This window comes from Dipodomys spectabilis, unplaced genomic scaffold (genome assembly GCF_019054845.1).
Source record: "Dipodomys spectabilis isolate Male_0828 unplaced genomic scaffold, ASM1905484v1 ptg000163l, whole genome shotgun sequence".
Classification (NCBI taxonomy): domain Eukaryota; kingdom Metazoa; phylum Chordata; class Mammalia; order Rodentia; family Heteromyidae; genus Dipodomys; species Dipodomys spectabilis.
Genome location: NW_024870840.1, coordinates 5073330 through 5145418, shown reverse-complemented (window position 1 = coordinate 5145418; position 72089 = coordinate 5073330). Strand labels below are relative to the sequence as shown.

General features: G+C 36.6%; 2 protein-coding genes across 4 annotated transcripts in view; both read left to right on the top strand.

The window, feature by feature from the left end:
• The first annotated feature begins 14198 nt into the window (after positions 1-14198).
• Dcn (decorin) lies at positions 14199-42159 on the top strand. 3 transcript variants are annotated; one of them, XM_042693199.1, is made up of 8 exons: positions 14199-14518; positions 18226-18502; positions 27273-27385; positions 33424-33637; positions 34533-34646; positions 36525-36618; positions 39826-39964; positions 41753-42159. In XM_042693199.1, the coding sequence occupies exons 2-8, from the start codon at positions 18259-18261 to the stop codon at positions 41945-41947; spliced, it is 1113 nt and encodes a 370-aa protein (XP_042549133.1). In that variant the 5' UTR covers positions 14199-14518; positions 18226-18258; the 3' UTR covers positions 41948-42159. The 3 variants fall into 3 exon arrangements, with proteins under 3 accessions (XP_042549133.1, XP_042549135.1, XP_042549134.1); XM_042693201.1 differs by lacking the exon at positions 14199-14518 and adding an exon at positions 17277-17443 and having other exon boundaries at positions 18213-18502; XM_042693200.1 differs by lacking the exon at positions 14199-14518 and adding an exon at positions 17277-17456.
• A 27648-nt stretch (positions 42160-69807) lies between these two features.
• Positions 69808-72089, top strand: part of Lum (lumican) — an 8077-nt gene continuing 5795 nt past the window's right edge. The window contains exon 1 of the mRNA XM_042693129.1: positions 69808-70002. The gene's annotated coding sequence lies outside the window, so the exon portion shown is untranslated. The remainder of the gene's footprint in view (positions 70003-72089) is intronic.

Genomic DNA, 72089 nt, shown 5'->3' with positions numbered 1-72089 from the left:
ATATGAAACCTCTGCGTACAACTGACTGATGCTAATAAAGAAAGAAACTAAGAAAACTATGACAGAAGATGCAAATGACAGCATTACAGATATATTGTGAACTCTTGTTATAATTTTATTTTTCTTAGAGTATGAGCAGATAGAGTATGAAAGGCTTGCGTCTCTTTTTAAAGAAATCTTTTCCAGAGATCTGCATTAAAAATTGTTTGATTCCACTACATGCCTTAAATGGGAATATTTATGGAGACAGAGAGTAGAAGGGATATAAGCAGCAGAAGGAAGGAAATATAGAATTGTATAATCCATGTGGGATTTCTGTTTTACAAAAAATTTCTGGGAATGAAGAGCAGTGATGGATGCATGACATTATAAAGTACTTAATCCTCCCTAATATAAATCCTCAGGGTGTAAAATGGTAATATTTATATTATGTGTATTTCTACCAACATAAAAGTACAAAAGAAAAAAAAATAGAGAAAGAAAACCTTTGAAATTACCAGACACATAATGGCATCATTACATACTGCTTAGTGTCCTGTAAGTACCACCCGTATTAATCGTCAGATGGCAAGATTTGCAACTCCAGGGAATTAAAAAACAGAAAGAGCCTTTTTGGTATTTCCTATAATCTCTTAGCAGCTGTCACTATGTGGTTTTACTCTCTTTAGATAGGCGTATAATGTTCTTATCTTTCAGAGGGTAAACAAATCACCTATTTAGGAATACAGGCATGAGCCACTGGCGCCCAGATTAAAGAATGTTTTGATTGCAGAAACTTCTATGGTTCCTGGCCTATGGGAAGAATTAAACACTGTTTCTAGATAGGTTTTGTATTATCTATGACCATGAGTCGTGCCAGAGCTGTTCTTGAAACTGGCCTCCAGGAATGAAGATGTTTAATAAGAAGCCAGCCTTTTGATGAAGAAAGCTCCAAAGAGATTTAAACCTGAAACATCAAATGCAATCATGGTCTAATTTTCTTTCCTTGTCCCCACAGGCTGATAATTATAAGGTAAGCATGTAGGTTTGTGATTTAATGTCTTTATAAATGATAAGCTCAGCCATCATCTTATACAAAATGGCCCATAAATTTTCCAAGTAGTAATATTTGCTCAGGTATTTGAAGTAGTTTTATTCAAGACATAGGATTGTTTCCAAAAACATAAAATATAAAAAAGCATTTCCATGATTCAAATGGAAAGCATGCATTACTTTGTTGTTGTGCTAATACCTCTCTGTCTCCAAAATTGGTCTCAGAACTTACTGAAGAAATCATCTCAGCAAGGCAAATTACAAGGGCTGAATTATTACAATAACAATAATGACTTGATTCAAATCAAATAGTTCTCAAGGGGTCGCAAACTATCTCAGAAAAAGTTTCTAAACTAAGTCATTATTTTACAGTATGAACACTAGAATAAAACTGTTCATTCAGTTGCCTTCTTCAATTCTGGAAGGGTGTTCTCTGTGGTTAAACATTTACTTTTCCTAGGATACTGGGTAAATTGAAGAGAGAATATTTACAAGCCAAATAGGTGCCTTGCAATAAATACACTGTAGACATGACCTGCAATCTGAATGTTCCAAACTAAACAGGACAGGACTCTCTGTATAGCCTATGAATAAAAGTTTGAAGAAGAAGAAAACCATCTTTTAATACTCTCTATCCACTCTGAAATCTTAGCTACTTGTGTAAACTTTCAGAGCTTGCCCTTCTACACATCTTCATGGGGAAAAAAATCTTTTGTCAAAAAGAGAAATCTAATAATAACATATGCTGTAGGGGAAGACTAATGCACTGTTGGTGGGAGTGTAAACTTGTTCAACCACTTGGAGATGAAGTATGGAGGATCCTCAAAAGTCTATACATAGAGCTCCCCTATGACCCAGCAATCCCACTTCTGGACATTTACCCAAATGGTCACAAACAAGGCCATACTAAAGCTACCAGCACAACTATATTTATCACAGCATTATTCACCATAGCTAAGATATGGAACCAACCCAGATGCCCCTCAGTAGATGAATGGATCAAGAAAATGTGATATCTATCTATCTATCTATCTATCTATCTATCTATCTATCTATCTATCTATCTATCTATCTATCTAATTCTATGATTCCATCAGAAGGAATGACACTGCCTCATTTGTTAGGAAATGGAAAGACTGAAAAAATCATATTAAGTGAAGTAATCCAAACCCAAAGAAATATAGGTCCCATGGTTTCCCTCATGTGTCTAGGATATTTTTTATCAGATGATCAGAAATGCTAAAAATCTATGTATATATGACCATATAAGATGGTGTTAAGTGAAATGAACCCCAAGATACTGCCACAAGAGATCTTTCTTTGTTGTTGTTTTTAATGTACTAGGTGATTTCTTTTTGTTTTCTTTGTTTGTTCTACCCCCTGTAGTATATCTCCTTTTGCCACTGTACTTGATTTTGGTATCCTGAATCTTGTATATACATTTGTCTAATTTGGGGAGGGGAAGGGGAATAACAAAACACTGAAACAAGGACACAGGATGACCCATTACAACAATGGTACCCACAAGACGCTATATTGAAAATGAACTTTATAATTTTGGGGTGGGAGGAGGAGTGAGGGAGGTAGGGGAGAGAAGGGATAGTGGAAGAATAACAAAGGAGGGTAACAAGGCTCGAAAAGAAATGTACTCATTACCTTACTCATGTAACTATAACTCCTCTGTACAGCATCTTCACCATAAAATTAAATTAAAAAATATACCCATAAAAAAGAAACTTCTTATGGCCACACAGATAATTGGAGGACAGAGCTGAGAAAGAGAGCTAAGCATTTTGAGTACAGGGTCTATGATGTTAACTGCTATTGCCCTGTAATACCATTGCACAGAAGATGTCTTTGTTGAATGGAATAACAAATGCAGATTATTTTTTGCTTTCCATACTCCAGGTAGTATGTATTATCTTATTGCATCTGTCCAATGCTTAGCCTTATTTTTTTTCCTTCACATGTGGACATTTTTCTTTCTTTGAGAAGAAGGAAGAGGAAGAAGAGGAGGAGGAGGAAGAGGAGGAGCAGGAAGAGGAGGAGGAGCAGGAGGAAAAGGAAGACGAGGAGGAAGAGCAGGAGGAGGAGGAAAAGGAGGAAGAGGATAAGGAGAAGAAGAAAGAGAAGGAGGAGAAGGAGAAGGAAGAAGAGGAGGAGGAGGAGCAGGAGCAGGAACAGGAACAGGAGGAGGAAGAGGAGCTGCAGCTGCAGCAGCAGTCGGGTGCAGGTTGCTCTAGCCTGTAATTTCAGCTACCGAGGAGGCTGTGAAATGAGGATTGCAGTTAAAAGCCAGCCTGAGCAGAAAACTCTGTGAGACTCTTATCTCTAATAAACTACTGAAAGTACCAAAATAGCCGGTAATGGAGCTGTGACTCAACTAGTATAGCACTAGCTTTAAGCAAAAGAAACTCAGGAATAGTGCCAAGGCCCCCAATTTTAAACCCCATGACAAGCATACACATACACACACAGAAATAAAAAGGGAGGGAGAGGACATATAACATTACTAGTGGAGTTGACCATAGCAGGCTTCACTTCCAGCTGCGTAAGTCAATTAAGCTTCAAATAGGCCATTATAGCATTCAGTAGGTGATCATCCAGGTAATGTTTGGCATTTATCTTTCTATTTTTCAGTTTCCACTTAATATTTTCACCAAGGTTTCACCTGTGCAATGCCAACAATAAAACACAGTGGGAGAAGTCTGCATTCAAGACAAGGTCCTTTCCCATGAGAGATTTCAGCCAATCAGGATGGCACTATACTAATCCTTCCTTCTTTCTCCTTTTCTAATAACCCAGACTGTATGACTTCTTCATTCATTCTCACCTATGGTCTACTCTGTTAAGACTTATTATCCAACAAGTTGGACTCGGATAGGATGGCTAACTTCTCATGCTTTTCTGGGGCATCAAGATTTTTGGGTCAAATCATTCCTTTCTTCTTTGTTATTCCTTTACATTAATGCTCTGTTTGGAGATAAGAATGCAACTTGAAGCAGGCAACTCTTGGCATCATTTACCTCACAGAGAGTCCAGAAAACAATGTCTGGACGTTATGGCTTCCTTATTTATTACCTGTGTGTTAAAAAAAATCACTATGTAAATTATGCTTGCAGCTATCTAGTAAGTGTATCATATGCATTAATTGAGATAATGGATGTAAGAAAATATATTGAAATACATCGAAGAGGTGCTCCAAATATTTACCTTCACTCTATCATATCAGCTGTCTGAGCAAGCAGTGGCTCTATCCCTGCCATGGTCTCTTCTTGATACTACAATGTTATTGTACTAAAACTAAAGCAATGTCTTAACTACAATAGTTAGCTCTGTTTCATCACCCTGAACATACTTGATGGATATGGTTTGCTAATGTCTTAGCACATTTTTATTTGTTTAAATGCCTTTGATAAAATCCAACACCTAGCACAGTCACTTGTTCATATTAATCCCCAAATGAATATTTGCAGAACAAACCAGTAAACACAGAAAGGTGCCTCAATGGAGACTTTCAAGAACTTCAATAGATAGTCTCGATGTTAGTTTTCTTTTAATGTCCATAAGCATTGAACATAACCTTGATAGGACAAACACCAAGGCAATTGCTGAGTATTCAAGATGAAGGTGTCCATGCCTTCTTTAAAAGAAAACATGCGGGCTGGGAAGGTGACTCAGTGGTAGAGTGCTTGCCTTGCATGCCGGAGGCCCTGGGTTTGATTCCTCAGCACCACATAAGCAAAAAGAAAAAAGCCGGAAGTGGCGCTGTGGCTCAAGTGGTAGAGCGCTAGCCTTGAGCTGAAGAGCTGAGGGACAGCGCCCAGGCCCAGAGTTCAGGCCTCGACTGGACCTCCCCCCCCCCCACCAAAAAAAAGAAAAGAAAACACGCATTAAAATTTCAGAAATTTAATTTTTGCTTTTCCATTTTTAAGATTTCACTGAAGTCATTTTGAGGAGCTTTTTAAATGATCTAATTTTTCAGTTGAAAATTATCTTTAAGTAGTTTGCGAGAACAATGCATCTTGAACAATGTTACCTTTTTCATCATTTTTTCCCATCTCCCCCAACCTACCCATCTGCTCTGCTCAGTTTACTTGGTTCCTTTGGGGTGTGTGTGTGTGTGTGTGTGTGTGTGTGTGTGTGTGTGTGTGTGTGTGTGTGTGTGTGTGTGTGTGTGTGTGTGTGTGTGTGTGTGTGTGTGTGTGTGTGTGTGTGTGTGTGTGTGTGTGTGTGTGTGTGTGTGTGTGTGTGTGTGTGTGTGTGTGTATGTGTAGGTTGTAGGTTTTGGGGTTTTGGGTCTTGAACTCAGGGTCTGGATGCTTTCGCTGAACTTTCTTCCTCAAGGCCAACATTTTACCACTAGAGCTACACCTCCACTTGCAGTGTTATAATGATTAATTAGGGGGTAAGAGTCTCATGGACTCTTCTTGGTCAGGCTAGCTTTGAACTTCATTCTTCAGATCTCAGCCTTCTGAGTAGTCAGTGTTACAGGTGTGAGCCATCTGCATCTGGCTCTGGTTCCATTTTTACTTATGTGTTTGTCTGCTCCCTCCCCTTGATACTTTGCCAGCTTCAAAAAGCCATTTCTCTTCTTTCATTCCATGTACATTCTTTTGATCCCTCGGGAGTCAGCTCAAATTGTGACTTGTTCTCTAGAAACACTTACCTAACCAGTCCTCTGTAAAGTGATCTTGCTCTCATTCCTCCTTTGATTTATTAAAACAATTGTTGTCAAGTTACATCATATTTTGGCCAGAAATTGTACATTAGACATTTTTCCGGTATGACACTACTACATTTTCGTGCTCTACCTTCTTGCACAGTATAGCTCCTTGAAGTCATGACTTTCACATTGTGCTTTGTTTCTTGGTATATCTCACAGGACCTGGTATCAATACTTTCTTCCACAGTGGTTCCTTAGTCAATATTTGATAAATGATTGATGGATAGGTTACTAGATATTTCCTTGTGCTTAACAGAGAGGAAGGTATCCTGAACAGGTTACTGAGATATGTAAAACATTAGTTTATATGTACATATATAAACCAACTTATCAATATTATAGGAAGAATAATGAATATTTTTTGAAACACTCAAAAGGTATGCTGCTCACCAAGAAAAGAGTTGTGTTGTTAAGGAATTACAGAAAGACAGGTTTTTAGCATCCCCATAACTTTTCCTAATTTTATTCATTCTTTATCTTGACATGGTCTTTATTCCAATTTCTACAGACAGATTCTTAAACTGCAGCCTCTAGAGCCATATGAAGTCCATGAATGGATTTAACCAGACCCAATAAAAACATAGACATAAAGAAAACCAGTGTTATCCCCTCCCTCATTTTCTACCACTTTCTCTCCCCCCCACAAATCCCTTGTTTTAAAGTCCATTTCCAACATAATGTCTAGTGAGTGTCACCGTTGCATTGGTTCACTTGTTGTTCCATCGTTTCTGTGATTCCCCTTCCCTTCTCCAAATAAGGTAAACTGATATACAAGATAAAATGTATCAAAATCAGAAACAGTGACCACAGGGAATAAATCAGAAAAGAAAAAGAAGAAACACAAAAGAAATAACTGCAAGTAATACACTAAAAAGAAAAAACAACCAAAAAAACTCTTGTTTTCCTTTGGCAAAGTAGCAGGGTATAAAATTAACCCTCAAAAATCAATGGCTTTTCTGTATGCCAACAATGAGAAGAGCACGGCAGAAATCAGGAAAGCAACTCCATTCGTAATAGCCCCACCAAAAATAAAATATCTAGGAATTAACTTAGCTAAAGAAGTGAAGGACATCTATGACGAAAACTTTAAAAACCTGAAAAAGGAATCAAAACAGAACTTAAAAAGTGGAAAAGACTCCCATGCTCCTGGATTGGAAGGATCAACATAGTGAAAATGGCAATATTTCACAAGGCTATGTACAAATTCAATGTGATACCTATCAATATTCCAACCTCATTCTTCAAGGAAATAGAAAAGGCAATCCAAAAATTCATATGGAACAATAAAAGATCCCGAATAGCAAAAGCGATCCTTAACAGAAAGAACAGTGCTGGAGGAATATCAATACCAAATTTCAAACTCTACTACAAAGCCATAGTAGTCAAAATAGCTTGGTACTGGCACAAGAACAAACCTCAGGATCAATGGAATCGAACTGAAAACCCAGAAATGAACCTACAGACTTATAGCCATCTAATCTTCGATAAGGGAGCTAAAAAAATAGAATGGAAGAAAGATAGCCTCTTTAATAAATGATGCTGGCAAAATTGGTTAATCACTTGTAGAAAACTAAAGCTAGATCCTTATATATCATCCTGCACCAGAATTAACTCCAAATAGGCACCTTCGAGTCAAAGTAGACACCCTGAAAACATTACAGGATGGAATAGGAGAAACCCCAGGCCTCCTTGGCTCAGGCCGAAATTTTCTTAATACAGAGCCAGAAATACAGCAAATCAAAGAAAGGTTGGACAAATGGAATTGCATGAAGCTGCAGAGCTTCTCCATGGCAAAGGACATAGCTAGCAAGATTAATAGAAAGCCCACAGATTGGGAGAAGATTTTCAATAGCCATACAATGGACAAGGGTCTCAAATCTAAAATATACCTAGAATTCAAAAAATGAAATCCCCCAACAACAAATCCTCAAAGAAACAACAGCCCAATAAATAAGTGGGCTAAAGACTTACAGAGAAACTTCTCTGAAGAGGAAAGAAGTATGGCCAATAGACACATGAAGAAATGCTCAACCTCTCTAGCCATAAAAGAAATGCAAATCAAAACAACATTGGGATTCTACCTCACCCCAGTTAGAATGGCTAGAATCAAGAACTCTAATAACAACAGATGCTGGAGGGGATGTGACCAGAAGGGAACCCTACTGACTTGTTGGTGGGAGTGTAAACTTGTTCAACCACTTCGGAAAGTAGTGTGGAGGTTCCTCAAAAGACTCCACATAGAGCTCCCCTATGCCCCAGCAATCCCACTTTGGGCATTTACCTGAATGATCACAAACAAGACCATACTAAAGCTACCAGCACAACTATGTTTATTGCAGCATTATTTACCATAGCTAAGATATGGAACCAACCCAGATGCCCCTCAGTAGATGAATGGATCAAGAACATGTGGTATATATACACAATAAAATTCTATGCCTCCATCAGAAAGAATGACATTGCCCCAATTGTTAGGAAATGGAAAGACTTGGAAAAAATTATATTAAGTGAAGTAAGCCAGGCCCAAAGAAACATAGGTCCCATGGTTTCCCTTATTTGCAATAACTAATATATATCTGAGACAAGCTGAAAAGGTCAGATAAGATGATGGTAAGCGAAGTAAACCCCAAGATAAGGACACAGTGTTTTTTTTCTTTCTTGCTATTGTTTCTAATGTATTTATAAGGTGATTTTTTGTTGCTTTGTATGTCCCTCCTCCCATGGGTATAACCCATGTTTTCACTGTATTTGATGTTGGTATACTTTGTGGAGGGGAAGGGAAAAAACAAATTGTTTAAATAGGGATACAGGTAGATCCATTGCAACAACGAGATGTACAAGACATTATGTTGAAAAATGAACTGGGGGTGGGGGAGATGGGAAGGAATGGGAAAGGGAAACAAAGGAGGCAACAATGCTTGATAAGAAATGTACTCATTACCTTGCCCATGTAATTGTAACCCTTCTGTACAGTATTTTCACAATAAAAAACTTGTTTAAAAAAAACTCAAAAAAGGGCTGGGAAGATGGCTCAGTGGTAGAGCTCTTGCCTTGCATGCATGAGGCCCTGGGTTCGATTCCTCAGCACCACATAAGCAAAAAGAAAAAAAACCAGAAGTGGCGCTGTGGCTCAAGTAGTAGAGCACTAGCCTTGAGCTGAAGAGCTGAGGGACAGCACTCAGGCCCAGAGTTCAGGCCCCACGACCGGACCCAAAAATAAAATAAAATAAAGTAAAAAAACTCAAAAAAGTCTTGTTTCCAAAAAATGGAGATCATTTCAATTATCATTGTATGTGGTCATATGTACCTAACTATTGGGCTATTGTGATCCTTCCCTTGGACTATCCTTGGACATATACCATGGAGCCTGTTTCTTTGGGTCTGGCTTATTTCACTTAACTCATTATCTTACTTATGTAACTGTAACCCCTCCGTACATCACCTTTAAAAAGAAAAAAGAAAGCCAGGCTGGGCACTAGTGACTCATGCCTGTAATCTGAGCTCCTCAAGAAGCTAAGATCTGAGGATCTTAGTTCAAAGCCAGAGGGAGCAGGAATGTCCCTGAGACTCTTATCTCCAAGTAACCACCAAAAAATTAGAAGTGGAGCTGTTGCTCAAAGTGGTAGAATGCTAGCCTTGAGCAAAAGAACTCAGGACAGGGCCCAGACCCCAAATTCTTGCCCCACAGCAGACAAAAAGAAAGAAAAAGAATGAGTGAAAGAGAAAGCAAGAGAGAGAAAGGAAGGAAGGAAGGAAGGAAGGAAGGAAGGAAGAAAGAAAGAAAGAAAGAAAGAAAGAAAGAAAGAAAGAAAGAAAGAAAGAAAGAAAGAAAGAAAGAAAGTTATATTATTATTTATCAGTGAAAAGTGGAAGCTTAAAGACAGCCCTAGTGACTGTGTTCTTTCAACTATATCATAGTTTCTGTGATTTCATAGGATGTCAGATAGAAAAGCCATTGGGTTAAAAGAGGAATTCAGTCTGAGTTCTATACTTGACCATCTGAAGTGAGATCTGCGAAATCATCGAAAAAAAAATAACAAAACAATACCAAATACGTATGATTGATATGATCTGTGACAGGCACAGCTCAAAATGTTCTATGTACTATAAAGAACACCACAAACCTTGAAGGAGCTAGCACTGTGGCCATTTATAGTTTACAAGGTAAATAAAGGCCTAAAGACAGAGAAGTTACTTGTGCAAGATACAGGGATAATAAACTTGGTGATGATGGCTCAGGAGCATAGCTAAGAAGAGAAACAAGACAAATTCCCCCACAATTATTGTTTTCAGATATCTAAATCCTGTCCTATTATTTTTCTTGGCTCAGAGAGCAATCAGTTTAGGAGTGTAAAATATTCAGGCAAATAATCTACTTCCACCCTGACTTAATTTTGAAGAGTCAGTCTACGAATAAGAATAAACCAATCAAATAACATTCTGAAGATAAGCACTTGCTTCCAGGCCCCTTAGGAAATAAAAGATCATCAAAAGAACTTCTAATCTCTGGCATTCTTCACATCCTTCATGTGGGTGAGCAATGTCAATCACTTGAATGGAGGTCAGTGAGGGAGAAAGCTTAGCCTTCAAATAAAAAAAAAAAAATCTTTGACAGCGCACATCATGTAGTAACCCTGTTAGCTCCTGTCAGGAAAATGTCACACCTTAAGTGGTTTTGTTAGGTCTGCCCAGGAGAATAGTTCCCTTCCCCCTCCTCTTCATGAGGAACATCAAGTAGCCTCATCAGACATCACCTGCCCTAAACCAGTAATCACCTGTAACTGACAATCACCTGACCGTGAGTCAACAAGGACTTCAGACTCTGGATCACTTCCTGAAATGGTGGGGTGGGGTGTGGGGGTCATGATGATGCCTCCTTTTGGCAATGAGAGGTTCCCAGGCTCTGCGATCACTTCTGCATCTGCTCCTCCCAGCCTCTTCCCTATATAAACACTCTGCCCTCAGTTCTCAATCTCTGCATGTCTCCATCTCCTTTGGGCCCATAATTTGGTCTCCTCCCCCAATACACTCTTTTCAGCCTGAACCATGTGGCAGACTTTGGGCAAAGCATATGGTTTTATCATCAGATATGGGAAGTTCTCTGCGCTGGAATATTCTGTATTTCTAAATGGCAGCCACTGTTTCAGGAACCCAAAGCCTCCAACATTCCAGGCCAGGAGAAGTGGAAGCAACCTCTGCATAGGAACTGTTTCTAGCCTCAAAATTGTTCTTTTTCATATTAGATTGCAAGAGGCTTGGATTCTGGAGTGAGTATTATGACTTCCTTTTGATTTAACTGTATTTCCTGTGACTTAATTCCTTGTACCTGAGTACATGTTAAATGTAACTTAATATCTGATTAAAGATACAGATTTTAAGTAAGACAATGTTTTATAAAATGCTTGGGGCTTTAGAATCAGAATTATTACTAAATTAAATATATAAATAATTAAATAAATAATATAACAGGTAGAAAGGTTTGTTCCTATACAGATAAAAACAGAGTTCATAAGGTATTGTAAGTTGGTCACAATTTTGAAGAGTCTACTGAGGTTGGTTGCCCAAGAGTTTGAATATTAATTTTCAAATATTAGGAGTTTATTCTTTCTTGTCAGGGACTGGTGGCTCATACCTATAATCCCAGCCATTCAGGAAGCTGAGATCTGAGATTCAAAGCCAGTCTGGGCAGGAAAGTCTGTGAGACTCTTATCTCCAATAAACTACTTAAAAAAATCCAGAAGTGATGTTGTGGATCAAATCCAGAAGTGGTGTTGTAGATCAAGTGGTAGAGTGCAGGCCTTGAGCAAAAGGGATGCTCAGGGGCAGCACCCAGGCCCAGAGTTCAAGCCCCAGGACTGTCAATAAAAATAAATAAAAAAGTTTATTCTTTCTTAAGATGTAGCACGAGAATGCAAACTGGATTAAGTATGTTAAGTCCTGTGTATTACTTTCTGCTTTGCTTTTTACTAGGTCTGTGAAATGAACAGGCCATTCAATTTTCTCACCTGTAAAATGGAAGTAGTAATCCTTATTTCTCTAGTATAGCTCAAAGGATTATTGTAAAATATTTTAGAATATAACATCATCTTATAAGGGATATCATCTGAACGGTGTTTTAGAAATATTGCCTCCTTTTATCTTCCTTCCAACATTATAGATTAAGAGATGATTTCTATCCATTTTTCTTTTTTTTCTTCCTCCTCTTTCCTTTCCTTCTCTTTTCTTCTCTTATCCTCTCTCTCTTTTTCTCTCTACTTTCTGTTTTTCCTGATACTGGTGTTTGAACACAGGGACTCATACCCATTCAAGGCTGATGTTCTATCACTTGAGCCATACCTCTACTTTCAGCTTTTTGTTAATTAAATGGAATATTTTGCTCAAACTCACATTGAACTTTGAACTCAGCTTCCTGAGTAGCTAGGATTACAGGCCTGAGACACCAGTACCTGGCTATCCATTTTAGAGGTATTAAAAACTGAGGCTCAGAGAGCTTACGTAAGTTGCATGGGCTGTCTAGTGTACCACTCTAGGGAAGAGCCAGGATGTGTATATACCTCAACCACAACAGGTCTACATTTATATAAGTAAAAGTTATTTTACATCACAGCTCAATTTCTTACTTTTCTCTTCTTCTTGTCTGTTTCTCTTCTTCTACTGTTTTCTTTACTACCTATCTATCTCTCTTTTATCTTTCTATTCTTCGTTATTTGCTAACAATTATTGCCATAATTTGGCATTATACACTTAAGTAGGTAGGATTAGGTTTGTGATAAGGGAAAATCAGAGGTTGAATAAGACAATAATCATAGGATACTTTATAGCCAACATCTGACTGCCCTTAGTAACTCATTGAATATTTCTTGGATAATTTATTATATACCATGACTATGTAAGGCATTGAGATTCTAGAAATATGAACATGTTCTATGTTTTCTCTTAAAGGAAGACACGTGCGCGCGCATGCGCGCGCGCGCACACACACACACACACACACACACACACACACACACACACATAAATGTAATGAGGAAGCAACTGCTTATCACTTAAAGAGATTAATGTCCTGCCAAGGGAGGTCAGAGAAGAAAACCAGTGCCAGGTGAAGGGACAGAGGCCTTCACACCAATGTCTATAAGAACTGAAGTTTGTGTTTTGCTCAACTATCAGAGTAACTGTTACGTGGTTTTTCAATATGAACGAGTGGAAAAAAGGAATCAAATCCTGAGAGGCTAGTCTGCTCTTGGGAAACAGCCAAAACATCATTTACAGAATCCCTCCCCCCATTCTGTGAAGACCCTTTGGAGAGTTTAATTCCTTCACATTTCACTGAGGGAAATAACATTTACTGTAGCATGATGTCCTGGGATAACTACTGGAGGATGGGAGGAGGGTGCAGGGTGTGCAGGAAGGGGGCCACTCCTGTTTCATAGAGGCTGATTGCAAGTTTCCACCTGGTAATAGCCTAGGGGCCAGGGCATCCCCATACAAGTCAAAACACAGAGAGCCACACCGCAACAACTAGCAGCATCCAGCATCCAGCAAGGGAATTATAAAAGCTTAAAAAAATAAAACCTTTCCAGAGGCTAGATAAACATCGTCTGCTTGTACTTTCTTCTTCTTCCCCTCTCCCCGCCCCCATTTACTGAAATTTGGAAAGCAGAAGAATCTGTTGCCTTTGCAAGGTTCTGGATTGCATAAAAGTATAGTCTGTAAAAAAAGCTAATGTTATATGTATATACTAAATTATATTGTACCCAGCTCCTAGTGCCCATGTGTTTTACTTAAACAACAAATGGACACATGGCACATAAGAAAGAATTTTAAGCTATGAGGAACAAAATCAATACATGAGTTTGTTTTTTCTTTTTCATACAAAACTCTAGCTTCATTCCAGGAAACTGTAGAAATAGGTTCAAAACACAGAGAAAACTCCAAAGCACAACTCTTGAATTTTCACAAATATCTCAGAGCAGGTAACTAAAACTCCGAGAGAAGGTTCACATAAGGCTACTTAGTTATTTTTAAGGGCCACCTTTAAAACAACTTCAAGATTAATTTCATTCCATTTTTCAGACCCATACACATCTTAAAAGCAAGAAAAAAAATCACCCTTCCAGATGTATCATAAATGCTACTTATAAACAAAGTTTGGAATGGTGGATAATGGATTGAGGTGGGGATGGGGGGGGTGGGGGGGGCACCCTTTAGTTACAGTCTTGTGAAGAAAGAATGGACAATAACACAAATTTCAATTTAAGGTGCTCCAAACAAGTTTTCAAATCTTAAACAGATGCAAAAAGAATAAAGCATGTGTGTGTGTGAAGAGAGAGAGAGAGAGAGAGAGAGAGAGAGGAGAGAGAGAGGAGAGAGAGAGAGGAGAGACAGAGAGGAGAGAGAGAGAGAGAGAGAGAGAAAGAGAGAGAGAGAGAGAGAGAGAGAGAGAGAGAGAGAGAGAACCGATAAAGTTTCTGGCTACACTACAAGAGACATATCATTACCATATGATCTAATGTGGGTGTCAGCCGGATTGTGTTCATTGAGGGAAACCTTATTTTTTAACTGTGCTATGGAGTAGAAGCAGGAGATTTTCAACCTAGTGACAGCCACAGAGGAGCATCTACCCCCTTCTCCTCCTTCTCCTCCCCCTCCTCCTCCTCCTCCTCCTTCTTTCCACACCTGCAAACTCTGGCTGGGCTGAATATTTAGTGTAATTACATCTCTTCTTTGAGAGTTCCTGTGGCAAATACCCGGATTGAAAAGGTATGGCTTTCAATAATTGTCCTGAACTCTGCTACAGACTAATAAAACTTGGGTCAAGTGGTTAGCAAAAGGAAATATTTGGTGAGAAAAAAAGAAAAGAAAATTTGTGCTAAACTTTTATTAATCTTTATGCAATATTTTGAGCAAAGAGTGCTTGAAAGCAGAAGTGTTTGGGAAAAGGGTTGGATGCATTGTTTTTATGCTTTTTCTTCTGTTCTTACAAAGATGTTTGTTTAAAAAACACAACTTTGTAACTTTGTAACATTGTAACTATGTACATTCATGTTTATGTATTTGTACTGATGAGACTGTTGGCTGTTCATGGGAAAACTATTCTAATCTAATGTTGGATATTTAAATGCTTATTCTCCTACTCTGTTCCTGCATAATTTAAAAACTTTTAAAACCTCAGGGAAGTGAATTCTGTAGTTGTAGAGACCTAATTTGTTTTTGTACAACCCCAGAAATGAATGGAAGTTATTATGAGAGGACAAAAGAAACACTGAAAACATTTATTGAAGACCTGAGATATTCTTGTAGTTGTATCTTAAAAACAAACAAGCATCCAGTCAGTATTTTCAGTGCATGTGAAGTTTTAAAAGATATTATTACGTATGAAATAAAAATGTGAGCTAACGTTTTTGTAACTTTAAAATAGGGTTAAATGGCTCCCAGAAATGTAAATACCTGTGGCTTTTTCTTCCCCTTGCTGTATTTACCAGTAATGTAGTAAGAAAAAAAAGCCAAACATTTTTATATTTTCCCCTGTTTATGAATGAATGCTGCTTTTATTATTTATTTTCTAGAGCTGTGAGATTTTAATTTTGTTCTGTTTTTACAGATCCACTTATAAGGGTTAAAACATTACTCTAAAAGCTATATCAAGGTATGAATACCTCTAGATAAATGTTGATCTGAATGATATAGTTAATTAAATTTGGGAGTCACCAAATATTATATTTGATAAAGCAAATTTAAAGCACAACAACTAGCCAGCCTTGTGGAATTGTGAATTTATATGTATTTTGAGATACTATGAAAAGTGAATCATCAAAATGAGAATCTTATTGCAAGTTGTATGGACTACTGCTGTTTGCTGTTTATTTTTATGATTTATTAAGGAAGAAAGGAAATGATCAAAGAAATCATAAATATAAACAGCGCACATTAATTACTTTAGTAGGCTTGGCATACAAGTATCATGACACTCAGTTAAAACAAGTATTTCATGGAAGAATTTACATGAAGTTTCTAGCTACAGCACTCTTCCCTTGAGATTACAATGCACACACACATACACACACACACACACATGCCCCTAAATGAACATCATAACAACAAGTCATTGAAGTTATAAGCTCTCTGGCTGTATTCAGCTTCAAGGAAAAGAATATTGTGCAGAGAACTTGCCCATTTCAACAGGAGTAAACAAATGTACACATTCATCTGTTTTCTCTGAGCTAATTAATGTTCAGTTGTGAAACCAGCAGGCATTTTCTATGCTGGAGAGAAGATTAGAGACATCTGCATTAACTCTCATTGCTATTTATTAAAGCTGCAATCACTTTACTCCATATTTCTTCTAAAATTGTAAGATATTAAATATGCAAGGCTAGAAAATGTGTGGTAAACATTGCATTTTAATGTGAACCAGACAGCAAACCTCCTCTAAAGAAGAACCTCAAGGAACCATATTGCTAAAACAATACTCCACTCTTAAAGAGGAACTCCATAACTAACTGAGTTAGAATGGTATCCCAGAGAAAAGAATTGATGTCAAACGTAGAGAGGAAATGTGAATGATTTTTCCTATTTTAAAAATGAAATGCTACAAAAAAGTACTGCCTTGGACATACTTCAGTATTAAAGATATAAACATAACCTAAAATGAAGTTGTAATTTTCCTAAGTGGAAAGTGTTTGTTTCCTTTAGTTGATCTGGCGGAATCATCTAGAAGATTAATTCAGGTTATCCATGAAAAGTTCTTTTTTCTTCCTGGTTTGCATATGGTACTTTTGAATAACATGACCCAAAACAGTTTGTTAAATTTTACTAACAAATATGCAGCTTCAATACAGTTTCTTATTAATGTGTCATTTAAGGTGGTGACCACGAAACTAAGGCATCCACTACAATATATCTTTGGCATACTTAGAAGAGTTTCAAAGGAATTTTAAAATATGTCATGTCATACCCAGACTCCTTCTTCTTTATAAAATCAACTATTTTTTGTTATTCATAGTTACTACTTATAATTCTTTAGTTCACATCAGTCATGTTAACGCATGTGTGAGTATGTGTTTATTGAATTAATGTATAAATTAATGTTTTATAGATATACCTTTTAACAAAATTAAATAATCTTATTAGTAAACCAAATAACTTAAAAATCAAGACTTCTGTGCATATTTATTCACTCATTAAAAATAATGAATTGGGATTCTAGCCAACAGTTGCATTTGTAGAGGTGATTTTTTTTCTCATACCAAGTTCAAGTTTTCATTTGATGATTTTTTTTCTTATACCAAGTTGGTGTCTCCATTTGATAATTTTTTTATACTAGAAATTCGCTCATGGAAAAAAACACATTTTTTATAATTTAAGAAGTCTGACAAATTTATTCCTTAGTACCAATGGAATCAATTATATTATTAATAAGCTGATGCTCAATTGAGTCATTTGTGTTTGAAATATTGTGCAAGGCCCGGGACAGGACAAGGAATAAAAGACACGCCCCGAAGGAGTAGATCACGATGCAGGGACAGAGCAAGCACACAAAACAAATTGCAATATAATGTGATAAGTTCTTTAAAAGAGGTTAAAGAGCAGTGTGTGCTGGAAGGACAGAAGAGAGAGAGAGCAGCATCCTGCTGGATGAAACAGGGAATACAGCAGGGACTCCCAGTATCTCATTTAATCTTTCCAACTTTCATTGAAGGTAGGTATCTAAATAGCAAGGTGGATAGGATGCAGGACTGAAGTGAGGCCTGGAGAAGACACAAAATGGTCTTCACAAAGTGCAAACGTAGCTAGAAGTATCTGTTGGCAACAGATGATGAGTCGTCTTACCAAGGACCTTCGTGAACATGGACACCATTAAAAGCAGGAGATGTTAGCAAATGGTTGGCTGTAGAATTTAATGAGGTCAAGTTTAATTGTTCTTAGAAGGTGACTTGTACAGTGCAGTGGAAGACGAGCTGGAGTAGATGAAATGTTCCAGGCAGAAATGAGTTGAGATCTCTTGCAATAGTTCAAAGACTGATGAGCAGGGCTAGATCTATAGAGATAGGATGGACAGATGAGCTTGGCTTGCAATGATGTTTCTAGGAAGGAGTTGGAAATTGGTCCTGGGTACAGTCAATATTTTATTTGTCTGTAGCATAACTGTGTTGAGTGAACAACAAAATTATTATTTTATAAACTTTGCAGATGATGAGAGGAGAGAGTATATGATCTTAGGTCAGACCCTGCATTCACACAGATGGACTTAATAATATTCAGATTTGTATTTGTAAATAAATGGTTGTGCAAGCGTGACCACAGCTTCCTTATCAGTTTTCGAACTTATTTTTAATACTCAATTTCCTCGTAATCAATGATATTTCGTACACAGTTCTCATGGCTCACTCTTCTCTGGGAAATTATAGAAGAAATGCCATTTGCCCAGGAAAACACTGCTCTTCCTAAACCTTTGACTTGTTTTCTAGGTTCTCAGGTTGTGAAAATCTATGAGATAAATCATGAAGGCAACTCTCATCTTCCTCCTGCTTGCACAAGTTTCCTGGGCCGGACCATTCCAACAGAAAGGCTTATTTGACTTTATGCTGGAAGATGAGGCTTCTGGGCTAGAACCAGAAGTTCCTGAGCGAGTTCCTGAGCGAGTTCCTGAGATCTTTCATGAGCTACCAGAACTGGAGGCCCTGGGACCCATATGTCCCTTCCGCTGTCAATGCCACCTTCGGGTGGTACAGTGTTCTGATTTGGGTAAGTAGAATGCAGGTTTGCATTGCCAACTTGTTTACCTTCGTCCTGCCAGTGGCTGCTCTGAGAATTTGGCATTTCAGTTTCAAAAGCAAGAGACAGTGCCACCTAATGAGAAGTAAAGGAAGCAGGGTAGGATGGAAAGAGAAGAGGCTTAGAGGGTTAGGACACACACAATCTTTGTTCCTGCCCTTATCTATTTTCTAAAGCCATGCTCGACATTCACAAATCATTTTTATATTCTTTTTTTTCCTCCCAGAGTTTCATGGCCCCTTTTACAAAATAAAATTTGGAACAAAATAATGACTTATGTTCTGTTCCCAGAGTAATTGTTCACTTAAATTTTATAGTGTAATTTCATGAAATCTTAGCTCTTAAAGAAAAACCTGGACAATCTCCCTATTCTTGACATGTCCCAGAGAGAGGAGTTTGAATATTACTAATTCATAAAGAATCCAGCTATCAGAAGCAAAACAAGGTAGATTTTACAACACACACTTATTTTCCAAGCACAAAGACATAGCTTTCATTTCTGGGTCTTAAATTTGTCTTTATCTTTGACATTGTATAATCTATCTGTTTATAACATTTCAAAGGAAATGTTTATAACCAAAGGACAGTGTAAATATTCAATATAATCTGGAACATGTATCTTTTGTCTAATGCCCTAAAGATAGTTTGATTTATCATTTTAAAGAAAAATTTGGCCTGGAATTTTTAAGAGCAACATGCGTAAGAGATAAATCTCCAGAAACTTTTGAAGAGCCAAACTAAGTTTAGAAATGAACTCAGTTTACAGAACTGCTAATTCACATTCCTTCTTTCCTTTGGTATATTTTCTGGCTGCAATGGAAAACAAAGTTTTCACAGGATGATGGTGCCATGTGTATTTTGGTATGAAAGAGATTCCACAGAATATATGACATTTCTCTCATGATCCTATATTTACTCAGGACATGGTTGTTAGTAATACTTTGCAGGTGACAAAAGTACCAGCAGGGCTGGGAAGGTGCTTCAGTGGTAGAGTGCTTGCCTTGCATGCTTGAGGCCCTGGGTTCAATTCCTCAGCACCACATAAGCAAAAAGAAAAAAGCTGGAAGTGGCGCTGTGGCTCAAGTGGTAGAGCACTAGTCTTGAGCTGAAGAGCTGAGGTATAGTGCCCAAGCCCAAAGTTCAGACCCCATGACCGGACCCAAAAAAAAAAGTACCAGCAATTTCTGAAAAGGGAATAAACTACACAGAGCCACTAATAAAAGGCATATTCAATAGTAATGAGTAAAGCACCCCAATAGCTTTTTGGCATTACTGAAGATTAAACTGAGGTCCTCATCCTTGCTGGGCAAGAACTCTACCACTAAAATTACACTTTTAGTTTTTCTCATACTTTGTCTGGGAATATGATTTTACTGCCTTTGCCTCGTGATTATCAGGGAGTGGAGATTGTTTCTTTAATGTGAATATATACTATATTGAATTAAAAACCCCAATCAACATTGGGTATGATGGCTTTTAAAAGGCTATGTAGACTACTCCCACTAGGTTCATTGATTCAGTAATTCATTCATTGACTCAGAAAATATAACAAGAGCCCATAACATTGGGGAGAAGTAGATGAGAAAGACAAAGATGGTACCTGTTCTTGTCAATCTTGGGTTGTTGTGTGGCTTATCATCTCTTCTTGAATCATCTATTCAGTGAAAGGGAGACTGAATTACTATCAAATTCTATGGAAAAATTTATAAGTATCTATAGATGACCTGGATTCTTTTCTTGGACAAATGAATAAAGGGATTGAAAAGTAATCAAAGAGACACTATTTGCTGTATGTAACACAGGGAGAATTTTTCTAAAGTTGCTAAAATGACCAGGTTCTGAAGAATTCTCTGCAAGGTAAATTTTGCTTTCAGATGCATAGAAGGTAGAGCTCAAGATGACTGTGGTTAGAGGGTAGTTGGTGGAAATAGTTAATGAGAGCCCATCTCAAAGAATTCAATTTAGCGTGGTGGCACACACCTGTTTTCCAAGTTATGTAGAATACAAGGAAAGGAAGATATTTGTCCAATATCCTCCCTGGACAAAAGTGTAAGGCTGTATTTTAAAAATAATTAAAGAAAAATATTTGAGGCATGGCCCAGATTCCTCAAACATCTTTTCTTCTAGCTTTATAAATCTACATTATACTGGTTTTTTAAATTTATAGTCAATCTAAAGTGCAAGAGTACAAATTCTTATCCTTATCAAACTGTAATTTAGGATCCATTAGTCGAACCTTACCTACCCTTCCCACTGTCTGCATCCTCTAATAACTACTATTCTACCCTCAACTTCCCTGAAATCAAATTCTATAAAAACCACTTAAGAGTGAAAATATGTATTACTTGTTTCTCTGTGCCTCACTTGTTTCTCTGAACATTGTGATCTCCAGTTCATTCTTCTTGCTACACTCAACAGGATTTCAATCCTATTAAAGACTTAGTATTGGGCTGGGAAGGTGGCTTAGTGGTAGAGCACTTGCCTTGCATGCCTGAGGCCCTGGGTTCGATTCCTCAGCACCACATTAAAAAGAAAAAAGAAAAAAGCCGGAAGTGGCGCTGTGGCTCAAGTGGTAGAGCTAGCCTTGAGCTGAAGAGCTGAGGGACAGAGCTAGCCTTGAGCTGAAGAGCTGAGGGACAGCGCCCAGGCCCAGAGTTCAGGCCCCACGACCGGACCAAAAAAAAAAAAAAAAAGACAGTATTTTGGTGTGTGTGTGTGTGTGTGTGTGTGTGCGTGTGTGTGTGTGTGTGTGTGTGCGTGTGTGTGTGTGTGCGTGTGTGTGTGTGCGTGTGCGTGTGTGTGTGTGTGTGTGTGTGTGTGTATTGCTTTCTGTACACATTCTTCAGTTAATGCACATTAGACAAATAGGATTACAGCTGTGAGGAAAGGAAATAAAACAGCATATCAGAGTGTAACGATCAGAGTACAAACCCCAGTACTGGCACACCAAAAAACGTAATGATAGTAAGTGCTGGAAAAGATGTGAGGAAAAGGATAGCTTGCATGCTGCTACTGGGAATATTAGTACACTCAGCCTGGGAAACTATATAGGAGGGTCCTCAGAAACTTAAAAATAAAATTACCAGCCCATCACCAGTGGCTCATACCTATAACCCTCACTCCTCTGGAGGCTGAGATATGAGGATCATGGTTCAAAGCCAGCCAGATCAGGAAAATCTGTTTGACTTTTATCTCCAGTTAAACACTAAAAAGCTAGCAGTATAGCTGTGGCTCAAGTGGTAAGTGCTAGCCTTCACAAAAGAGCCCAAGAACAGCACTCAGGCCCTGAGTTCAAACCCCAGGACTGGCAAAACAAAACAAAAGTAGAACTACCACACCGTAGCACCATTCACTAAAGCCAAGACAAGGAAACAATAAACAGAAAGTATCCATCCACGGACAAATGTAACTCACTCATCAAATATTCAAATGTTGATCTTGATTAGCTATTCTGTTTTCTGTGCTGGATATCTTGAAGGGCAGCATTTTCTATCTCCTACTTCTGTACTCTGGTTCAATCAGTTATCCTGGAATCAACTGTCACCAGGCAGTATACTTCAATAATGACTTTCAACTTTTAGAAAGTCATTTCTGCAATATAGATCAGGCCCCCACCGAAGTCAAATACCTATTACAATATCTTTTTCTCTATTTTCCAATCTAAAGTATCGTCATTAAATATATTTCCAAAATCAAGTTTGAAAAGAATCAAAATACGTTTAAAATTCACTCATGGAGAGAACTTAGGTTAGGGGGATGAACGCCTCTGATCTCAAGGCCAACTTTGTCCTTTACTACTTTTAACTTTGAAGCCTCCAAATCTTGCTTTCTCCTGGGATGATCAGGGATTTATCTTACTCTTTAATAAAAGAATTAAAGTGAAGTTAAATTAATTTTGAAAGATAAATCTGGCCTGTTTTGTAGAGGGGAGGACAGAGTGCTAGGAACCCAGTTGTAATTTAAGTCTAGACTCTGTAGCAATGGGGACATGGATTTTCCTGGATGGAGAGTTTCAGATGCATTGGAAGAATTTATGCAAAACATACTAAAGTAAAGAGGCTGTGCACAGGCTAAGTCCATATCACTGGGTAGAAGCCAAGAATGCGCAGCCCTGAGGTAAAATAAGAGTATTGATCAGATGTGACCAGATAACCAAGACTCTGGATTTGAAGGGGTTAATGATGCCTGAACATAGACATAGCCCAAGTTCCCTCCCTGGCCCCAGCAGGGAGAGTGAGGCAGCTGTGTGGGATCAAGGCACTTCCTGATATTGCAGCTGTGATCCATTCTCCTTTGGAACATCCTGGCTCCAGAGGACATGATAGAAATAGGTTAGCCAGACAGCAATTCCCTGGGAAGAAGTGGAAAACAGTAGACCCTTTCAACTTTTCTCTTCACAAGAATTGCATGGAGATTATATATGGCCTCAAAAATTAAAAAAAATAAAGAAATTAAGACATTATGCAATCCCATCAATAAAAGGAGGAAAGCCAACAGGAACTACAACATCTAAGATTTAGTTTTACCTAATTCAACCTGCAGACTCTGGAAAAAATTTCTGCTGGTTTTGAGCTTTATATTTAATCTGCAGTTGCCTTAATAACTCTATAATAATCAATTACAGATTATTATTTTATATTTGTAATTATGTAGTATATTTTAATTACCTCTTCATAAATCTCTTTTCTTTACCAGAAGGAAATACGGTGGTAATGTGTCTTGGTACGCTTTCTATTCAGAAAAACGTCTTATGTTTGGTGGGGTCTTAAGGATAGATGGAAAAAGAATAGAAGTAAGAGGGAAGTCTTCTGTTTCTGAAGCCTTTTCTAACTAACATTACATTCCAATTTGCCATTTTTAAGAGTAAAAGGAAAAACAGAAAACACCCTGCCTAAAATAGGAGCATTTGTTGGAACTAAGAATCCTAAATGTGATCTTGGTGATATACCAAAAGCTGAAGTAATTGTATCACTGTTGTCACATTTATTAAACTGAAGTTTGAATTGCAAAAGTATAATTTGTTTGAAATCAACAAAAATAAATCTTTGAATTTAGGCTCAGGCCACATAGCAAAAAAAAAAAAAAACAAACAAAAAAAACATGATGTTTCATGACTCAGGACACCCTGGCCTCTTTCAACAAGATATTTATCAGATTGATGACATTAGCAAGTAGAACAATGATGGTCATCAGTGGAGCAATCAGAAAGAAGAAAAAAGTACTTTTCCAAAATGAAAAGCAAAAATAATTTCCCAGTAACAGCTTAGAGTTTTATTTACTTTAATAATTGTATTTTAAAGAAAAGTAAGTTCCTTTTATATAATTTGACAAAAAAAATTTTCTGTTGTTCATGGGTCTTGAACTCAGGTCCTAAGTGCTGTTTCTGAGCATTTTTGCTCAATATTAGTGCTTTCCCGCTTTGAGCTATAACACCACTTCCAGTTTTTGCTAGTGGTTCACTGGAGATAAGAGGTTTACAGACTTTCCTGTATGGGCTGGCTTTGAACCATGATCCTCAGATCTCAGCCTCTTTTGAGTATCTAGGATTCAAGGCATTATCCACTGGAGCCTGGATCAAATATAATGTTTTTGAGGAAGGTATGTCCAATAAAAGGAGAGATTGGAGAGATTTTTAATACAAATCTCTAAATGTTTTATCATTGGACAATAAGGCTGTGTGATTTCTTTTTTCAATGAATCAACCACAAACATACCAGTATGCAAAACAGAGAGAGAAATACTAGATGGAAATCAATCATCTCTGCTTACGCTGAACTTGCAGGAACTAACAAACAAACCACTGAAAATATAGGGTGGTTTATCAAGCTTGCAAGTGTGTATTTTCTAATGGGTTTGGCGGTAGGAGATCACTGTTATCTAAGGTGCAGGGATGGTTGTTTATAGAGAATAGGGGGTAACTGAGTAAGCTTCAAAGTATTGTTAGAATAAAAGTAGGAGGAAATTACTGGGTGGGGTTTCCCATAAAACATACATTGTATGAACAAAATAAATGGCTAGAACTGAACATAGTATATGCAAAGGCTAGCTTTGGTAGCCATGAGACAATAGAGTGAGCCATGTAACTTCTTGTGCTTTGTGTTTACCTGTGCTAAAAGAGGATTGGGATTAGCTCAGGAGTTCCCTGATTTCTGGGGCATGTAAGTATGTTACAATGTGGAACAAGTTCATTTCTTAATAAGCTTAAAAACCAGTTCTAAAAAATGACAGCAACCTGCTATTTGCTACAAAATCTTATTTAAAAGAAAATGCATTTAAAAGTAGGAAAAGAAGTGGGAGCAGAGGAATGGTCTCATAAATGTGGACACACAAAAGTGTGTATGTGTGTTGTGTGCCATTTTAAATCAAATCTAACCTGATTACCTGTTGACAGAAACTGATATATATCTTCATTATAGAGCCTGCCTGGAATCATAGACTAGCTGATATTTATAGATCCTTCTCTCTGTCACATTCTAAGAACTCATTAATGGGGAAATTTGCCATTATAGTTTGCATTTATTTATTTTATTTTTTATTCATTCATTCATTCTTTGGTCCAGTTCTGGGGTTTGAACTTAGGGCCTGGGTGCTATCCCTGAACTCTTTTCACTTATGGCTGGTACTTGAGCCACAGCTCTACTTCTGGCATTTTGGTGTCTAACTGGAGATGAGAATCTCCTATCCAGATTGGCTTTGAATGGTGATCCTCAGATCTCAGCCTCTTTACAGTGTGAGCCACCAGTGCCCAGCTGCCTTTAGCTTTTAAAATGCTAGTTAATAGCCCAATGTCTTGTCTAAGTTTTAAAATATGTAACATTTAAGAGGTATGATGTCATAACAATTCTTTTGGGGATACCAAAAGGTAAGACAGCAAAGAAGATCATACTAGAAGCCAGGAATGTTACTTCCAGGACCATTTGTCACTCTTAGCCAGAAGGACTTATCAGTAAACCTTTCCTACAAAATTATCTCATAACAGGAAATCATTGTACTGCCTACTTGTCATATCAGGCTATTGAGAAATAGATAACATTTTAAATTCTAAAAATTATCCTTGAAACTATATAAAGATACATGATCAGTAATAAGTTGTCAGTATATGAAATTGCTCAAAGGTATAAGTATTTATTCCTGCTTCAGAGCATGTAATAGAATATAATTTTAATCATTTCAATAGTCCTCCAAGAATTCAACTGCAAAAATCACAAATCTGAAGATGGTATTTTCATGTTAAGTCTTCTGAAAGAAGGTATGTCGTTCACCTTAAGGAATTTTTATCATTATAAAGTTATAGGATGACAATATGATCAAAATTGTCATCCATTCAAACACCTCTTTCTTACCTTCCATAGCTGAAATTTTCTTTGCCACTTGACACTGAAGAAATGTTAAGAATGTAACCAGAATTTAAGTTTACCAGTGAATACAAGTAAGCATAAATGAAAATTAAGACTAAAAAAGAAAACTAATAATGAGACGTGGGTAGTAACCATTCCAAATGAAAGGAAATTATGTCTTGGTTGGAATAACATTAATTTTCAAAGATTTGGCAGAAGTCTTCTCCCTCTAATTGAATTCAATTAGTAAATTGACATTTCTGAAAATGGCAGTAATTACGATTGTATAGTGCCATTAAATATCCTCCTACGAGGTAGCTGTTCTGGTGGTTTACTGTTTACTGCTGACAATGCTTCACTCTTGCTATTTCTATGGAAACCATTTCTGTAATGAGTTCGACATTTATGCAGCATATAGATGTGAATTCAAAATCACCTGCATTCTGATACTAAAATAGAGATAGTAACCATTAAATAATATTTTCTCCATTGTCATTAGAGCAAAGATTTGTAAACCAAAAATCTGAAATAAGCGCTTTTAGATATTTTTTAAAAATTTAGTAAAAGATAAAGGAAGTTGAAGTATGATTACTATTTAGTTCATGGGTAGATGCTTACTGAAAAAAATGTGGAACAGTACTTTTTTTTTTTTTTTGTCTGTCGTGGGGCTTGAACTCTGGGCCTGGGTGCGATCCCTGAGCTCTTCAGCTCAAGTCGAGTGCTCAACCTCTTGAGCCACAGCACCAGTTCTGGTTTTCTAGTGGTTTATTGGAGATCAGAGTCTCATAGACTTTTCTGTCCGGGCTAGCTTTGAACCGTGATCCTCAGATCTCAGCCTCCTGAGTAGCTAGGATTACAGGTGTAAGCCACTGGTGCCCAGCTTGGAAAAGTACTTTTTCAACATAGAAGTTATGTTTCGTTGAAATTGTACTTTTGATTGAAAACTATAGATTAAATTGTATTTTCCATGAATTATATTCCTGGGTAACCTATATTTGTTATTATTATATTCCCATCATTTAGCAAATAAAGTTCAGAGCAACTACCAAATTGCTTTATATAGGTTCTAAAAACACTGTATAGAGGATCTAAAAAGAAAAGAAACGAAGAGAAAGAAAAGAAAAGAAAAGCAAAACATCCAAACCAGTCTTACTTTAAGACTGGTTACTTACTTGAGAAAGTAGCTGAAGGATTATATATCAATATACAAGAGACAAATATATATTCCTAATTATCGCCCTTTTATTCACAGTACCATGCTGTCAAATCAATCCAGGTGCCTAACAACTTATGAACTTATTTAAAAAACTCTCAGACACCCAAATAAGAATAAAAGTCCTTTGTGATTCTTAAGTCATGCATTCTTTGTAACTGAATTTTCATTCCTTTTATGTTTATGCTAGGTTTGGACTCAGTGCCCAGAGATCTTCCCCCAGATACAACACTACTGGATCTGCAAAACAACAAAATAACCGAAATCAAAGATGGGGACTTTAAGAACCTCAAGAACCTTCATGTAAGAACTATTAATTTATTCATTTACTTATAACAAACATTTTTCAACTCAAAGCTGAAGTAAACCCAAGAGTACTTGTGGCAAAGCAGCACACAAGTGTGTATTAAATTCTCTTCTTAGGATGGTTAAGCAGAACATCATATTAATTAGCCACTAAAACTCTGTCCAATATTCCTACTGCTCCTCCACAGGTCTTCATTACATACTTCAAAATATCTTCATATTTTAATCCCCTTCTATGTTTTTACCCATAAAATAGATGCATTTCTCAATCAGATTGTACTGAGACACTGGGATGAATTACAAAATATATTAATCTTAGTATTTTTTCATTTGTTTAATTTTTTTCTCTAAGAAAGGTGTGAATGATCTTCTAGATTCTCAAATAATTATTTCCTAAATTCTCTTGGTACCAAGAGAAACAGGATTTAAAAGCCACATATTGCTTAGTTAATACAATTCTAGTCACATCTATGCACGCAAAGACACATAGATGCATACCTTAGTGGTGTTTCCACTTATCTCTGCCTGACAGTAAGGTTGTTTGCTGGCCAGGAGTTCATCAGTAAAGAGATTGAATGCTCAGAAACATATCCTAGAGGAGACTTTAGAGCAGGAGGTTTTTGTCAAGGGGTATGGGAACCAACGTGCATTTTGCAGCATCCAGATCTACAAGGCTCAAGACCTGAAGGAATTAAGAGTTGTTAGTCCCAAGAGACCTGAGGAGATGTGATTCTTCCTCCAAATGTCCTGAAAGTATTTCTTATGGTTCAACATTCTTGAGAGAACTGTTGCCAAGGTCAGCGTTTCAAGACGTACAGGAGATCCAAAAAGGGCAAAGAGTGCATGTAATGGCAAAGCAGAAGGTCATGCAATAAAGAGAGAATGATCAAATGATCAATCCAATTTAATAAGGTCAAACATTCCAAAGCAACTTTCTGTAAAAGTGAATGGATTTTCTGTTCACACAGAGCACCAGCGCTAGATTCTGATATTTGTTATTAAATCTAGTTGCTCTATAGGATGTCTATAGAATAATTATTGTTGTACTTTTAGTATATGTAATCCAGATAGCAATGTTCAAAAGCTATGCTATGCAAATCTCCCTGTGGCTGTATTCCACTGGGTCACACATGCTGTGTGTGTGATCCCTTGGCAGAGCATGGTTTGAGTGTCATTACAGACCATACAAAGGACCATCATGGGATAGGTGTCTAGAAGTCATGCATGCTAAGTACAAGTGATGAAGACTTGGATGGCTAAAGTGAATGAACAGGAGTCACTAGTGATATATCTGAAGGGCCATGTTGAGAAGAGCAATTTCATTTATTGCCTACAACTGAAGAATGACAGACTTGCCTAATAAGTGGAAATTTCAAAAAAGTAGTTTTTGTTCAACATTAAAACTACACCATAGAGGTTGGCAGCATGGCTCAAGTTGTAGAGCACAAGCCAATGAGCAAAGGCAAGTGTCAGATACCAAGTTTGAATCCTAATCTTGGACAAAAAAAAATTCACTATAAAGCAATCAAATTTTCGGAAAATAAGTTTTATTTATAATGAATATTTTAGAAATACATTTGTAGTTGCTGAGGGAATAAATATAGAAAACTTTGCTTTTATGTTTATTGTAGTAATTATAGAAAATAATTAAGGAAATGCATAATGAAATAAGCAATGTATGGTAAAATATGAAGATAAAATATACCACCTAGGGGCTGGAAAGGTGGCTCAGTGGTAGGTAGAGTGCTTGTCTCGCATGCATGAGACCTTGGGTTCAATTCCTTAGCATCACATAAGCAGAAAAAACCAAAATTGGTGTTGTGGCTCAAGTGGTAGAGCACTAGCTTTCAGCTGAAGATCTGAGAGATAGCGACCAGACCCAGAGTTTAGGCCCCACGACCGACAATAAATAAATAAATAAATAAAAATAAACCACCTGGCTGATAAATAATAGAATAAGAAATTTAGTTCACAAACAATAATGCAATAGAATAACTGGGTGCTGGTGGTTCATGCCTGAAATCCTACTACTCAGGAGGCTGAGATCTGAGGATCACTGACCAAAGCCAGTCTGAATAGGAAAGTCCCTGAGATTCTTATCTCCAAGTAACCACCAGAAAAACAGAAGTAGAGCTGGCTTAAAGTGGTGGAGCATTAGCCTTGAGTAAAGGGTGCTCAGGGACAGTGCCTAAAACCTGAGTTCAAGCCCCAAGAACAGGCACCAAGCTAAACCAGGTTCAGAAAAAAAAAATCATTAATTATATACCAGATTTATTTTTTTTTGTTTGTTTATATTTTCGGTGCAGGTTCTGGGGCTTGAACTCAGTGACTAACATAGTCCCTGAGCTTTACTTTCTAGTGCTAGTAGCACTAATGCTAGTGCTCTACCCACTAAAGCCACAACTCCATTTCTGGCTTTTGGTGTGGTTAATTGGAGATAAGAATCACATGAGCTTTCCTGCCCTGGCTAGCTTTGAATCACAATCTTCTTAGCCTCTGGGAAGCTAGAATTACAGGCCAGGGCCATTGGCATTTGGTTTAGATTTTTTTTTTAATCCAAACATTTTCCTTAAAATTTTGTGAGCCAGGAGCTGGTGGCTCATGCACATTATCCTTGATATTCAGGAATCTGAGACCTTGGGGAGCAATTTTTTGAAATCAAGCAGGATGAAAAAGTCAGAGAGATATTTCTGATTAACTAGCAAAAACTTTGGCTGGAGGTATGGTTCAAGTAGTAGCACACCAGGCATAGCAAGCAAGCTGAGCAAGAGTGAAGGCTCCAAAGTTCAAGCTCCTGTACCCTTGAGCTCTCAAAAAAAAAAAGAAAGAAAGAAATTAAGTTTACAATACAAGTAAGGTTAAAGATTCTAAATCAAATAGTTTTAAAAAAACAATAGAATGTAACTAAATGCTATACTCAATGTACTGATTTATCATCTCCACCTTAAGCTAAAAGTTTTTGTTGTAGTGAGCTGGTACTTAAGCCAACTTAAGCTGATACTTAAGCCAAGAGTGTCAGGCACTTTTAAACTATTATTAAAATAAGTTTAAAGAGATGCCAGTGATGAGTGAGTATCATCAATTTCACTAAAATAATACGTGTTTAAAAGCCCCAATCTAGTTGCATAAGTTTACCCTGAGGCTAATTCTTTTTTAAGAAGGGAATTTCTTGTGCTCTATTCCCTTACTTTACAGATATTTAAATGTAATCTGAATAATTTATCAAGCTCTTTGATCTTTCTGTGCATTCTCTCTAAATCCAATATTGGCCATAAGGTGTTCTTTCTTTGTCTGTTGCCTTCTCTGTGTGTTTAAGGAGCTGTCATCTACATTATCCTTTTCTTTCTACTTCAAGCATACATTGGAAGAAGTGAGCGTTTATTAAAGCCTCCAACCATGAGGGGGTTATTTAACAGCTGTTTTCCTACTAGCCTTTCATTTGTGATCCTTATTATTATACAAGCATCATAATTTCATCTAGGGAGGCTTTACTTGAATTACAAGGAGGATTACAATGGGAAAGATAAAACAGAAAACAAAGCCACCTTTATTCTCCAATAACTATTCATTTACAACTCTGTAACTTCTTGCCTGAGTAATTTTATAGAGAGTGTAGAAAACTTATGAACTTGATCTATAAAATAATGGAAAATGACCAGGAGGCACTATATTCATAAACTGCTCTGTTGGTGGCAACTCTTTTGCATGACTACTTAAAGAAATTAAATATATTAAAGAAACAAAATAAAATGTAATGTGATAAATGGTCTCATGTAACGCATTTCTTGTGATTAAAACTAAGTAATTGAAATAAAGGCTTTTTAAATTAAAATAAAAAATTCTCAATAACTGATTAGTAATAAATTAGTATGTACTAAGAATGATTCTTAATACCTTAAATTCATTATCTTATTGAATCCTCACAACCATTCTTATTCTTGTTCAGTAAATGGATAACCCTTTTTCACAGATGAGGAAAAAAGAGGAAATAGAGGGGTTAGCTGCTTTCTCAAAGTCACACAGCAAAGTGGTGCTTAGAAGGGAGTAGTCTGACATAGCATCTTACTTTACAACTTTGGCAGGGGTTGGGGGGGACTGGAAGGGCAAGGATGGTAAGGGGAAACAAAGGAGGAGGCAACAATGCTTGATAAGAAATGTACTCATTACCTTGCTCATGTAATTGTAACCCCTGTGTACGGTATTTTCACAATAAAAAACTTATTAATAAAAAAAGAAGAAGGGAGTAGTCTGCTTGAGCATGTACAATAAGAAGTTCCTGTAAATATAAGAATAACTAAAAAGTCCCTTAGAGTTGGTCTGACAGAGCCTTTGGGGAAAATGTACATGGTATGAAAAGTCAGATTGCAACATTTAACAGAAAATCAACCAGAGTTTCATGTACCTAACTACATCAAGTGTTCAACATTTTCCTCCAGGAAGACTTCCTTTGAATGTATCATGAGGCTTCTGTCATTGCCTGTACAGTGGTTTACTCTTTACTCTCTTGATCTGGTTTTTACTGACTTTCCTGCTTGCTACTATCAGTTTCCTATGTGAGACCTTCACCAACAGAAGTATTCAAATTTTCTGTTAATATTCATTTAGAATCGCTTAGAAATTTGTACTAAAGAAGCAGTAAATAGATGCAAGATAATACCCTTTGTAATAAATTGTAGTTCATCAAACAGTGTGAATTACATGAGAATCTATATGGCTTAGTTAGCTATTACCTTCAGAAAATATTTCATTTCTGAAATGGAAAATTATCACAGTCTGAATATCCTAACTCATATCTCACCCTTCTCCATTCACACACTTGCAAAAATATGTCTTTAAGTTAAAAACACAAAATTCTGCCAGGTACTGGTGGCTGATGCCTGTAATCCTAGTTACATCCTAGACTGAGATGTGAGGCTTCCAGTTTGAAGCCAGCCTGGTCAGGAAAGTACGTGAGACTCTTATCTTCAATTAATCACATACAAATCTGAAAATGGTGCTGTGACTCAAGTGGTAGAGCACTAGCCTTAAGCAAAAAGAGTCTAGGGACAGTGCTTAGGCCCAGAGTTCAAGTCCCAAGACAGCTCTCCCCCCCCCCCCCCAAAAAAAAATACAAAAATTTTAAACCCCAATAAATGATCCTAAAGTCCTATTAGAATAGTTGATAAAGTTGACTTAAAATGACAAAAAGAATACAGATCTGTTAGAATATATATAAACAGAATAAAGTAGTCCATAAATATAATTACCAATATCTGTTGGCGTAGTAATAATGAACTACAAGGAGAACTTGGATATAAATCAGAAAATGATCAAAACCATTAATATTTTTGTTACAAAAGGATAAAAAGCCAACAGACAAATATATTAATATTTTCAGGTCCGAGGGACTACATCTAAGTCAAGTGTTAATATAAAAGTTTAATACAAATGAGAAGCATTTGTGAAGATGGAATGTCTTTCATCAAAAAGTAGTAAATACAACAAAATTTAAATGATTTAACATTTAAAGTGACAAATAAATGCAAAAAAAGCAACAACTAAAACTCTAAGTGCTATTAATCTGGAAAAAAGTTTTGAAAAATGATACTAATATTTTTTTTAGGTTATAGCAAAATTTTAGTTTCTTATATTGCTGTCATAGTATAAGTTGGCACCACTCTTTCAGAGCTAACTGATAACCACCAATGAAAAGGCATCTGGATGCCTAGAAACAAAGAGGGAGATGAAATTCTGTGATGCTGATGATAGGTTTCATGGGTGAACCTAGTAACTCCAACCTTTAGGATTATTTATTATAATCATATTTATATCTATAATATGCATATGCAGTTTTACACATACACATACAAAAATAAGTCACAGTTGCTTTTAGTTGTATGATTAATTTCCTAAGTTACTGTTCGTTGCATGAATAGAATGAATGTCATACATGTACACACGCATGCATTCATGTGGGAAAGAATGGACAGCATATTTGTATGTACCTGGGATGTTTTTTCAGTCTAAGGAACATTTTTCTTTTTTGCTGCCTACAGGCATTGATCCTCGTCAACAACAAAATCAGCAAAATCAGTCCTGGAGCATTTACTCCTCTGGTGAAACTTGAACGACTTTATCTGTCCAAGAATCATCTGAAGGAATTGCCAGAAAAAATGCCCAAAACTCTTCAGGAGCTTCGCGCCCATGAGAACGAGATCACCAAAGTGCGAAAAGCTGTGTTCAATGGATTGAACCAGATGATTGTCATAGGTACAGATATTCTTATAACTTGAAGACCAGGATTGAAGGTTCACCTTGAGAGATTTCAAGTAAGCTTTAGCTGCAAGAAGGTGAATGACCTGCAGCCTATATGCTTAAAGGCTGCAGAAATTATAGTAATTTGGCCAGGAGAAATGGGATTCTATGCCTTACAGTGGTGAGTATCTGGCCAGGAGAAATGGGATTCTATGCCTTACAGCGATGAGTACCTCCTTGACCTGGAGAATCTGAAAACATAGAGAAAAATAAAGGACTGAAGTCATTCTGTGCTCTATGCAGACTGTAGAATGGATTTAAGTAGTCTTAATCAGAAGTATTTGGGGATACTTTACCTAGGGGAGATTTGTGTTCTGAACAACCATATATTATTTGTTTTAAATAATGTGTTATTCTGCTTTATAGTTGCTGAACATGTAGTTTCAAAATACGTTTTTAATTGGATAATAAAATGCTAGCTTCACATTCTTTGACAATGTTTTCAAAGTATGTTAGAAGAGTAATGGCACTTGTTTAAACATGACTTATTTCCTGGAAAACTGCAAGAAATGATGGGGCTACATTTTCATAAATCATGTATTTGTTCATTATTTATTTACTCATTTACTTTTGGAGATGGGGGTCAACCTGAAAAACTGTGATCCATCTGCTTCCAACTGCTGCTAGAATTAGAAGCTAGGATTCCAAGCATGAAGCACCACAACTGGTTTTGTTTATTTTAGTAAGCAGTTTTATTCCATTTTGTGATTCTTCTGAAGAGTATGCTCTTTTTTCTTTCATTAGTGTGTCAGTCATTTAACCAAATCTCTTTTCAGAATCTTTGATGAAAAGAACACTGCATTTTCTTCTGATATCTTAGCTAATTGCCTTGCATTCATTACATTTGTAGAACTGGGTACAAACCCACTAAAGAGTTCAGGAATTGAAAATGGAGCCTTCCAGGGAATGAAGAAGCTATCTTACATCCGTATTGCTGATACCAACATTACCACCATCCCTCAAGGTGACAGAAAATTCTCCAAAATATTGTTGGAAATCCAAACTCAATGTTTTTGTTTTGTCATGGAAAATTTTTGTTTGTTATGGAAAGTTAAGTTGTAACCTATGCAGGCAATATTATGACCAGTGAATTGGTTCTATTGAGTCTATCTGACTGACTACTGGGCCACCCAGACATGGTAAAATTCGATAGCCTTATTTTTTTTTTTCTTTTTTCCAGTCTTGGGGCTTGAACTATGGGCCTGGACATTGTCCTTCAGTTTCTTTAGTTCAAGGATAGTGCTCTACCACTTGAGCCACAGTGCTACTTCTGGCTTTCTAAAGTAGTTTATTGGAGTTAAGAGTCTCACAGTCTTTCTTGCTCAAGCTAGCTTTGACCTACAATCCTCAGATCTCTGCCTCCTGTGTAGCTAAGCATACTGGCATGAGCCTCCAGCACCCAGCCAAAAAATTAATAGGTTTTTTATAAAGTCTCTTCTAGGATGTGACCTAATGGAAAATGAGTTTAAATTTTGTAATTATGGTATCACAAAAAACATAGCTAGTTATAAAACAGGTCCTTGGCTAGCATGCATCAGTTCAATTCTCAAAATTGATAGATAAAAATAAATTGTTCCTTGGTAATTTAGGGGGACAAAAGTACATAAAATATGTATGAAATTGAGCCAAATGTCACTTTGAACTTCCAATGCCTTGGTAAATTCTTTACACCCAATTATATATGGAATAAGGGCTCTATCATAATTACTTAGTCCTGGTTGCTGTAGAATATAGATTTTTGGAATCTATTTGCTTGAGTCTAAGTAATTAATGATTAATGACCATTAATTGTTTGAGACATAATAAACATATAAATTGAAGTTTACTTCCATGGCATCTTGCTTACACAACATTCTCCCATGAAGATGCATAACTATATACTAAATATATCCAAAATATTTACACTAAATAAAAATATTGACATTACACAGTGGCACAGCTTGAAAATCTCTTACCAAATATTACAAAGAACCAAACTTTTCTGCCAGTCAGATGTTAGTTTTATGTGGAAACAATTTCTTATTTTCTTTGTAGTTTTTGGTATTCCTTTAAGTGAAACAATGTGTTACTTAAAAGCTCTAGAAAAACTATGATACATTCTCAGATGTAAAAAGGAAATGAAAATATTTTAACTTTTATTTTTATATTAATAAATCTTTGGAAATCTCTAACATTCAGGAAGTATTACCCAGAGGCTTAATGGATACTTTGGATCTGAAATTATTCTAACAGGTGCTCTACAGATGACAGATCACATGACTCTAGGCCTCTGAACATCTTGTATTAGGAAATTATCCTGATTGAATAGGTGCAAGTCAGCTTTAGCTCTTCCTGCTCAGCCACATTGCTGAAGCATTTGATGATTGTATGGGGAAAAAACCGATTTAGTCTAAAAGCCAGGACAGTATATCAGTTTCACTTATTATGATACCAATGAAATACCAGGCAAATTTTTTCTACATAGGTTTAATTTATATGTAATTCATTCAATATGGATTCAAATGTTCATCTATTTTATATTATATATTTTATCAAAGATTATGACATTCAGTTTACTTCAGCTGTGCAACTGCCGTGTCAAAAGCATACTGTAGGATGAAAACAGACCATGATTATTCTTAAATCTATCAAGGAGATAAGTAGGAAGGGCTACTTTCAAAAACATACATTACCAAAAGAATGAGGAGCATGAAAAATTAAACTAATTTCTTTGAAATTATATGTGATTTAGAAAATTCATGAAAGTCTTTGAAAGTCATTCAGAGATTTAAGGCACTAAATCTGTCTTTTGCTTATGATGCTTCTTTGATCATTTAGCATTTTGTTTATTTCTGTATTTCAGGTCTTCCTCCTTCCCTTACTGAATTGCATCTGGATGGCAACAAAATCAGCAAAGTTGATGCATCTAGTTTGAAAGGACTGACTAATCTGGCTAAGTAATAGCATTCTTTCAGTACTTTCTGTCAGAAAAATGACTACATATAACTATTACATATACGCTTGGAGTTAGAAACACAGTGATTGATTTGATTTAACTTTTGTGACAATTTTTTTATTGGGCCAAATGTCAGCTTATATAGATTATTTCTTAAGGTAAAGGTAAACAAAATAATGCCCACACTATAAGCCAAAGATCTGCTTCAAATTTTGCAAATATCATATTTTTTAGATCTTATATAAGAAGCTGATTAGACCAAGTTTCAACTGAATTTTTCATTCAGCATATTCTAAGTTAAAAGTACAAAACAGAAAATTAAGAAATTATAGTATGGTGTGCCAAATCTGCAAATGTTTTGAAACAAAGGATATTAGGATATAGAAATATCAGGTGTTCTATCAGACTACTATTACAATAATTAAAATGAATTTCTCTACCTCTATTCTCTGAAGTGTTGAAAGTAAATTATCTCTGAAATTTAATGTAGACTAACAAGAAGAAAGTTATTTTTTGTGGCCCTTCTTAACTTTATAACTGATCAGTCAGTAGCATCAGCTTTATAACTTAACTTAGGTCCCTCTATATTTGCAATATGGTGAAATAATAAAGGGAAGAGAGCTGGCCAGCTTTCTGAGTTGTACTCAGGGAATATTCTGTTTTTAATAGGCACACATTTCTCAGCATTTTTACAGAGAATGCTTCTGCTAAGGTAGTCCTGCCAAATTGAGTGATTCATGTTTGTATATGAATCTCATCGTAGATAAATGAAGATAAAATTTATCCTTGTGTGTGAGAGAAATCAGGAAGACCAAACAATATGTAAAGTAGCTTTTCCCATTTCCATGGATGTTTCCCAGTGGGTAATACGGCCTGAAGATGAGTGTATCATTGTGAATATAGTGACCCTGATATATTAGATAATACAAAATGCTTCCTACCGTCGTATTTTAGCTACAGTCTCTAACGCAGAAGAAAGCATTCTTCATAGTAGTGTTATGCCCTGCTTATCTTTATTTGGTGATTTGATTCTTCTAAATACAGAAAAATGTGGGCAGAAAAGACACATTATTTATTACATAAAACTATCTTTGAAATTACTATTTGGGGTCATTATTAGCAGTCTTAGATCTAGTAAATCATGCATTTTATGTCTGCTTCTCTCAAAGAAAAGCTTTATTTTGCTGAAAATTGCATGTGATTTTTGAGATTCATCCATTTCATGTTTTCTATCAAATCAAATCATAAATAGCAGAAAGTTATGAAAACGCTAATAGAAACTCCAAGTTATCTAAATTTTGAAAAAAATCTGTTTTTTACAAAATTTCCTAATTTTTTTCTCTTAAAGTTCTGAGCAATTTTTTTTCTAGTTTTGAGCTTGCCAATCACATTCCTTTTGAGTATTTACTTCCAATTAATCTTTCTATTACACCATCAAATCATTATGCTAGTTATTGCTCATTGGTATTTTGGCCCTAAAAATAAAAACTGTGAGAAGACAAAAAGAAATAATCACTTATATCATTGCAGGGAAAGTGTTCTCATTTCTTATTAGGAATAAATTGTGAGAAAATAGTGTATGGCCTTTTCCATAAGCGTAAGATTAAAAAAATTGTTTCATGTTTACACACTTACACACCATTACACCTACTTTACTAGGATTCTTTGTTGTTAAAGATAACACTTTTGAGCTTTGTGTGCATTCCTCTGCACAATGAAGAGTGTAGTATCATAAAGTTAATATTTCCCCAAAACAGCTTGACTGAATATATAAATGCATAGTTATGTTCAATTTCCTTAAATAAATAATTGTGAGTTGTATATTCTAAGAAATACACCCGGAAGTGGAGCTGTGGCTCAAGTGGTAGAGTGCTTGCCTTGAGCTGAAGAGCTGAGGGACAGCACCCAGGCCCCAGAGTTCAAGCCCCACAACTGACCCCTACCCCCAAAAAAGAAATACACCCATCTTCAATTGAATGTTGGAACCTACAATCTTGTTAGTTATAGTGAACACAATTCTGAAATAGAGAGGAATAGAACAAGAGATGAATATCTAAAAATGAGTGAAAAACAAAGTGTTCAGCTCCAGAATACCAGGTTAATAATCATTAACTAAAATAATTCCATGGGGCAACACACAAGCCATAGACGTTAATCATTATATCAAATATCAAGCTGTGATTAAAACTGCTCCCATGAACTACAATCTGGACCTCAAAAAGGCTCATAGGTCAGAACAAGCAGAAGGTGAAGAGGGTCAGGTCCTCTTCATTAGCATTTGAAGAACTTTAAGAAACTCCTGTTACTCTACTGGGAACCTTCTATTGTGTCATTATTTTGCTGCATCATAATGCCTGGTACTCCCATTCTCTTTTGTCTTTTGTCTTGACATCTTTGACTGCTTATTGTTTGATCCCTAGAATGATGAACAGATGTAGTCATGTCAATTATGTCTAAGTCCACCTCCAGTCCTGGAATTCCATTTACCACCAGAGGACATCACAACCTCAGAACCCTCCTATGTGATGGATTTTATTTAAAAGGATGAACCCAAGTATTTGTCCAAGGAACAAACTCCGAATCAAAGCTCTAAGCTGGAAGCCAGAGTACTAGGCACCAGAGTGACAGTTAAAGGCACCCAGGAACTCTTTCAAACTAAAGGAACATGTTCCTTCTGTTAACCCTTCTAGAAAGTAGGTTAATTCATTGTTTGGAATGGACTGATTGTTTGGATATATTTATATGATAAATACATAATTCCTTCATTACCGGTGATCCAAATGATCCGACATTTCCTTTAGTTGCTTCTCAAAGGAGTTTATTACATTCATTATATGTACTAATCAATTCGGCTAGATATTTACCTTGACAAGCACTGTTAGTACTGAGAATACTAAAAGACAGTCACTAGTCCAATGGAGAGATATGAAACTGCTGGGACCTTAAAAACACAATTCCTTGTGTTTTTCAAGTGGTTGGAGAACAGTGTTGAGACACACACCCATCTAGCCTTGTGCAATCAGTTTCAAGGATTATGCTGAGCTGAGCTCTGAAGAATAGCCTTTGTCTAGGCTCAGAGAGATTGGAAAATCATTCTAAGCACTGGGAAACGTGGGTGCCATGCCAAAGAATATCCTTTCTATGTGCTTGCTTAATCGTACACTGCTGGTGAGATAGGCGCACCTGAGCTTTCTGCTTTCGGTTGCAGATTGGGGCTGAGTTTTAACAGCATCTCTGCCGTGGACAATGGCTCTCTGGCCAACACTCCCCATCTGAGGGAGCTTCACTTGGACAACAACAAGCTCATCAGAGTCCCTGGTGGCCTGGCAGAGCACAAGTACATTCAGGTAACCCAAACCCACATTGATTGGGAGAAATATCCAGAGTTTTACTCCTTCCTCGGATGCTAGTAAATCATTTGTGCAGTGTCATAGCCAGCCAGGCCTTCAAAACAAAATAGTATAAACTGGGTGAGTAAAAAGTACAAATATTTATCTCCCATAGTTCTTCCAAGATTAGAAGTCTGCAAACAGGGGGTAGCCATGGTTGGGCTCTAGTGAAAACACTCCTCCAAAATTCTGAATGTCAACAGCTTGCTTTACTCTCAGATCATAAAAAAATTGTACTAGCTAGTTCTCTGGTTTCTTATAAGGGCAATAATCCCCTATATATCATAATCTTCTTCTCTCATAATCTAGTCACCATTCAAAGAGTCCAAACATACCAGGCTTGGAATTTCAATACAAGAAATGAAAAAATACCATAGTTAATCTATTGCTCAAAGAGATACTTGTAATATTTCCATAGGTATTTATTTTGGTCCCTTTTAGTCTCTTAATTTTTAAAATTAGTATTGTATTTTTAAATGTACTATAATCTTTAAAGCTAAAATGTAATGTCTTTTACAACACAGGGTAGTTTATATGTTAGTAATCAGGGGAGAATGGGAGAAGGTAGACATGAACAAACAAAGTAGGGTCATGATTCATGGAATTTTTAATTTAGGGGAGAAAGACAAAGCCCAGTACATAGCAACAACTTGTTTGGGGAAAGTAGGGAGGAGGAGGCGAGAAAGAGAAGAGAGAGAGAGAGAGAGAGACAGACAGACAGAAAGAGAGACAGAGACAGAGACAGAGACAGAGAGAGACAGAGAGATAGAGACAGAGAGAGAAACGGAGACAGACAGAGACAGAGACAGAGACAGAGACACAGAGACAGAGACAGAGACAAAGAGAGACAGAGAGAGTAAAATAGATTAGAAAACATTGTAAACGTGTGGAAATGTAACAGTAAAATCTTTCTCCTCTATATAATTAATATGTTAGTAAAAAAATTAAAAACAAGTAAATGTATAATATGTCACCTAGTGGTAATTTTTATGACTAAACATAAAGGAATATAGTTGGAATACAGAATGGCAGATTGGGATGATCAGGGAAGAAATTCATGACAAGAGGCAGCTTTGTAGATGTCTTTGAAGAGATCATTGCAGGGGGAGGAGCCTGTGTGTGACAAACTAACGAGGACCACATTTTGTGCATGAAAAAAGCAACACGTTTTTCAGATGTTTGGTCTGAGAAGGCGATGAGGTTATGGCAGAATTATGTCAAACTAAGTAGGCGCTGCGGCGATTGTGAGCACTTGAGATTTTTCAACATGCGCAGGGAAACCACTGCAGAGCAAGGGCAAAGAGGATGTTCACTTCTGTTTTAAAATGACATTACTGTTCTTCTTTCAAAATTTACACTTGATTTACCTTTAAAAAGAAATGTTCTATGATCTCAAAACTATACATCTTATCAGGACAACTCCAATAATTCAGAAGAGATTCTGGAATCCTGGAAGAGACAAACTAGGAAATGTGTACAGCTGGAAGGATTTGAAGATCAGGTAGAGAATTCATGAGAAAGGGAGGTCAAGTTAATGACAGTGTTTTTAGCCTAAGCTATTAGAATTAAACCACATGCAAATTTCTGAGATGGGGAATAGTAAGGCAAGGGGGAAAAAAACACAAGTTATGTATGAAAAGTGGTAAGGTCAAACTGAAGGATGAAAGTCTTTAAAAATGTTTTTTTACAGGAAAGTCCCAGCATATTCAGGGGGAAATAAGCGTTCTTCATTTCTTCATGTTGTAGGTTGTGTACTTGCATAACAACAATATCTCTGCAGTGGGGTCAAATGACTTTTGCCCTCCTGGATACAACACAAAGAAGGCTTCTTACTCGGGAGTGAGTCTTTTCAGCAACCCTGTTCAGTACTGGGAGATCCAGCCATCTACTTTCCGATGCGTTTATGTGCGTTCTGCTATTCAGCTTGGAAACTACAAGTAACTTCCAAGAAAGTCTTCATTTTTATAACCTGGCAAAATCCTGTTCATGTCATTGCTAAAATATATAATTAATAAAATTTACAAAAAAAGAATGAAAGCTAGATACTGGAAACTTAACCATATTGTGGATGCTTTTCCCACATGACTTACTATGCATACAGCCACATATGCAGTTTCAATAATTGCCTACAATAAAAACTATTTTGCCTGCCATGTTCAGAATCATCTTTGAAGTTTTCTCTTGTAACTGAGACACTTTTATTTTTCCAAATGTAAAAATTGAGAGTAACCAATATATTGAGTATAGTCAAGTTCATTTTTTTCTTGTAATTTTCAGAAGGAGCTAAAAACAGAATATCATATCCCTGTGATTCACAGATAAATAGCTCCTTTGACATAATATAAAAATATTAGCCCCTATTCATCTTCATTATTACTGAAAATGTGACCGTATAGACACATTTTTTTTTACTGTTACTGTATTTGTAATTGTATAAAAGCTTAATGGTAAATACACCTTTTTATTTTTTATTGTTATTGTATATGTGATATATAGGGGGGTTACAATTACGTAAGTCAGGTAATGAGTATGTTTCTTTTTGAACAGTGTCGCCTCTTCCCTTGCTTTCTCCTAGGTTTTCTCTTACAACCTCCCTCCTTCAAGTTGTATAGCTCATTTTCAACATAGTGTCTAGTATTACTGTTGCATTGTTTACCCTTTGTCCCACCATATATCTTAAAGTCAATTTTCCAAAGAGAGTTGATGGTGTTAATATCTATTCTCAAGTTCTCAGCCATTCTGCCCTCCTGCTTTTGACATTTGATTATCAATTTTACCTGTTTTACAGTAAAGCAGGAAGCAAAGCATTATAATTGGCATCGAGAACTAAAGTTTCTCTTTATGAAGTGTTAAAGTATCATGCTCACAGCCAGAATGCTGTCCCAGCATTTCTGTAATGACATAAGGGACTAGAGGGGCTGGGAAGGTGGCTCAGTGGTAGAGTGCTTACCTTGCATGCATGAGGCCCTGGATTCAGCTCCTCAGCACCACATAAGCAGAAAAAGCTGGAAGTGGCACTGTGGCTCAGTGGTAGAGTGCTAGCCTTAAGCTGAAGAGCTGAGAGACAGCACTCAGGCCCAGAGTTCAGGCCCCACGACTGACAAAAGAAAAGTGAGGGGGACTAGAAACTCAACCTTTATGTAATCACTGATTTTAGAATAGTTATCAAAGCAAACAATTAAACAAGTCCAGAAGTGGCGGGGATGTAGCTAATAACAAAGCATTTGCCTAATTAGTACAATGTTCTGTGTTAAATCCCTAGTACCAAAAAGAAAAAAGAAAAAAGAAAAAAAGAAAAGAAAATATTACAAACAAAAACAACAACAAAAACAAAAACCAAGTCTGAGATACAGACTAATGAACCTAGAGCTAATGTATTTACGCTATTAACTTCTTGGCTTTGCTTTTTGTTGTTGTTGTCTTATTTATTTCAACAGGTAGAAATTTGAAGGTAGGGACATATGATTGCTAGACAAGAGCTCTACCACTTGCCCTGTAACCTCAGCTGCTTTTGGCCCAAGATAGCCTCAGAACATGAGCCTCCTTTTTCTGCTTCCTACATAGTATGAACTATAGTCATTTATTACCACCCTGACCTCCTATCTGCATCTCCAACTAGCTGCTCTTCAGGTAAGACTCACTGCTCCCAACCATATACCATCAATGTTTCTAAACCATCCCGATAAACCCCCTGGTACCTTTATATCAAAACTCTAGCTGGATTTACCAGCAGTTTTTCTCAGCTTTGTCAATCTTCATTGCTTTACCAGGCAGGCTCCCCTAGTGATAGCAAAATATAATTTCCATTCTGAAATTTACTCCATTCTGAACACAAAAGCATATCATCTAAAAAATTTCAGTAGTCATGAGTTTTCTCTCTTCTTAGTACATGCCATCTATTCAATATTATAAAGAAAATATTATTTATGCTGTTTTGTAGAGATATGTTGAGGTTAGAAATTAGTTATTCTAGAGGGTTAAAATGAAGATAATTCCTTGAAGGGATGATTGTAGATTGAGGTTAGAATATGCCAGATCAAATCGGGGACTGTGAATTGTCCAGAAATTCACTATGGTGAAATGATACATACATACATACATATATATATATACACACATATATATGTATATATATACATATACACATATAAACATACATATATGTGTATATATACACATATATGTATATATACACATATATGTATATATACACATATATGTATATATACACATATATATTTATGTGTATATATGTATGTATGTATATATATATATGTATATATGGACAGCAGAGGAATTTGAATTTCTGGAAGCAAAGAATGCACTGGTGTGATTCAGCTTCAGCCACAAGTGTAATACTGAAGCAGAATCTATTCTCTTTCACTTCATATCACCAACTGGTGCTGCCTCTACTTCCCATATGGGAAGACACTAAGAAAGAAAGCCTAGAGCTGGGCACTGGTGGCTCATGCCTGTAATCCTAGCTACTTAGCAGGCTGAGATCTGAGGATCACAGTTCAAAGCCAGCCCGGTCAGGAAAGTCTGTGACACTCTTATCTCCAATTAACCACCAGAAAACCAGAAGTGGTGTTGTTGCTCAAAGTGGTAGAGTGCAAGCCTTGAGCGAAAGAGTTCCTGACAGCATTCAGGTCCTGAGTTCAAGCATCATGAATGACAAAAAAAAGAAGGGGCCGGAGGAGAGAGAAAAGCTGAGGGACTGAAGGAAAGAGGGAAGGAAGGAAAAAGAAAAAGGAAAGAACATAAGAAAGGAAGAAAAAATAAAAAAGAAAAGAAAGAGAGAAAACAAGTCAGCCTGGAAAGCTGGTTGCCAGGGGCTCAAATCAATTCTAGATACTTGGTTGGATAAAAAATGGAGGATTGTGATTCAAGGCTGGGCAGAAAAGTTCACAAGACCTCTTCTTAACCCATAGCTGACAGAGAAAGTGAGTAATAGTGGTAACATTCTCATTCCTTTGAATGAGTAAGACCAGGAGGAATGGGTAAACAATTTTCTTCCTATTTCTTCCATCTCCTGACATATCCCATTCCTGTGTCAACCAGTGAAGAGATAGCTTTGTCTAGAAGACCTTCAGGGGCTCAAGTTCCATATCTATCATCAGTCATTCCTGTTGTAATTGCAAAGCTAACCTTCCAGTGTGTCACTCTGTTGTAGCACTGTATGACACACACTCTGTGATGTTGTAGCCTGCCTCTTGCAGCAGGGAAAGCTTCAAGTAGCCTAGTACTAGTCCACACTTTGAGCTGAGGGGAATAGAGATAAAGGAGAGAATGATCATTTTGGATTGTCACCTGCAAAGACTCATCCTCCAAGAATATGAAATCATGATCCCAATCAACTAGGCCTGCAAAAAGAAGATAGCCAATCAAATAACCCAACCCATGATGTAGAACCTGTACTCAATCCTGCCTTGAAATCTGTATGTTATCCTTTAGCCATGTACTAATAAACCTTTGTGTTTTCTATTCTCCTGCCTTGGTAAATTCTTTTTCTAACCCACAGTTCCAAAATCCATGACAGTTTGCTGTCAGTTCATGTCTTTCTTTGGTTTCATGATGGTTAGACATCCTGACTGAATTAATTTTCTACATCTTCTATGACATAGTAACACAAACTGGGTTGGTTAAAGCAATAGATATTTATTCTTCCATAATGTGGAGCTATATATTAAGAGTCAAAATGTTGGCAGAGCCATTCTAGATAGTTGGGGTCTGGGATGTGCCATAAAGGGCCATGCATTAAAAGCTTTGTCCTAGCCTGGCACTAATGGGAAGTGATGGGCAAGTGGGAGGTTTCAGTCGTGGGGGTCTCGGAGTGTACCCTCACAGGAGAGTTGGGTTCCTTAGCCCCTTCTACTTTTGTCCTTTCACATCCTGGCCATAAGGTACATGGTTTTGATATACGATCTCATATATAATGATGTATTTCCCTCCCCTCCCAGTTCTAAAGAATTTGTCTGCCTGATCTAAGACAGAGACTTTCCAAACTATAAGCCAAAAATAAACCTTTCTCTTTATACCTGATGATCCTCAGTATCTGATTACAGTGACAGAAGGCTGATGACTATGACCATCTTCCCTCCAAATCCTCTGGTTAAGATGCCAACCTGGCTTCTTTTCTTCTAGTTTCTGGGAAGCTCCCGATATTATTGGGCAGCATCTCTGCCTTTCTGTCCATGGTTTTCTCTCAAGGATCATAGCTATCTGTAATTAGGCCTCACTTTAATGCAGCATGACTTCATCGTAAACACATTCGTGAAGGCCCTATTTTCCAATGGAGTCACATTCAGAGTTATTGTGGTGTAGATGGAAATCAACTTTTAGGGGCAGCTTAAATCAATAATCAATACATGCTTTTTTTCTTGTCTTCGCAAAATTGTTTTTACTTTTATTGATTTACATATGGTTTAAGTAACAGTTTGGAGACTATGAATTTGCCTCTGATTCTTGATGGTTAGGCAAGTTCATTTAGACTATGCTGTACAAATTTCTATCTTGTTCAAATGGCCATATCTCCCCAACAACGTGTTTATATTCTTTTAGAACCTTTCTCTTCAATTGCATCAATCTGGCAATAAATCATGAGTATGTTTCTAGTCACATAAATTAGGCACGACCTATCTCTTCACAGTCATTCTAGAACATTTGTTTTCACTGAATCATCAGCATTATCTTTATTTTTTTCTTCTGTCTTCTCCATAAAACTGTGCCAAAGAATTCCTTACTATTCCACAGTTTTATTGCTGCTGCAGATGTAGGATATCATTATCTTATCTTCATGTAAACCAAGAAACGCCTAATCCCTCAAAGAGACTAAAAATGTTTTCTTCAGCTGTTTCTCATTCACCCAAAGTTTCAGCCAGGCCTGGTCCCAGGCTAACCCCACTCACATACTGAGCTTTTTACAAGACCTCCATGTCCTTCAGAGACTGAGCTTCTGCCGCCAGGGATTTTGGGTTGCTGATCTGAGGCAAAAGCATTTTACTCTTTGTTGCTCATTTCTAAATTCTCCCTTCTTGACACAATATTTATTTCAGCAATAAAACAATTCACAAGGTCACACTATCTGTCACAAATACTTTAAGGTTCTCTAGTGGACAGCCATGTTTAACTACAAAGCATATTAATGGAAAACAAAGTAAAATACTGAGAGGGAAAAAACATCCAGCTTATTAAAATCATAATCATCCTGTAACTAGTTAAAGTGACCTTTAATAAGCTAAATAATCTTGAAGACCATGAGAGGCCATATGTCTCAAACATACTTCAGAATAGATGAGATGTCTCTTTAATATATGACAGCTACTGGTGATTAGACTTTATCTTTAGGCCACTTCTTCCAATAGAGATTTTGAGTGCTGACTTAATACTTCCAGGCTATCAGGACCAAGTATAGAATCAATCCCAAATCAATTTCAAATATACTCAAAAAATAGAAAATAATCCAGTCTACTCATTCTAGTGGATATGTCTGACATCATATATTAGTGCCATTATTCCACAAACACTGTATTAATGACTATCTTGACTCTTTTCCAGTGGCTGAGATATAGCAATGACTGTATGTCTCCTTTGTGCAATGCAGCAGGAAGAGACATTGAAAGGCATTAGTGAAGCAGAGGGAAGTAAAGTAGGACTGAGAAATGAGGATTGAAAGATGGTAGGACTTGGGATATTAACTAAAACGGTTGGAGAAGGGACTTACCATTGGAAATGACATTTGAGCAGATGTAGGAAAGATAGATGGGAATAAGTCCAAAAAAATGAACCACAGCTCAGAAAGAGAGAGTTCCATGTGATAACAGTAGAGAGGGGGGAAATGTGAGCACAGGAAAGTGAGTAAGATAAGAATAATATGAGAGGAGATACCTAATGGGAACTAAATCCTACAGGGCTTTTAAGGTAGTTTTCAACATTTAAATTAACTTGGAAGAAGATGGAAAGCTATTGAAAGGATTTCAAAAGAGAAGAATCACTTGATTCGATTGCCCTTGAAATAATGCTCTGGCTTCATAGTCTAATGGAGGAATAGGAATGGGCCAAGGAAGATTATTTAGGTTATTCAGGTGGCTATTGAAATATTTAAGCAAGAGACGAGAGTGGCTTTTGCTTGGAGTTAGCCTTAGAGAAGTGTTGAGAAGGGGTCAGGGTATAGGTCAGTTTGGAAGATAGAGATGACAGTTGGCTGGCCTACCAGTAGAGGCATGAGAATAAAAGAATAGAGAGATGACTTCAAGCATTTTGGCTTGAGACACTGGAAAGATGAAATCATAGTGTAGTGAGATTGAAGAGGTTGAGCTGAAGTGGAGCAGAAATCAAGAGTTTGCTTTGGGAATTATTCATTTTTGAGATGCGTATTCAGTTTCCATGTGAAGCTATCAAGGAAAATGTAGGGCTAGGACTTGGAGTTCAGAGGCAAAGCTTGGGTTGTAGAGGTAAATCCCGTAGATGCCTGAAGAGAGGTTGTGGTGTCTCTTTATCAGCACAGAAATGACTTGAATTCTGCCAAACTAAGCAATCATACTGTACATGTTAGCAACACATTTTACAGGGCCAACTCTGGCCTTTTGCAATGTTCTTGTGGTTCCTAAGATAAATAAACACAGCCTATGCTTCTCTCTGGAGTCATTTGCTAGTATCCTGTCAGCATTTCCAAAACACTCCTTTGCTTGGATGAAAAACCCCTCAAGAAAGGATTTTATATTTTTCTTTCCTTTTTTTTTAAAACAGCTCTTAATTTTCTCTTAGGAGTTTAAAATTGTATAAAAATACTTTCTGTTTTCGTCAAGGTTCACATAACTAACTGATAGTTTGACCATTGTAAATAAATAGTTTTAATAAGAAACAAAGTTCACTCCTGAAACAGCAGTCATTTCAGTGAGTCTCAGACTTTCAGGAGATGTGTCACCAGAAATTATATGTAAACTTTATAGTCAATGCTACCTTCTATGGGACCCAAAGACAGAACAGCTCCAGACAATCCTTTACCAAGTCAATTCCTTCATTCAACTCACATTGACCATTTGTTTTAAATTAAGAACCATATGATCACTGTATCCATCATCTTATGAGAAGAAAATGTAAAGAATTCCTGGAAATAACTGATTTATCTCTTTTTACAGCAGAAGGTTTTAATTAGCTAGTAGTATTCTTCTGAGAAATATTTGTTCAATTGATTTTCCTACATTATTTTTTGTTTATTTTACCGTTTTATTTATTGTTTTCATTGTATGCCCTGGATATGAATCATTTGTCTCTTAAATAGTAGGAGAAGATTTTGTGCCATTTTATGGGTTACATTTTGATTCTGGCATTTGTTTCTTTTTATGTTCAGAAATTTCTTAATCTGGTTGTTTTAATGTGTGCTTAACTTAGAAAATGATATCTTAATTAATTTGGCCATCCAAGCAGTGTTTTAACTTAATTCTTAGAATCTAACAGGAACTACACTAGATCTAGAGGAAATACCAGCAAAATTGTGTCTGTGTTCAACCCTGTAATTGGTAACTTTGACATGTGAGATATAATTTCAATGATTTTTAAACAAATATAAAAGCAATATCTGAAAAGATTCAGAGAGGCAATGAAAATATTACAAACTCATTCATGATTAAAAAGTACAATGTTGAACAAATTTCCTGTTGGCTGCTCCAACTTGAGGAAAAACATCTGGAACACTGAAACAGATCCCAGGCCACCTACAAATCACAATCAGAGCTTTTACTGAGGCCTTGAAAATGATAAACACAGCTTATGGGACCAGATGTTTCTGGATGTTATTCTGTTGACTAAGATTCCTTTTTGTCTTAAACCACTACATTGATAAGTGGAGTTTCTTAGGCTTGTTGCTTGTTATTTATAAGTAGGTTATTTCTGCATTTTCCAAGTGATGAATGCTAATGGAGTTAGTTGTTTACTGAACAGAACGCTTCCCTTGTGGGGACTGCACAATTTATCCTGAGTATGAAGAAAAATGGTATAAAAATCACAGGACCCACTGTATCTGATTCTAAGTCCTTCCCTCAGAATGGGTGCCCTAGACCTCATTTTACTAAAAGTGAAAATTAGGTAATGATGTTTAAACATATTTATTGGCTACACATTTTGCTATTTAGTCCATTTTTTTAAAAAATTTATTATAAAGATACATAAAAATTGTGTATATTAGTGGAGTAATGTCTTGGCTATAGTATAATGTTTCAATGAGATCAAACATACATACCTATCTTCCAAAATACAGACATTTGTCTCCTTATTCATTGGTGCTTTCTGACATAAACATGCAAAACTCCTTTTTAAGCTTTAAAAAAAGTAAAATATATAATTGTTACCAATACCAACCTACTACACAATAGCACACTAAAACTCCTTGTTCCCGTTAGCTCTAATTTTAGTGTTCCTCCTTTGTCCCCCTAACCTCTTTATCTTTTTATAGTTATCATTCTGCTCTCCATTTCTGTGAGATCAAACATTTTACATTCCATATATGGTCATATGGGTGCCCTCATATGGGTGGCATATTTCCCTTAATGATCTCTACTTCCATTTATAAAACACAATCCTGTCTTTTGGATGGAGCTAGACTTTTATAACTCTTCAAAACAGTAGACTGATATCAGGAGTATGTGTATTCTATAATTGTTTCCCTTTTAATAGCAAAAATGACAATAGTAATGCTGCCTAACATTTTCTATGGCTAATTATTTTTACAAGGGTATTCACTGATGTATTTTTATTCTGATTCACAACTAACATTATGACTAAGCTATAAAATGATAGAAAAAGAAAGAATGACCATTTTGAAAGGACTTTGGTGCAATGAGTCCAGACTGTCCACAAAGAGTGTTATAGCCTTGCAACATGAATAGGTCAAAGAAAAATACCTCTGTCGTAGCTCAGAGGACTGTGTTGTCCAAGTCTCAGGGGTGAAAGGATGTGCCTGCAGTCCCACTGCAATGTCTTTTGGTGGTGTGACTATACCAGAATCAGTTGCTGTTGATATAGTACACAACAGCTTTTCAATGCAGAATCCAATGGTCACGTTGACCTGAGATAGTACTTGTAATAGCATTTACAAGTATGTGATGTTACTAATTTACTAATTTGAGCTTAAAACGTGGAGTAATGACCAAGATGTCTACCACCTAAGTTACAGACACTCAGAAAATAGAGTAGTTTTCTCCAAACAGTGACAGGATGTAAAGAATAGTTGCACTAGGGACATTACAGTAGCTCACATTTATGGATTTAGCAGCTCAGTATGTGGGGGCAAGAGGATTGTAATTTGAGGCAAATCCAAGAAATTAACACCTATAGTGATTATGGGAACTGGGTAAAGCCACATAAAATATTATCATGTATGTATGAAAATGCCTGCATTTTTAAGCAGTTCTGTTATCAATAATTGGAAATAACATAAAACAACTAGAAGGCATACATAGCTGGTGACAAGGGATAACAGGACAATCACATTGAAATTCTTTGTTAATAATTCTTCAGAAAATTAAAGGTCAATGTACACCATATCCAGCTATTCCACTGTAAGCACTTTCCACAAGAAATCTGTTCATACAAAGACTGGTACATGAAGCTTTATAGTGGTTTTATTTGCAATCACTAAATCACCACACTTCCCATTGACAGGTGAACAGATTTTATTTTCTAAAAAGTGCATTATTAGTAAAAGGGAATATATAAGTTAGTAGTTTATTTGTAAGTGGTAAAATGAGGGTCAATGGTAGGCAGAATACAAAGAGGAAGCAGTTAACGATGACATGTTCTTTATGGTCACTGAGTGAAAAGTTCATTTACATACATTCAAGTTATTGTATGTTTGGATAAGAAAAAATTTAAGATATAGGGGAACCATTAATGTGGGCATTGGGTCTGTCCCAGAAACACAAGCAATGTGACTCAAGTGTAGGTTGGGCAGAGAGAGAAAATTCAGAAGAGGCTGCGGTGAGGTACCACACCCAGTGGGCTAACCAAACAATGATGATACATAGCTTAAATTTTTATCTTCATGTTGCTGTAGTTTGCATCTGGAATGTCAATATGTACATCCAAAAGTCAGTGTGTGCCAAGGCTGAAGTGATCTTGGGAAATGGTGGAACTATTATGGGATAAGACATAGTGGACAGTTTTCTGGACATTGGGTATCTGGTTCTCCTTTCTTTATGTGGATTCTCAATCATGAGTAGAACAGGCTTGCTCTGCCCACCATGAGTCCAGATAATATAATGTGCATCCCAGGCTCAAACCATAAAGCCTGCAAACCTGCAAGTCTAATCTGCAAAACTATAAGCCAAATTAAAATGTCCTCATTTGTTTTTTGTTTGTTTGTTTGCTTTTTTGTCGGTTGTGGGGCCTGAACTCTTCTGGGCCTGGGTGCTGTCCCTCAGCTCTTTCAGCTCAAGGCTAGTGCTCTACCACTTGAACCACAGGCCACTCCCGGCTTTTTCTGCTTATGTGGTGCTGAGGTATTGAACCCAGGGCTTCGTGCATGCAAGGCAAGCGCTCTACCACTGAGCTACCTTCCCAGCCCAAAATGTCCTCATTTGTAAGTTGATTGTTCTCAAGCATTTGTTACAGCAAGGAAAGACTACAAACATGCATGTTATGATCTCCTTAATCTAGACATCCAAATTCTGTCTGTGCTTCATGGATTTCTGAGACCCACCCAAGTCAAGTGGGAATTGGGCTTCATTCCTCTAGGAATAGTAATGGTGATTATCTACAGACCAAAGAGAACTTGCTTAGTTCAGATTGAGAGGGTCAAGTTCTTGAAATCCCTTTTCACATGGATTCTTTGAAACACAAAAGAAGAAAATTTTATGATTACAGCAGTGCAGGATGAGATATTTTATCCATATTCTAGTATTGTAAAGGAAAGCGAACTCCGAATTCTGGGAGAAGTAAAGGCAGTTTATGGCTTGTTGTTCTCCGATCTGATGTAGTTTTGGAAGCCACTCTAAAGTGAAAAACAGTTGATCTGATCCTCCCTCTCTTCTCAGTGAAGTACTATGCACAAACTAGCTTTAGTCAAGATGACAATAAGAAAAAATAAAAATAAAAATAAAGTTTTCTTTATTTTGATTTAAAGTAATAGAAGCACATTTCATTGGTGCTCTTGCAGAGTTCAATAAAAATTACCCTTGGCTGAGGAACCAGTTTTCTTCTTATTGTGATGCAGAGAGCCAGGTTTCTGGGTTCTTTCCATACATGGCTTCCAAGGTGGCTGGCATCACTCACATAGCCAATGAGAAAAAGAAAAACAAACCTCAGTCTCCTGGGATGACCACCATTGCTTCCAGTTATGTATCACAGTGGTCAGGGTTAATCATGGCCCTCCTTTCTGCCAGAGGCAAGGTCAGAAAATGAAATCTTTTATAGAAAAGCTGCTTCACAGAGAAAACAACACTATGGAGATCATCTAAAGTTTTTGTGTGTTCTTCATCAGAAGCCATGTGTGTTCAGCATCACTGTAAATTATGTCACTGTTGGAATCCAGGAATTTAAACCCAAAGAGAGCAGATATAGGAAAAGATTAGGAATAGTACGCACTTGGCATTGTGAGGAGATATGCAATGGAATTTGAGTCTCATTCATTCTTCCTATTGAATTATTCTGTTCATCAACGACGGATATTTTGTTAGCCAGAATATAGAGACAAACAATATGTAATTTCTGCTGAAGCAAAATCTTGAACATTTCTAACTTGTGCCCAAATTTAATTCCTTAGCAACAATGTTTGGGTGATCATTTCAAATACTGCAGGCAAAACTGAATAGCTGTTATTTCATGTCTAATCATCTTCAATTGGATAGAGAGAGACAATTGGGGGTATAACATCTTATACAGATTTCATTTTTTTATGTTTTTCTGGCAGACATACAAATGATGTGCTCTTGAGTCTCTATTTGTTGATTTGTTTTTTTCAACTGAGTCTGGCAAGATAAGTGATCAGCTGATGGAATCAGAAATTTGTTCTTTAGCAGAACTGCATTCCAGAAAGCATTCACAGAAACAAACATAGCATGCTCAAATATGTTCTGCTAAATATCTAAAAGGGATTATCCTGTGGACAGCTAGAAGGAAAAGGAGTATGCCAGGAACCTGAAACTTTCGATTAGGGGCAAAATGCCAAACTGAAATCACTCAAGGATGAAAAAAATATCTTAAAATTCCCTACAACATCTTGCAGAAAACTCTAACATTAAAATAAAAGCTATACTTGTGAATAGAAAACACAAGGGAAATTTTTTTTTTTAACTTTTGAAAGCTCTTGCCTTCTGTTTTAATAAGTCATGAAGAAGTGCATGAGATTCTGAGATAGAGGAAAATGGAGAACTGGAGGATAGGCAATGTTTACAGGCAAACAGAATAGGAGAAGACAAAACGTGTCTCCGGAAACAGCACTGAGTTAAGTAAATGGAGCAGAAAAATCTACAACATCTCCAGGTGCTTATAAAACAGGACAGCCAAACAAAACACGACTGTTCTGACTTGACAACAAACATACTGGAAAGAAAAGTGTTCTAGGGTTGTTTGTGATTCTTTAAAAACACAAACAAACAGGATTCCAGCCAGGCTCTAATGGCTGACACCTGTAATCCTAGCTATTCAGGAAGCTGAGATCTGAGGATCCTATGGGAAACCACCCCAGGCAGGAAAGTCCTTGAGACTCTTATCTCCAATTAACCATGGAAAACCATAAGTGGCACTGTGGCTCAAAGTGGTACATTGAGCAAAAAAACTCAGTGACAGGGCCCAGGCCCTGAGTTCAATCAGTTCAATCCTCATGACTGACAAAAAAAAAAAAAAAAAGGATACAGCTGGGCATCTATTGGCTTCTGTTTGTAATCCTGGTTTTTCAAGAGGCAAAAACTCGGAGGACTGTAGCTCAAAGTCAGCCATGACAGAAAAGATCAAAAGACTCTGGGTCCAAAATAACCAGTTAAAACACATCATTAGAAGGCTGGGGGCCTGCTCAAGTAGTAGAGTACCCACAGAACTACCAAGCTGAGAAGAGACAAGCCTTAACTTCAAATCTAAGCAAAATTACAAATAATGCAGGAAAAATGACTACAAACAAAACATAGAATTAAAATTTTAAATTTGCAATTTGAAAGTGAACCAATAAATAAATAAATCTGATAAAATACTTTGGTTTCCAAGAAATGCTAGTATCAAAAACAAAAGTGAATTCACACAAAGATAATGTGGAACAAGCAGCAAATCCAAAAGTTTCTACCAAAGAACTTAGAAGTTCAATTCTGAAATTTTATTTTTTAAGTTTTTCTTTTGTTGTTGTTGTTGTTGGTGGTGGTGGTGGTGGTGGTTATGGGGCTTGAAATCAGGGCCTGGGCACAGAGTCCCTGAGCTCTTTTGCTCAGGGCTAGTGCTACCATTTGAGCCACAGTGCCATGGCCATTTTTTTTCCCCGTCAGTTAATTGGACTTTCCTGCCCAGGTTGTCTTTGAACCACAATCCTCAGATCTCTGCCTCCTGAATAGCTGGGATTAGAGGCATGAGCCACCGGCACATAGATCAATCCTGAAAAATTTAAATCATACCTATGTGCTCCTTTATGTTATTTTCCTAGAACCTGGGCTATAGTAGATACTCAATAACTAATTATTCATTGGATGAAAGAAGTAATAAAATAAATGCAAGTGGAAGCATATTTATTCAAATCAACAAGGACAAAAACAATGGTCCAAATAACAAATCTTGAATGCTATATGAGAAATATAGGATTTTTCTTTCACATTATTTTTGTTTTTTGCTATTGGTGCTTAAGCTCAGGGTCTTATGCACTTATCTGGCGTGGTTGTTTGGTTATTGTTCTACCACTTGAATCATGATTCCATTCTGGAGATGAACTGTTGAAAACTTTTCTCTCTAGGCTGGCTTTGAACCATGATCCTCCAGACTTCAGTCTCTTGAGTAGCTTGGATTACAGATATGAGTCCCCAGCATCTAACTTCAACAACTTTTAAGTAATAAAGATTGTGCCTGATTTTATTCTCTGCATTCTGCTCATCCTAATTAATATTCTTAGATTTTTTTTGTCCAAGAGAACATACTTTATATTAACTTATAATCATAGAAATAAATGTAAGTTCATATACTGAAAAGAAAAATACAAAAATATAATATAAAATATATATTATATCATCTAATATATAACATATAACTTATATAAGAAATACATTGTTTTATATTGTATAATATATTATGTTATATAATATATTTATACATAAAACATAAAAATTTGCCATCTAAAACCTAGGAAGACTTTATGGTAATACAATCTCCAAAGCATATCCTCAGTGATTAATTTTTTTGATTATATGCACCAACACCAACATCATGCTTTGTCACACAGGCTGGGAAATATTCATAGTAGTTTTTCTGCTATTACTCTTTCTCTCTCTCTCTCTCCATAAATATTTCATCTACTCTCAGTTCCCTTATAGAACATAGGTCAAATCATACCACTCTATGTCTACACTGCTCATGGACTTCCCATTATATTTAGACAGATTATTAAGTTACTACTCACTCTCACACAAACAACTCAGAAGGATTTTCAATTACTAGTGAAAGCCAAAAGACTCTCTACAAACATATACTTTTCCTTAGTTTGGAATAATTGAGGATATATATTACAACGGTCTTCTGTTTTTTTGTGTGATTTTTTTAATAGTCACTTAAGAAGGTGAATCAAGATGTGATTGATAGTAGAGTAATCCATCTGTTAAGAGTTAATTTAACATGTATTCTTTTGGAAGCCAGGGAAAATAAAATTATAATGGGTTTATTCTGGTCTGTTTAATGTCTTTTCTGGGAATAAACTTTGGAATAAGCCAAAAGCACACTGGGAAATTTTCTTGTGGGTATATTGATTGTTCTTCCCAGAAGTGATGCTGCTGAGTATACTGGACAACCAAAGGAAAGAAGGCATGAATGTTAGCCAGTCTGGGTTTATTTGTGATCACTAGGATTATGACTCAGAATGGAGTCCTGAAGTGAGTCATGATCTCATTTGTCACTTTGGAAAAAAGAAGAAAGACAAGTGTTTAAGTAGAAAAACACACTGTAGATGGGCTGGATCGGGAAATATAACCACTAAGATATCTTCCTCCAATTCCTAAGGTCACTCTAGCCATGAATATGATTAAGATATATTAATCTCATGGGCTGGGAAGTTGGCTCAGTGGTAGAGTGCTTGCCTCGCATGCATGAGGCCCTGGGTTCCATTCCTGAGCACCACATAAGCAGAAAAAAACCAGAAATGGCGCTGTGGCTCAAGTGGTAGAGTGCCAGCCTTGAGCTGAAGAGCTGAGGAACAGTGCCCAGGCCCAGAGTTCAGACCCCACGACCGGATCCCCCCTTCCAAAAAAAAAATATGTATATATTAATCTTATCTACCCTCTCCTCATTTTTGTCTTTTGACTATATATCCATTTATTGTTCCTCTCAGTTCATGTGCAGCCACAATAGTTCTATGTGGGGAATTCATGTCCTCTAACCCAAAGGGGGAATGATCAGGAAAAGAAAGTAAAAAGGTACGAACAGGGTATACTATCACTTTTATACTTATTATCTCAACCTCCTTAGCCTTTATATATGATTCTTGTTTATGTTTTTAATAGAATAAAACTGTTGAAAATATGTGTGTAAGATATATATATATATATATATATATAATGTATAGTATATAATGTATATCCTCAATCATTCCAACTTAAGGAAAAGTGTATGTTTGTAGAGAGTGTTTTGGCTTTCACTAGTAATTGAAAATCCTTCTGAGGTGTTTGTGTGAGAGTGAGTAGTAACTTAATAATCTGTTTAAATATAATGGGAAGTCCATGAGCAGTGTAGACATAAAGTGGTATGATTTGATTTGACAATAAAAGACCCCAAATAGCAAAAATGATCCTTAACAGGAAGAACAGTGCTGGAGGAATATCAATACCAAATTTCAAACTCTACTGCAAAGCCCTAGTAATCAAAACAGTTTGGAACTGGCACAAGAACAGACACCAGGACCAATGGAATAGACTTGAAAACTCAGAAATGAACCTAAAGACCTATAGCCATCTAATCTTCGATAAGGGAGCTAAAAAAATAGAATGGAAGAAAGACAGCCTCTTCAGTAAATGGTGCTGGCAAAATTGGTTAACTACTTGTAGAAAACTAAAGCTAGATTCTTATATATCACCCTGCACCAGAATCAACTCCAAATGGATCAAAGACCTTGAACTCAAAGCAGACACTCTGAAAACATTACAGAATGGAATAGGAGAAACCCTAGGTCTCCTTGGCACAGGCCGAAATTTTCTTAATAGAGAGCCAGAAACACAATAAATCAAAGAAAGGTTGGACAAATGGGATTGCATAAAATTGCAGAGCTTCTTCATGGCAAAGGACATAGCTAGCAAGATCAATAGAAAGCCCATGGATTGGATGAAGATCTTCACTAGCCATACAACAGACAAGGGTCTCATATCTAATATATACCTGGAACTTAAAAAATTAAATCCCCAAAAACAAATCCTCAAAGAAACAACTGCCCAATAAATAAGTGGGCTAAACACTTAAAGAGAAAATTCTCTGAAGAGGAAATAAGGATGGCCAATAGACACATGAAGAAATGCTCAACCTCTCTAGCCAGAAAAGAAATGCAAAGCAAAACAATATTGAGATACCACCTCGCCCCAGTTAGAATGGCTATAATCAAGAACTCTAATAACAACAGATGCTGGAGGGGATGTGACCAGAAGGGAACCCTACTGACTTGTTGGTGGGAGTGTAAACTTGTTCAGCCACTTTGGAAAGCAGTATGGAGGTTCCTCAAAAGACTCCACATAGAGCTCCCCTATGACCCAGCAATCCCACTTTTGGGCATTTACCCAAATGATCACAAACAAGACCACACAAAAGCTACCAGCACGACTATGTTTATTGCAACATTATTTACCATAGCTAAGATATGGAACCAACCCAGATGCCCCTCAATAGATGAATGGATCAAGAAAATGTGGTATATATACACAATGGAATTCTATGCCTCCATCAGAATGACATTGACCCATTTGTTATGAAATGGAAAGACTTGGAAAAAATTATATCAAGTGAAGTAAGCCAGGCCCAAAGAAACATAGGTCCCATGGTTTCCTTTATTTGTAATAACTAGTATATGTCGGAGTCAAGCAGAAAAGGTCAGATAAATTGATGTTAGTGGAATGAACCCCAAGATAAGTATTCAATTTTTTGTTTTTTTTTCCTTTCATGCAATTGTTTCTATCATATTTATAAGATAATTTCTATGTTGCTTTGTATGTCCCTCAGCCACAGTATAACCCATATTTTCACTGTATTTGATGTTGGTATGATTTGTGGAGGGAAAGGAAAAAAAACAAATTGTTTAACTAGGGATACAGGTGGACCCATTGCAACAATGAGCTGTGCAACAATGAGCTGTCTTTATGTCAAAAAACAAACTTAACAACTTTGGTGGGGAATGGGGGGAGGATTAGGTGGGGGGAGGGGAGGAGTATGGAAAAGGATGGGAAGGGGAAACAAAGAGGAGGCAACAATGCTTGATAAGAAATGTACTCGTTATCTTGCTCATGTAATTGTAACTCCTCTGTATGTATTCTTACAATTAAAAAAAAACAGAAGTCACATTCTCTAATGTGGCACTATGGATTGGGCTTTAATAGGTTCAATCAAGTAAAAATATATTATTATTGAAGTTTAGAAGTCATAAATCCTCAAAGAGTTTCCTCCAAATAATACTTCTTGAAGATATTATTTAGGTGAACCTGTTATTCCACAAAATGTTTTGGAATCATTGTCGGCAAAGTAATGAGTTTTCAAAGATGCTTACATTTTAATTCTCAAACCTTATGACCATGTTACATTACGTGACCATGAGAAATTATGGTAGATGATCACATTAAGAGTTCTACTTAGTTGACCTGAAAATACGGGGATTCACCTTGGGGTCACTGGGTGATCCAGTGTAATTCCAATGTCCTTGAAGAGGGAGGAAGGAGGCAGAACAGCCCTTGGCAGAGTGATGTGATATGAACGACTCGGTGGCCATAGCGGTGGCTGAAAAAGACGTTCAGTCTGTAAGAGCTGAATGAATGACTGTTCTCTTAGAGACACATGCAAATAGATCTTCCTACAGATACCTTGATTTTAGCCCACAAGAACTAATTTGGGGCTTCTACAACAACTAAATGTTAGTGAGTCAGTTTTATTTCAAGGTGTTAAAGTTGTTGTAACTTATTACAGAAGCATTGGAATTGATCTTACTTGTATGCCTTGTCCCTCACTGTACTCTGGCTAGTGAGGCCTTAGCTGTGTTACTAGACAGTTAACAACCCAAGAGATTTGACGGTAAGTCAGAATACAATGAGGTATACACAGCCCCACAAGATATGACCCAGTATGCTCATGAACTACAACTTCCATTTGCAAAAATGAGCAAACAAAACCCAAAGCATCCAGAGAATCAAAAGAACAAAGACCAAGCTCTCCATTGTCACTGTTTACCCCAGTTCCCTGCCACCAAGTGGATTTACTAAACTTCTTCACACCTAAATTCCATCCTGTAGAAAATACTGGCAAGCTTATTAAACTCTGGAAGGATGAAGTAACTTTATAAATTGAAGATGGTAAGCATTAATAGAGATATAAAACATTGTTATCTAGTAACTTCTGGTTATGTGTCATCCAGTGTTGGAAGTCATTTCAGAATGTCTGAATGAGATTCACAAATTATCACTCTGTGTGGAACTGGGTAACTAGCCCATTTCTAGTCTTTCCGACACCATGTCTGAAGAACAGAAATATTTTTGAGGATTATTAAATATCTTTTCTTCTATTTGTATCAGTTGCAGTCAGAGGCTCATGTTCAAAGCCAGCTCAGGCAGCAAAGTCCATGAGACTCTTATCTCCAATTACCACTAGAAAACCAGAAGTGGAGCCATGGCTCAAAGTGACAGAGCACTGACCCAGAGCAATAAAAGCTCAGGACAGCACCTAGGATCTGAGTTCAAGCTCCACGACTGACAAACAAAAAAATAGGCAGAGATGTTATATGCAGAAAAACAAGCTGACAGTGCACAAAATTATATAAAGGAGTTCTTCTATTAGTCAAGGAAATCAGTATTTTTTTGTGATTTCTAAGAAATTAGTGATTTGGATTTGGAATCTGAGATCCTTAGGAGGAGATCATTTGACAGTACAAAGGAAGGGTCTGTGTGTTTGGTAGCCTAAATCTTTCAAACTGAGGAAATGGGGTCTTCTACATTACACAGAGATAAAGTTAGACAAACAAATAGAATATAATGCCCCAAACTCCCCCTACTATTGTAGTTACTTGATAAGTTTGTTTCACATGAAGTCTTTGGGTCATGAATATTTATGCAGAATCATTAAGGAAAATCTCCTGGGTGTCTATGTTTATTAAAGTTACTTGGAGAAGTTTAATCAATGGCAAACTCTAAAAGAATATGTCTCTTTTAAAAATCCACATTATTGCCAACCCTAACTAGAGAATTAAAAACTAATAATACACGGGTTTTGCCAAATAAACAAATCACCGCCAAGTTTTGTGTAATCTATCCACCCAGTTTTCTTTTGGGAAACTTGAGAAGGATTTTTTTCTATGACATCAAGATAATTCCATTGTTATGAAAAGGAAGAAAAAAAACATTAGGCTTGGGCTGGAATATAATAGGGTTGGGTGAATATTGAAAAATGTGTATTCTGCAGAATGGGAGGTTTAGATGTATTCTAGAGTTTTCAATATTGAAGTAATTATTGTGAAATCATCATTGTGGTTTATGAATAAGTTAAACACAACTTGTATTTTAAACCTCCACAGCTATTTTCTTTTGTAACTGAGAGGAAACCATATAACTTTGGAAAATGTGTATCATCAGAAAGAGTATTAACTATTAATCTTAAAGCTCAACCATTACCTTGCAAATATAATAAAGGAAGGCTATTTAGAATGACAGGTACATATTAAGTTTCAGGACCAAAATTTTAACACCACAGTAATAAGCATTTACACTGTGTGTTCTTAAAAGCCATTTTGTTTTAGTGGAAACTATTTTGTAATGAGTCAATATTATGTCATTTTCAAAACACTAGACATGACTTTGGTACTAACAAACACACATGAAAATTATTTCAGTCTTTAAACTTTATATTTTTATTGGGATTTGACTATTGAGACCCTACAAAAGTGGTCATTTGTAAAGGTTAAGTTAAAAGCAATTTTAAGTCTTGCATTTTATTATACATAAACTTTCAACAAATTTAACTCCCTGGAAAATCATGTTTTCCAAAACATCATAGAATTATTCTAAAAAAGAGAATGGATTAACTTCTAAAGTAGAATATCACTATGAACTTCTGTTCATGAATTCAGTCATGGAAAGCAGTCAGCCCCTGAAAACATAAGCTTTCTCATTCATTTCAGTTTTTGAAAGATTTTCTGTGCTGGAATTGTCTGGATCTTGTTCTTAGGATAACTCCAGCTCTTCCTTTACTCTGAGAATTCTCTTGGCTTTTTACTTCCTTCACATCCCAATCCTGGGGCTCTGTTGGTGCTCAGGAATGAATGGTGAGCTATACTAACATATTTTTCTTCATATACAATTCATGACCATTATCACTAGAACCACATTTTGGGACCAATTAAGACAAAAACTACAAAATAGAAAAATATCAGTACACTTTTCTCCATAAAACTTACTTACTTGGATATTTTCCTAAAGGAGATATGTGCTAGTTTAAAGTTATGCTTGATTCAACATTACTTGCTATGATAATGGAATAATTTTTAAAATCCTTGCTGGGTGCCAGTATGGATGGGTGGCTGGATAACTTCTGTCACCCTACCTATTCAATAGGCAGATATCCAGAGTATCGCAGTTCAGTGGCAGCCCTGATAAAAAGTTTGTGAGATTCCCCTATGAACAGAAAAGACTGAGTACAGTGGAATGAATACATATGAGGCCCACAATCCACTCGGGTGGAGGCAAAAAGTGATAGCCTATCTCAAAAATAATCAGAACCAAAAGGATTGGAGGCAAAAAGGACTTGTAAAGCATCTGGCTAGGATGTATTAAGGTACTTAAACAAACCTAGCAGCAATGACAGTAATACCTTATACCATATAATAGGATAATCTAATTATTTAAAATGTAGTGTAGAGCTATATGTAACTGAACGGTAAAGTATGTAAGGTTGGTATGATTTTTGGAAATGCAAGTAATGTAGAAGAGGAGAGAGTGAGGGAGGAAGGGCTATTTCTTCCCCAATCCTATAACTGTGTACCTCCCTAAGGAAAGAGCTATCCCAGTACTGAGTTAGATTCTGAGTTATCTCATAGGCTTCCATAGAAAGGGAATTGGAGTTATTTTGTGTGTATAAAAGGTAAAATCTGAAGAGTAATTAAGAAAGTAGGATTGAAAAATTATGTATGTGTATCTGTGTATATCCCAGAATATACTGACAGAAGAAAGTAATAGCAAAAGAATTGTAATATTGTAAACATTGTAATATTGTAAATATATATATATATATATTTGGTCAGTGATGGGTCTTGAACTCTGGGCCCAGGTGCTGTCCCTGAGCTCTTCAGCTCAAGGCTAGAGCTCTACCACTTTGAGGCATAACACCACTTGCAGTTTTCTGGTGGTTAATTGGAGTTAAGAGTCTCACAGATTTTCCTGCCCAGGGCTGGCTTTAGACCATGATCCATAGATCTCACTCAGCCTTCTGAGTAGCTAGGATTATAGGCATGAGCCACTGGTACCTGGAAAATTGCAATAATATTAGTGTTGATCTAGAAAAAAATTTTGAAGTCAGACAATGAGAGAGTAAATTTGAGATTTGGGGAAATTTAATAATCTTGGAGTTTATTCCGAAGGTATAGTTCTGCGAGTCTAATAAACTATTAAGAGTAATTAATAACAAGAATTATAAGACATCAATGATTTACAATATACAGTATATTGAAATATGTGGAGTAGACAGATCACATACAATCAATTTCCAAAATAAAAATCCCATTGTATGTGATTGAGATTTTCCAATTGAAGAGAAAAGTGATCAACATTGAAAACTCACAGCCATATGGTAATTATCTATATGAAAATCTCATGTTGCAAACCAAATAATGTTAGAGAATAATATTGGATAATATGGGAAAGTATCCACAACTTATTGCTGTATGAAAATGAAATAGAACTACCAGTGCTATATTATTTCTGTGAAATCCACACTTGGTGTTTGTGTACACCTACACACTCAGAAGAACCCACAAATGAGCTATTCTGGGATAGGACATTATTGTCTTTTCTCTTAAAAATATTCTCGAAAGTACTAAAACTCTTTCTTCTTTTATATTTTATATTTATATTTTTTAAATATGCTGAAACATAGTGCTTTTGAATGTGTAATAAAGGAAAACGTGAGTTTGAATGTGTAAAATAATATTTATTTTCTGTGACTAGGAACTATCTATGCAGTTCATCACATTCAATGACTGCAGATAATGTCACATTCATAGATTAAAGTCCTGATTCTCTACATTCAGACTGCAGGAACCTAAAATACAACCCATCCACCCAGAAGAGAAAAAGAAAAAAGGAAAAAAAAAACCCTACAATCTCAGAACATTCCTAGCATATTAGCTTTATCTTTCACGTGAGAGTCAAGATACTGGCAAGAGATTTGGGTGAAACTGTTTAATACAACCCATCATCTCAGATTCATTCCAATTCTATAGTTCTAGGACTCTGATGAAGTAAGAAGAGTAAATATTGAGTTGTAAGAACTATAAAGCACAAATCATGCCAATATTAATCATTCATATTTTACAAAATACTATGCTAAGGGCATTGCATAAATGCTATTCTTTATGTCCATTCATATTCAAATAGTCCTCTTACCTTTTTTAATCTTACTTTTAGAATGAGCATACTTTTGTAGAATGAGAGGGTCTCAGTAATATTTCCATATTGCACACCATGCTCTTGAAACAAATTTGCTTTCTCCATCCTAGGCCCATTCCTCTCTTCCTCATCCTCCCTTTGCAAACAGTATATTGGTGGTTTTCATTATGCTCTTTTCATGTACATGTAACATCCTGTGATCCATGAAATCACAAAAGGATCAAGATTAGACCTCTTTCTTTTTTTTTCCACTCCTGAAAGTTGCTTGAAGAAATTTAGTTTCCAGAAATCCTGGGTTGTTTTGCTGCTTTAGAATCCCTTCTTCCATCCTAGTCTTGGATATAAAAGCTCTGTCAGTTGAGGGGTGACACAAAAGCTCCAGAGATCCTGGAGCTTTATTTCCAGAGTTGGGATCCAAATGTGGTAGATGCAATAGTTTCAGTGTTTTTCAGCATCTCTGCTGATGTCACGTAATAGTGGCTCTAATTCTTAGGTGTGGGTTACAATTCCACCACGATAATCTCTCTGGATAAAACATGCTCAGCCTCAAATACCCTCAGGATGACATTTAGCAAATTATTTCTATCTCCCTAGTTTCTGCTTCTACTTCTGAAAACATAGTAACACATAATACAAAGATTTTTTTATCATATGAAATTTAAAGTAATATGTGAAAATTCTGAGAAATAGCATGGAATATAGAAGATTTGCTATAAATATTAATGTTAATTCTTCATCATAGATCTAGAAAACATGCAATTTGACTTCAAATGTACAAAGCTATTAAATTTATTGTTCTCAGAATGCTGGTTTTTATTAAATGCATATATTGATAGCACCAGCTTCCCAGACCTTTATTTATTGCTTTATAAAGAAGTATTTAAGAGCTGGGCACCAGTGGCTTAAACCAATAATCCTACCAACTCAGAAGGCTGAGAGATGAGCATCATGGTTCAAAGTCAGCCCAGGTAGAAAAGTCCATGAGACTTTTACCTTCAATTAACCAGCAAAAAGTCACAAGTGGAGCTGTGACTCTCATGACAGAAAGCCAGCCATGATTAGAAAAGCTAAGTAAGAGCATGACTCCCTGAGTTCAAACCCCCTACTAGCCAAAGAAAGATGTAAAAAATTCAAGAGTATGTAACTGCTTGTCTCAGACATATACCACTTATTGCAAATAAGGGAGATGATAGGACCTATGTTTCTTTGGGCCTGGCTTACTTCACTTAATATAATTTTTTCCAAGCCTTTCCATTTCCTAACAAATGGGGCAATGCCATTCTTTCTGATGGAGGCAAAGAATTCCATTGTGTATATATACCACATTTTCTTGATCCATTCATCTACTGAGGGGCATCTGGGTTAGTTCCATATCTTAACTATGGTAAATAATGCTGCAATAAACATAGTAGTGCTGGTAGCTTTAGTGTGGTCTTGTTTGTGATCATTTGGGTAAATGCCCAAAAGTGGGATTGCTGGGTCATAGGGGAGCTCTATGTGGAGTCTTTTGAGGAACCTCCATACTGCTTTCCAAAGTGGTTGAACAAGTTTACATTCCCACCAACAATGCAGTAAGGTTCCTTTCTGTCCACATCCCCTCCAGCATCTGTTGTTACTAGAGTTCTTGATTTTAGCCATTCTAACTGGGATGAGGTGGTATCTCAGTGTTGTTTTGACTTGCATTTCTTTTCTGGCTAGAGAGTTTGAGCATTTCTCCATGTGTCTATTGGCCATTCTTATTTCCTCTTCAGAGGAGTTTCTCTTTAAGTGTTTAGCCCACTTATTTATTGGGCAGTTGTTTCTTTGAGGATTTGTTTTTGGGGGATTTAATTTTTTGCGTTCCAGGTATATTTTAGATATGAGACCCTTGTCCATTGTATGGCTAGTGAAGATCTTCACCCAATCCGTGGGCTTTCTATTGATCTTGCTAGCTATGTCCTTTGCCATGCAGAAGCTCTGCAGCTTCATGCTATCCCATTTGTCCAACCTTTCTCTGATTTGTTGTGTTTCTGGGTCTCTATTAAGAAAATTTCTGTCTCAGACAAGCAGAAAAGGTCAGATAAGATGATGTTAGGCGAAAGGAACACCAAGATAAGGACACAAGTGGTTTTTTCTATCTTGCTATTGTTTCTAACGTATTTATAAGGTGAATTTTTGTTGCTTTATTTTTTTTTTTTTTGTGAACACCCTGTACAGAGGGGTTACAATTACATGGGCAGGATAATGCGTACATTCCTTATCAAGCATTGTAGCCTCTTCCTTTGTTTACCCTTCACAACCCTTCCCAGCCTCCCCCCCCAATCCTCCCCGCGGGCCCCCACCCCCCAAACCAACATTGTAAAGCTCATTTTCGACATGACAACTTGTACTTTTGTACAAGTTGTTCATTCACTGTATTTGATGTTGGTATAATTTGGGGAGGGGTAGGGAAAAAACAAATTGTTTAAATAGGGATACAGCTAAGATATGGAACCAGCCCAGATGCCCCTCAGTAGATGAATGGATCAAGAAAATGTGGTATATATACACAATGGAATTCTATGCCTCCATCAGAAAGAATGACATTGCCCCATTTGTTAGGAAATGGAAAGAGTTGGAAAAAATTATATTAAGTGAAGTAAGCCAGGCCCAAAGAAACATAGGTCCCATGGTTTCCCTTATTTGCAATATCTAGTATATGTATGAGTCAAGCGGAAAAGGTCAGATAATGTGATGTTAGGAAAATGAACCCTTAGATATGTATTTTAATGTTTTTTTTCTTTCATGCATTTGTTTCTAGTGCATTTATAAGATTATCTCTTTGTTGCTTTGTATGTCTCTCCCCCACAGTATAACCCCTGCTTTCACTATATTTGATGTCAGTATAACTTGTAGAGGAGATGGGGAAAAACAAGTCGTTTAAGGATACAGGTGGACCTGTTGCAACAATGAGAAGTACAAGTTGTCATGTCGAAAACGAGCTTTACAATGTTGGTTTGGGGGGGGGGGGCCCGCGGGGAGGATTGGGGGGGGAGGCTGGGAAGGGATGTGAAGGGTAAACAAAGGAGGAGGCTGCAATGCTTGATAAGGAATGTACGCATTATCCTGCCCATGTAATTGTAACCCCTCTGTACAGGGTGTTCACAAAAAAAAAAAAAGTAAAATGAATAAAAAAAATAAATAGGGATACAGGCTGACCCATTGCAACAATGCGATGTACAAGATGTATGTCGGAAAACAAACTTTACAACTTTGGGGGGGGCGGTGGAGGTGGAGTGCAGTTGTGGAGATGGGAGGGCAGGGATGGTAGGGGAAAAACAAAGGAGAAGGCAACAATGCTTCATAAGAAATGTACTCATTACCTTGCTCATGTAATTGTAATCCCTCTTTATGGTATTTTCACACAAAAAAAACTTTAAAAAAAGAATATGCAACTGAAAATTTTCAAAGAAATCTCAGATTTAGAGATGTGCTCTAAGTAATTTAGAGTTTTTTAAATCAAACTCTTATAACAAATCACTTAATTTTATTTGATTTATCCATTTGTCTTTTAATCCTAATTCTTCTTAAATTCATTCATTTCCCTTGTTATAATATTTCCATCTTTCAATAATTTTCAAAAACAATAATAGTAAATTTTTATGCTTAGGCATTATTTTCAAATAACAGAAGTTACTTTCAAAGAGAATATGTTTTGTTTTTCAACTATACTATTACAAAATTGGACATTTTTTTCTATTTTTAAAGTAAATGTGATAGTGGTCATGGAGAATAACTATACACAGGTTTCCATGCTAAAAAATACTTAAGATATATTAGAAGAATTATATGTGGTAACTCATACTAAAATATCTTGCCTAAGAGTTTTTGTAAACATGAGGAAATAAACAATTTTGGTCTCAACATCTTCTAAATTCAGCTGTACAGTTAAAGCATCAAATAGATAAGTACTTGATAGATTGCTCTATTGCTAAAATGCATCAGGACTGACATGCATAGATCTATGAAACTAGGCCTATGGGAGCCTATAACTTTGGACAATTTTTAGCTTTGAAAAAAAATCAAAGAACACATGATGACAGAATGAAAAATTATTGTCTTGTGATATTTTTAGCATTCCTTAATGTTTTTCTTTGTTGTTTTAAAATTTTTGGCAGTGAGCTATAGAATGATATCTGCACGTAAAGTTTGGGGGAAAATCCATAAATGAGAAACAGGCCAAACATTGATGATTTCCAGATCTGAGGAGCATAAGAATCAGTTCCCTTCATGTAAGAAGTTAAATGGAAATGCTGGTGTTTATTGTTTGCATTAGTAAAGCATTTTTTGTATTTTACATATTAATATAAATTGCTTCCAAGGCAAAAGAAAGTCAAAGCAAATCCAGACATGATCACGAATGATAGATATCACAAATGATGGAACAGAAAAGATTTGATTCAAGTTCTCTAAGTTTACTCATTTGCATTTTTGAAAACATTTGCTCTAATTATGATTTATGAGAACTTTACACGAACATAAAAGTAAGGAAAGACAGACACGGTGTCAAGAAGTTTTTAAGAGAAACATTTTCACTCTGTTGTCTCCTTTGGGGGCAGGATTAAATGTTTGGTTAAAAGCTATGGTATTTCAACTAGTTAAGCACCTCTCTCTCTCTCTCTCTCTCTCTCTCTCTCTCTCTCTCTCTCTCTCTCTCTCTCTTTCTCTCCCAGTTCCATAGGGAATGAGCTGGGCTGTTCTTGCTCACCCTGTCCACCTGCACTTCGTTAGAGAGCAGAGTTTGTATGCCACACCACAAGAGCCCCACAATGACATAACTCTATTCAGAGACTGGCGTGACTGGGCTGGTCTCCCCCCCCACCCCCCACACACACCCTCCTCAGCTCTTGTATCACTGAGGATCTGGCAGGCAGCTCTATCCTGAGTTCACAGCATATATTGGTGGATTCTTGTCCCCAGTGCATCTGTTTTAAGAGTTAAGGGAAGCAGTGTCAGGACAGTAAGGTAAGTGCTGGCTGTTTTAACTATAGCCCAGAGGATACTGGCTGTTTGGGACAATATTTCTTGCAACAAGAAGAGCAAAAGTTCCAGAGGAACTTTGCCAATTGCTATTCAACAGCAGAGCTACAATTTTGAGTATTTACTTTCACCTTTTACTTTTGCTGTGCTCTCCCATGATGTATGGATTTCAGATAAACTTTAGATGGGACTGTGTTGATTTGCAAAAGAAGTTATAAACTACTGCAAAGTTAGAATAAGAACATAAACTAGATGCATTGGATAGATAGGAAGATGAAACTGTGTTGTCTTTATGCTAATTAGTTGTCTATGTTAGGACAGTTGAGAACTAATTTTGAAGCAAAGAATGGTCATTTCAATCAGAAGTTGACATGTTGGCACTCACCGTGTCATTACCATTTGTTAAAGTTTATGATAAATATTCAGTTTTAGAAAATGCTAGCTAAACGATCTAATCGCTCTGACAGACTGCTTGTTTTTCTTTTGTTAACTTTAAAAAATTCGTATTTTTTGGATGTAGGTTTTAAGGGACATCTTTTAAAGAAATTCTGAGAAATAGTTCCCTTTGAGCAAAAAGCATTTCCTCTACAGCCACAGGTATTTGAAAACATTGGGGAAAGTTCAGTGTGTTTTTGCCTCATAGTAGAGGCATTGTATGGTTACAAACTCTCTTTGAATTCAGAGCCTTCGCTTTACTCTGCCAAAAAATTATGGAAGCACTTCTGGTTACTATTCAATGCTCACATTATATCACTGCCATGACTATTTGGGTGCATAATTAATTATCAAAAGTAGATGCTTATTAACAGAACAAGACAAATATGTAACTTGTAAAGAATCCTATGAATAAATCATCATTTTCAGTGCTTTGCAACTGGCAAGTCCAAGTCCTGTGAATTAAATTAAGTAACTTCGCCATAATATTTGGGAATAAGTTGTTAGAAATCTGATTGCAACTTATGTGAGCATGTGAAGTATTTCTAAAAACATGTCTTGAATGTTTCAGCTAATAAAATTTCTTATAATTCCAAGTCAAAGAAAATAATATGGGTTTAAAATTCCTTATCTCCTTAATCCTACTTATTCCTAACAGGATCCAAACACTTGTGTCATACTTCTTGTAGCAAAATACACCAGATGGTGCCAACTACAAGCATGTTGATTTGCTTCCCAGCTATAACTTCTCTCCAGGGACTGGCAACTTCTCCAGAACTCTTCCCTCTACAAAAATCTATATTATCCTTTTCTTTCACTACCCTGCTGAATGTGCATTTCCTTCACACAGTGAAAGTGTTCTTTACTAATTTTCATCTTAGAAGTGTTTGTACAACAGTTCTAAGTTACTTTAAATACATGTTCTCAGTTGAATCCTTCCCTAATCTTTCCCTCTTCTATTCTGTGAGGCCACTGAAATCTAAAATCTGGATAGGCAAATAATGCTACCTGAGATTTTGGTGAGAAGAAGTTAGAACACATAGGAGTTACTTAGAGTGAGAGGACCTTTAGTGTAAAAGCCATGAAAGAATATTTTTTTTCCTCTAAGACTTGAATCTCCTTTTACATTTAATAAGTCTCAGAATAGTTGGCAATTTTTTCTGATTAATAAATGCTTGCTTTTCTAATGTTAATTTGTGAAATATTTATTTCAGAGCAGAGTTTTGTAATGTGTTTCAAAGCATGGAATATGAAATAAAACTCGAATAACATAAACACTCATCCCTACCAAGAACTCAGCTTTCCTTCCCTAGAAGCAGCAACAATACTCTATCTAAAGGAATATAACCTCTGCCCCCTCCACTTCACATGGGCTAAGTACAGCTTTCTTCCAGGGAGAACCACAGATGGCCTAGGTTCCCAGTAAGGATCTTCTTACTGAGGCATTTTAATTAGGTTGAATGGTAGGGTTCAGTGCACAGTTTGCAATTGTCTTCTCATTTTCATTTCTTCTGGTTTTGAGAGATGTTGTGTAGCAATAACATGGTTGACAATGAGCACTGTAGGAGGGTACTTAAAGCAAGAACCTAAGGAAAATGGACTGGCACAGTTATACCGATTATGTCCAGAAGGGGGCA

Bases quoted from the DNA above. Each gene is read 5' to 3' on its own strand.
- Dcn (XM_042693199.1), top strand. From the start codon at position 18,259: ATGAAGGCAACTCTCATCTTCCTCCTGCTTGCACAAGTTTCCTGGGCC. The intron at 27,386-33,423 runs GTAAGAACTATT...TGCTGCCTACAG, and splicing joins AGAACCTCAAGAACCTTCAT to GCATTGATCCTCGTCAACAA. The intron at 34,647-36,524 runs GTGACAGAAAAT...TCTGTATTTCAG, and splicing joins CATTACCACCATCCCTCAAG to GTCTTCCTCCTTCCCTTACT.